The 70192-nt window shown below is 39.5% G+C and overlaps 1 protein-coding gene across 1 annotated transcript; it reads right to left on the reverse strand.

Moving 5' to 3' along the window:
• Positions 1-4967: 4967 nt before the first annotated feature.
• HSD17B3 (hydroxysteroid 17-beta dehydrogenase 3) lies at positions 4968-46970 on the reverse strand (the record flags this gene model as incomplete). Its single annotated transcript, XM_084237833.1, has 11 exons — positions 4968-5147; positions 8921-9070; positions 11117-11182; positions 11801-11882; positions 12963-12997; positions 17023-17058; positions 18323-18390; positions 20171-20278; positions 22426-22501; positions 44598-44644; positions 46817-46970. 11 exons carry the CDS (start codon positions 46968-46970, stop codon positions 4968-4970), a joined length of 1002 nt encoding a protein of 333 aa, XP_084093959.1.
• Positions 46971-70192: the final 23222 nt, after the last annotated feature.

Here is a 70192-nt window from a genome sequence, read left to right on the forward strand (position 1 = left end):
GGAATTATGCTCAGTCAATAAGTCAGAAGGAAAAAGAAAAATATCAGATGGTTTCACTTATAGGAGGAATATAGGGAGCACAATCCAGTTTTTATTGCAGTAAGATGCATTAATCCAAGGGGGAATAATTATCATGATTAATCAATTGACCAGGCAGCATTTAACATAACTAAAACCATGAATTGGGTGAAGCAATAGTATATTGAGAAGGACCCCTATAAACTATAGGTCTAAGTTTCTCAACATCAGCACTATTGACATTTTGGTTCAAATAACTCAGTCTTGGGTGGAAATGAAGGGGCTGTGCTGTGTGTTATAGGTTGTTTGGGAGTATTGTTGGCCTCTACCCATGAAAAATACTTCTTCTGCTAGTTCGGAGAATCAAAAATATATCTAGGCACAGCAAAATGTTTCAGGGCAGGAGATGGCAAAATCACACACCCAGCTGAGAGCCACTGCCAAAGTTGGAGTATGAATTTATGCATGTCTGGAAATATTAGGAGTTTTACAAATATTTAGACATTTTCCTCCAGCAACCTTATTTCAAAGAAATAATTAGTAGTAAAAGGATACACATATTAATAATAAAAAGACAAACAACCTCATTTAATAACAGGCAATTTCAGTATATATTTCTGCAAAGAGGGTATAGGACTTGCCAATAAGCACGTGAAAAGATTCTCAACATCATTAAACACCAGAAAATAAAAACCAAACGCACAAAGAGATACATGTCCTATCAAAAGACAGATAATGACAAGTATTAGTGAGGATGTGACAAAATCAGAACCCTCATGCGTTGTTGGTTTAAAAATGATACACCACTGGAAAAGTCTAACAGTTCCTCAAAAGGTATTAGATGTTAACCAGACTTATCTTGGGGCTCATTTCACAATACATACAAATATCAAGTCATGATGTTTTACAACTGAACTAATGACATATATATCAATTGTATCTCAATTTTTTTTTAACATTTAACATGTTTTTTTTTTTAATGTTTTTTTTTTTAAGATTTGTTTATTTATTTATACAAGCACTGGGTACAGTCTGAGAGAATTCACCGAGGCAGAGCGGGGAGCAGAGCAGGCAGAAGGACCGAAGTACACTGCTGAGGGGAGCAGCGGGCGGCAGGAGAGGTCTGCGCGCCATGTGGGACCCTCCTCTGGTGGCCGGGGAGCAGCCGGGGATCGAACCAGTGCTGCAGAGGCTGCGGGCAGCTTCGCAACCCAGCGTTCAACCGCTGCACCACCGGGGAGGCCCTAACATGTTTTTTTTAACATCTAAAAATCATTTGAGGAATTTCTGCCCCCAAATTGGATTCTGTTCTAAAACTCCTACGGATTAGACAGAATAACCTGACAGATTTTCTGCCAGACCATTAGGGAGCAGTAGCGAGTCGAGTCTGCCAGGGAGGAAGGATAGTGGATCAACAACAGTGAGAATCCTCTTTTTGGCAGCAGAAGTAGACGAACACAATTATAATCACGCTGACCCTGGGATGACCGTCTTCAGCTTTCTCTGACAAGAACTGGCGAAAGGAGTCTTTTTGAAGTGGGACATTCTGGTTCCCATCCCACAAAACCAAGAGAAGGATGACACCCCAGGGAACGGCCCCAGCAACAGCTCCCAGCCTTTTTTTCAGAGCAACAGCCCATAATCACTTCATTTTCCTGCTCCAAGTGTTTTCAGAGAGATTCTCCAGCCTTTGGCATCCTGGGAGGTAGCACAGATGGAAAACTGGAAGAACGTAGAGTAAATGCTATCAAAATGACCAGCTGCCGATGCTGTTCCTTGGGGTCCTAGGCCCTCCAAACAAAGAGAAGACTATCAGACGAGAAATAAAAAGCCAACGACTCTTCAGTAGAAACAAAAGTTCAGTGAAATCTGGCAAGCCTCCCTGTTCCCAAATGATTCCCAGACGATGGTAAATTTGGAAAGTAGTCCGTGTTGAAACTGAAACACATGGGCCTGGCTGCAGAAGCCCATTCTTCCCTCTCTCAATGACATGTGGAAGTGAAAAATTCAGAGTTGGAGGGAATCCTGTTCACCCTTGCCATTAAGTCCAGTTAAGAACTTCATCCCAGACAAGTGGGGTAAGGTGCTTTAGCCCATCTGTGCTAGGAGGTTACCCACTTTCAACTCCCAGCTGCCACTCACTACTCACTGTGAGAATTACTCAACTTTCTGTGCCCTAGATCCCTTATCTACAAAATGAAAGTGATACTATCAGTTCCCACTTCCTCAATTGCTCAGAGGATTTATATAGTCCCTGACACATTATTAGTGTTTAACAAATGTTAGCTATTATCCAGAACTAGTGGTGATGGGGATAAAGATCTTAAAATACAGAGCATTTCTACTCTTATTTCATCCTCTCCTCTCCTTTTCTTTCTCTCTTAATTAACCCTTCCCCCCAACTACAGGGTTAGAGACAGAGACAGAGACAGAGACAGGCAGGTTCAAAATAATTCGAGGGTAGACATTGAGGGCATTATGTCCATTGAAATAAATCAGAGAGAAATAGACAAATCTCACTTGTATGCAGAATCTTAAACAAAAATAAAAGCCAAATTCATAGATAGAAGATATTTGTGGTTGTCAAAGGATAGTAGGGATGGGAGTGGATGAAAAGCTAATCCATTATCTGGAAGCCTTAACTATGAGGAAATTCTCTCTTAATTTAAAAACCCTTAAGAAGGCTGACAATCATCCAAAGTCAACCAGGATTAATACACTTGAAAAATGCCTAAATCACACAACTAAAATTGTCTTTAAAATCTGCCTCCAAAGGGCTGAGTCACATTCCTTTTCTCATCTAAATTATGAACATTCTTACCAAAGGCAGATTTACCAGGGTTTGATGTGAACGTTTCTAGAAACAAAATGTCTAGAGTTTTATGAGTTGTTTCCTCACTACCTGAAATGACAAGTAATTCACGATATTTGACACATGCTAAGACAAACACTTAGATTAGTTAGTGTAACTCCAACTTCACAAAAGCAAAGTAAATAATCCAACAAAAAAATGGGCAGAAGAACTTAAAAGACACTTCTCCCCCAAGAGGAAACACAAAAAGACATATGAAAAAATGTTCAACATCGTTCATAATCAGGGAAATGCAAATAAAAAACACAACACAACAAAACAAAAATAAACAGGCAACTATAAATTAGAAACATTCTGCAGGGGAGAGGGAGGGAGAGGAATCAAAAGGAGGACAGGAAGAGCACAAGGGACTATGGTGATGGTGCATGGGTGAACTGTGGTGTAAATTCTATGGGGACTACACCCTGAGAAAAGAAAGTAAACACTGTAAAAAAAAAAAAAAAGAACAATGATGTAAAATACAAATAATTAAATAAATTATTTTAAAAAAATATTAGTGTAACTCACTGTATTTTCCAAAGATAGTCGCAACACCTCCAATGACATGTGATACTTCTCTCATTGAGAGGTAAGGTTTGGGTTCCCTTGCATTGAACAGGAGGACTTGAGAGTGATACCATGTGACTTCCAAGCCTAAGTCATACTAGACAGTATAATTTCCTCCTATTGCACTTGGGGTGTACATTCTTGGAACCCTGCTACCATGCTGTGAGGAAGACCAAGCAGCACTTAGAGAGGCCTTGTATAGGAGCCCCCAGCAACAATCCCCATCAACTACACAAACTTTCAGACAATTACAGCTCTAAAGACTGAATAATTTCTAGCCTTTGAGTCTTCCCAGTTGAGTCTCCAAATATCATGAAGCAAAAAAAATATATATATATACCACATCCCCTTTCCACAGCCTCGGCCCACAGCACCTGCAAGCTTAAGAAATTGTCATTTTGTGTCACCAATTTGGGACAGTAATAACTGCAACCGCTAGCAAGTATGATTGTTTCACATTTAAGTATATTAGGATTTAATACATGTAAAATACATCCTACCTTGCTGAAATCTTGAATTCCATGATGAAACAGTCTCTTGGCTAAAAGTTTTACCCCTTTTGCCACAGAGAGAAGTGAAGGGAAGTGTAGGTAGAAATCCAGTGTCCCCATTCAGGATACCCTGGTTGTTAATGGCATGACTTTGGGTAAATCACTTACTATGTAAGGTTTATGCTGCATCCCTTCTTCCTCCCCTCCCCAGGTCCTCTCTCTCCCCTTCTGCCTCTCATCCACCCCCAACTTGAGGTCCCAGGAGAGTGACCTTATGAACTGCATCACTGAGCTGTCAGTTGAGTGTGCCCAATGAGGGACACCACGAACTGAAGACCTGTGAAAAGCCTCATCTTTACAATTATCAATGACTCCATTAGAGAAATGGTTTTTCAACCTTTTAAAGGAATATATCCTTTCCTTTAAAAAAATGTTGAAGTAGCACTGCATTCTCACATTATGTAAGTTTCAAGTCTGCATCATTATAAATCAACAGCCATACATACTTCACTAAGTTCATGAAGTTTTATATTTTTATTTTTATAAGCACAATCTTACATAAAACCCCAGCTATAAACAATATAGCTAAAGATGACACTGTTTGACTGAAAAAGGGGATACCCAGAAGCTTGCCTGATGTAACTGTTTCCCCTCACATCTTCCCCTAGTTTGCTGGGTCTCTGAAGAACCCAGTTAGAGAACCAGGCAGATGCTCTGGGCGACAGTAGTCTTGATAACTTTAGTGACAGCTTCCACTGCTTTCACACACTACTTCACATAGTAAGGTCCCAAAGTACCTTACTAGGTCTTGCTCTCCACAGTCAATGAATCGGAGGCTTTCTTCTCATATATATAATAAGCCTATTCCAGAAATTCTTCCAGTTGTACCCACAGACCCCCTCTTCTTCTCACACACAAAGCCCTAAAACCCCATCATGCAACAGCTGTCCCAAAGATTTTTACACTCGAGTGAAATGGCCAAAAAGTTGGATTCTAGGTGCGGTATCTTCAACTCCGGGGGATGACAGATGCTGGTCTGTTCATTGGTCTTTTTCAAGCAACAAAACTGGAGAAGAAAGCAGAGTGGGTGGCGCGCCCGCCTGCCCCGCCCCGCGGACACTGGTGTTGTTCTTGAGGTAGTCGCCGTAGCGTGTCAGGAGGAACTTCTGCATGGCGCTGCTGTAGAATGCCCACGATGGGATCAGTCTGAGAAAGTTTGCCTTTAAGAGAAAAAATGTGAGTGTCCAGGAGAGAACAGAGAACTGAAATCTAAAATATCTTGGTTTATGGGTACATCATCTTTAAAAATATTTTTTCTGGCCATTGAAATTAAATGCCCCAATTTTGTAAGTAGTTGCTGAAATTTAAAGGTTTGAGACATTTTCTCAGCAAGCAAAATTTTCTTGTTTTCTCAGACACCAAAGCAACCACTCTAGGGCCATTCCTGAGGAAATTCTAAATTAAGAGAATGCTGTCCATGGTAACAGCCCACTCCCTTCTTCTCTTTGTGAACATTTTCTCTTCTGGGTGCAAGATCTTCCCATGTCTTCTGGTTCTTCCTACCAGTATTCTATTAGAATGAGATTCCATAAAAGAGTCAGAAAGGTTTTCTTTTCCATCACCTGGCATGATGTCTGAGGTGCTAAGCAGATACATGAATTTATGAATGAGCTAATGAATCAAAGTCAGACACAGTAAAATATAAATGATGAACACAGAGTGTTGCTTTTAAAAGGAGGGAAACCTCAAGCTGAGGCACAAATGCTTAATAACAAGCATTCTGGGCAGTAGACACAAACCTTGGAAGGTTTTGTAGGGGAGCAAAATTTGCCATCCCAAAATTTCTCTTTGGTATAAGGATAATATTTCAAAGATTATATTTTAAAGATTATATTTTAAAGATTTATTTTTATTTATTTATGCATATAAGAACAGGGGTGTAGGCCAGAGGCACTGGGGGTAAGAGGGTGAGAGGTTTCACCAGAAACAGAGTAGGGAGCAGAACAGGCAGATCTACTGAAATACTCTGCTGTGGGGAGCAGCAAGTGAGACAGGAGAGGTTTGCTGTGCCTTGTGGGTCAGCTTCCTTGCCAGGAATCAAACTTGTGATGCAGCAGCTGGTGATAATTTGATGGTAATAAGCCTTTAACCCCTGCACCACCAGGGAGACCCTCTTTTGCCTATTTTATAGAAAGATTATCAATTGTCTTACTAGGTGTTAAACACATGAATCAAAGTCATGAAACAACAGATTAAGAAAGTTTCTCTGCCTTAACTGCCTAAAACGAATTTAGATCAAGTACATGTAGCAGGAAAGGAACAGAGATAACTACAAAGAAGATGAACTAGGTTATGGTTAACAGAGGGGAACTTAGCAAGCCCTATTTGATCAGAGTACTTTCTGTGTCCTTTTGTCTCCGCATTTGATGGCAAACATTTGTTCATTCTTTCATGCTTCCCATCTTCTTTTAAATTATTTTCCATCCCTTTGAAGTTCCAGATCCCCACCCCTGCTCCCTAGCGAAGAACAATATATAATCCCTAAACTCTTGCTTTTCAGAAGCCTCATTTCTTTGTGGAGTTCCCATACATATGTAATTAAATTTGTTTTTCTCCTGCTAATCTGTCTTGTGTTAACTTAGTTATTAGACCAGCTTAAGAACCTGAAAGAATAGAAGGAAAATTTTTCCTCTCTTCTACCTTCTTGATCTCAGATCTCACCTGTATCCCTATGTCCCAGAAGTCATCATTTTTTTTGACAGTGTGATCCTGCTCCCATCATTACTCAATCCCACTACTTCCCACAAAATCACAGAATTTCAGCCAGAGGAAAATGTGGGCTTTTCGAGGACTTGCTGAGATATACCAAAGCAAAGGACTAAAAACAGCTTCTCGGAATCAAAGTAAAACTCATGCATCAGCCAACTCCAAATAAATTAAAATTTATTAAAAGGTCCCCTTTGTTTCTACCAGTCTTCAACCTAGAAAGCTGAAAAGAGTGTTAGCTGAAACCAGGAAAGGCTTAGTGTCAGACAAAAGTAAACATAAACTCTAGCTTCACCTTTACCAGCCGGGTAGTCCTCAACCTTCTGATTCAGCACTGAGCTTTGGTTTCCTCAATCATAAAACAGAAGGCAAACAACCTTTCCCTCAAGATGATGATATAAAACACCTATATACCACAGGGACTGTATCTGAGAGGCTCTATTCCCGCCTCCATCCTCACGCTCAGACTCCTTAGAGGTGGAGAGCCTCAGGTTTGTGCCTCACCTCTGAAACAAAAGGATGGTTTGTTCACCAGTTGATTCTACTTGTTTGCCCACAACTTTAGTTCCAATGCTTTTGGAAAGCCCCTATGTCTTGGTCTCCCCTTATTACAGCTCCTGGGTATAATTTCCAGGGGAGCAGCAAGGCAGTCGAGGGTGAGAACTGCCAACATCAGAGTTATCTAAATTCCAGCAAATTCCAATTTGATGTTAATGGCTTTAATAATTTATAGATTTTTTGTTTTCTCTTTTGCTTCACCAGATATAAGAATTCTTTTTATTACTCTGTTCTTGACATGTTTGCCAGAAAACTTTAGAATTTTCTACAGAAGAAATCAAGAGAAAAGTGAAAAAAAATCAACTTTTGATATCTAGAAGACCATAGGCTTGCAAGGCAGGCAATTGCCACAACAAAACCTTTCCTAAATGCTGGTGGATTCCACTGAAAAAGTCAACATCCTGGAGGACTAAGACCACAGATTCTCTTGGAGAGAAGAGGGATGGGGAGAGGATGGAAGATAAGAGGAGGAGATGGGAAGGGAAGGGAGGGGAGGAGAGGAGAAGCCTATGTTCTTTGTTTTCAGCATTAGCATGCAATACTAATTGCATATCAACTCCACCTTTGTCATGTTTGTGTGTCTAAAGGCTGTCCAGAAATGAGAAGAACTCCTCATGCCAAATAACATGGAAACTTACTTCCATAGTTGATGGAGCCTCTGGTATGCTGAAGTAGGCTTGCAATTGTTCACAAGAGCCACTGTGTACATTCCTCCTAAAGTAACGGGCACACAACACTGGTAGTCTAGGGAATGTATACACTACAGAAGTCAGCAAACTCTTTAAGGTAAGGTGGTTTTCTTTTTTTTTTTTTAAGATTTATTTATTTTATACAAGAACTGGGGTACAGGCCAGAGTTGTGGGAGGGTGAGAAGGTTCACCAGAGACAGAGCAGGGAGCAGAACAGGCAGATAGACAGAAAACACTGCTGAGAAGAGCACCAGGCAACACAGGAGAGGCCTGCCGCACCATGTGGGTATCTCCCTGGCCGGCCAGAGAGAGGCTGCGGAGAGCTTCACAGCGCTGCACTCAACCCACTGTGCCGCTGGGGAGGCCCAGGGTTTTTTTTTTCTCTTTTTCTGGATAGAAGATCATTGGGCATTTACTAGTACCAGAAGCCATGGAGAATAACAGCCCCCAGCAGAGGAAAGCCCCTATGTCTTGGTCTCCCCTTCTTACAGCTCCTGGGTATAATTTCTAGGGGAGAGGCAAGGCAGTCAGGGGTGAGAACTGCCAACATCAGAGTTATCTATAAGCTGAGCGCAGGTCTCCAGTGGCTCATCCCTTGCCTATCCAGATGCCTTTTCACTATATTTGGCTATATTCCTCCTCACCAGCCTACGCTGTTTCCACTGTCTTTGTCATGAATGAGTATAGGTGACTTTCTAGAGCTCCTAGGTATAATTTCTAGGGGAGAGGTAAGGCAGTCAAGGGTAAGAACTGCCAACATCAGAGTGATCTATGAGTTGAGCACCCAGGTCTCCAGTGGCTTCTTCCTTGCTTCTCCAGATTCCTTTTCACAATATTTGGCTATATTCCTCCTCACCAGCCTACACTGTTACCACTGTTTTTGTCATGAAGGCGTATAGGTAGCTGTCCCAATAACGAAGAGATAGCTGAGGTCACCTACACATCTGTCTTCCTTGCTTTGAGAAGAAGTTATCAATTACCAAAAATTCATAGACAAGGCAGCCACAGGCTTCATCTCCAAATCCGACATAATTCAGTGATTCTTTAACAAATTCATCAGCGGTCTTGATTGTCATGCTGGTTTTTAGGTAGTTTGTCATGGGGGTGGAAATAGCATATGGGGTCAACACCTAGAATGGGAAATAAAAACCATAAAGCAGGAGCCACGCATCTAGCCCTGGGAAATTAACACCCATTTACCACCCCCTCATCTTCCAACATTGTCCTTCCTGTAAAAGGTTTCAAGATCCTGAATGATAATGGAAGAGTGAAGGGTATAGAACTCAGGCACAGCTGACTGTGGCTGGCTTTTGGTTTAAACTTGCTACTGATACTTTGGCCATACAATGTTACAGTTCCATGGTAGTCACACAGTCACACCATTTGAACCTGTCTAGTTCAAATGCACACAAGTGACCAGAGAGGGGGCATGAGTCGTATTTTAGATTGTGGTTGCCAGAGTCTGGAAACAAAGTCAAAATAAAAACAGTGGTAGCATAATGTCTGAAGTATCAAATGTGATATACTTACACTAAAAGAATTAGTCATTATCTGGAATTCAAATTGAATTGAATGTTCTGTATATATTATCTGGCAACCCTAGCTCAGAAGTTTATTTCTAACACATATAACCAAAGTTGGAGCAATTTAAAGGACTTTGGATTCCCATTTTTATAATTCATTGAGGAGCCAGGCATGGCACATACCTCATATCTTTCCTGTTGTACAAAACTAACAAACCACACACTATGCCCTGAAAATCCAACACTGTGTTCCCACCTGTGGTCTCACCAGTGGTGACCCTATATGAGATTCATAATAGGATTTATTACTTTATTCCCAACACAGAGACCTTGGCAACTTTTGAAAGAATAAAAAGACCCATGCTCTTTTTCTTGGCTCCAGTTTTCTTCACATCACACATGAGAGCATGTTGTTTCATAATTGAATCCAATTATAAATCTATCAATTCAGTTGAACTGGTTCTCATGGAAATTAATGTTGCCATAAATTTCTATAAAGCTTTCTTCCAATGGTGTCAAAGTGTTTCTCTTGGAGAAATATAAAGATCATACACACCCAGTTTCCAGATAGAGAAATAATAGTGTTAACTTTCAATTCTATAATGAGTTTTGGTGAACAAAACACATTTATGTGCAAAATGAGAAGTCAATAAACTTTGAGTTCTTATTTGAGTTAAATTTGAGTACTTATTTGATCTTCAAAATAGATCTATACAGAAGTTCAGACAGGTATTATAAGCCCCTTTTTACAGATGAGGAAACTGAGAATGACACGTTTAAGAAGGCTGCACAGGATCGTTCAAATGAGAAATAGCAGAGTTGGAATTTGAAAGTGAAACCCAAGTCCACAGTGCTTGTTACCTCATCCATGTAACAAATATTGAGTACCAACTATATGTGTGTTTGGAGAAGCCAGTTCTTTTGGTTTTTTTTCAAAAATTCAGTCTTTTACTTTCTCATATTTGTTTGGAGAGCAGTTCCAAACATCAGGGAAATGACTGCCTTCCCTTCCCACTCCCCCACCTTCTCCCACCCATGCTGCCCCTTGGCAGTTATAGCATCCAATCCACAATTATCTAGAAGGAGATGATGCTAAAACTGACACAGGGCTAAGAGCCGGTGGCTGTGCTAATTATTAGTGATGTTCACCAGTTATTTCTAGTTCTTCTTTCCCCCAGACACATGATAGAATTGCACTTCCTGGGGCCTCCCCTGGTGGCGCAGCAGTTGAGCGTTGGACTGCGAAGCTGCCCACAGCCTCTACAGCGCCAGTTCCATCCCTGGCCACCGGCGAGGGTCCCACATAGCGCACAGACCTCTCCTGTCGCCCGCTGCTCCCCTCAGCAGTGTACTTTGGTCCTTCTGCCTGTTCTGCTCCCCCCTCTGGCTCTAGTGAATTCTCTCGCCCTCCTGCGCTTCTGACTGTACCCAGTGCTTGAATGAATAAATAAATAAATCTTTAAAAAAAAAAAAAACAATTGCACTTCCTGGATCTATCCTAGTGAGACCATGTAACCAGATATGAGCAGGAGGTTGCCATTTTGATGGTCACACATGGTACCATCCAGATCACATCCCTGCAGGAGGCCATAGACCTCGCTCCATGAGTGTTCAGAGTAGCTATTCCCAAGGACTCAGAACTATTGACTGTACCTGGATAATGATTCCTTTTGCTTTATATTCCACCTGCAGGGCTTTGGAAAATGTGTGCATGAAAGCCTGGAGGAAAAAAGAAAAACATCTAAGGACCCAGAGCCTCTTTCTCCATCAGAGCCAATTTATTTTGAAGGGCACCACAGGAACCTACTGTTTTATCATAAAAGGCAGCACTCATTTTCATGGGAGTTAGGACTTCATTTCTTGGTCTAGGTGAAACTCATTTAAGCATTGGGAATATACATTTTGGGGCAACCATTGCATGTAGATCAACATGCCCAGGGAAGTGCATCTAGCCTGGAGCACCTCCTCCAAGGGTTTGCTTTTATGACAAGGATCTGGAAACACTGGGCTAAGCCTCCAAAATAGGAAGGAAACTGCATCTTCCTTTCAAGCAGGAAGTGAGCAGTGTTCCCAACCAAGGAATTAAATGAGGACTGGATTCCTCTGGGGGCTGCACTTATCCAGCTGTGCTGCTGCAAGCTTCATCAATCCAGAGTCAACATCTTTTCTAATGTTCACCCAGTCACCCTGCAGGCTAACTCCGCCTGTATATAGAAGAGCATCTCCAGGCAAATCTGTCCGTCAACTTGCCAGATGACACAAAGGAAAATGTCAGTATGGGGAGGGGAAATGGCAAGAGGAAAACGAAGGAAACTTGGATAACCTGCTCCCACTCACCTTGGAAGCAGAATACAAGGAGTACAGAGGCCAGGGGAAGAGGGCTACCCCAGAAGAAATATTCAAGATGAGCCCTTTCCGCCTAAAAGGCAAAGAAGCAAAAGTTTAATTGTGTTGCTGCCTGATCACAACTTGAGAAGGAAGAAAACAAAGGGGTCTTGTGAGTCCAGGGGAAACTCCATCCCCTCCAGGCTTCCAGAGCACTCAATGCTCTGCCTCCAAGAATTAGGAGTGGAATGTCCCCTCCTTCATGGAACAGGCCATTGTAAGCACAGCAACATCACTGTCCAGTCAGTTGGTGTCAGGGTGTGGAACTCTGCTACAACAAAGACTCCCCACCAAAATATTGAGTACCAGTTCAATTTAGAAAGACTCAGGAGAAAGGATGCTTCTCTCTTGAAGGGTACCACATGAGTTCAAGGTCCCTGCTGATTGGTAGAGTGACCCACAACAGGACAGGTATCATATGTATAATGCTGTCTTGGGTATTTGACATTCCATCATCCGTTCATACAGGCACCACCACACAAGTCTCTAGGTCCTTACTTATCCTTTTGAAATTCAATATCCTTAATCCTTCTCAATTAGAAGGGTTCAATATGGAAAAACACAAGACACTGTACATTACAATGCAAGGCTAATCCCCTTCCTTCTCTAAGGAAGATAAAACTATCAACCATTTGCTTTTATGAATACCACCTGAGAAAGACCAGCTCCCCAGTGGGTGTTGTAACAGGGTAATAAAAACATGGAATAAATGGAGAGATTGACGGGGTGTCAAGTTTTACCACTAAATTGGAATATTCATTTTGACAGGAGCTGAATTTCATAATAACAAAGAGATGATCTTGGTCTTAAGCCAACTTGCAAAGTCTCTGTTATGTTCAACATGAGTTAAGTTTTTTATTTTTTAAATACACTGTGTGCTGAAACTGCTGTTCTCCAATATAGCTTGCATTTGACCTTCAAGTAGACTTACCTGTTTGCTAAGTTAGTCTGTCCCAAAGTTATGCGCCCCCCCACCGTAAGTTACATGTCCTTTCATCATAGTTAACATTCTCAAAAGTAGCAGCAGCATGAACTCTATCCTACCAGTCCCATGTCAGCTGACTACCAGACCAGGGAGACCAAGCTACTCCGCCCTCTCAAAAAAACACCTTACCTTGACTCCATGCTTTTCAGAATTAGCTGTGTCATCTATAAGAGAAGGCCAAAGTTAAACCAAAATTAAAAGAACTAAGTAAAAATGGGGAGGAAGACTTGGGATGTGGGTGCTAGAGGAAGAGCCTAATCTTCTAGGCTCTTTGACAATCTGCTGACACCCATTGGAGGTAACTCTGGCAACATGAGTCTGGTTGAAACCCACTGGTTTCAGAGGCTTTTGGTTTCTTCCCCATAAAGCTAAAGTCTCTCTGGAAAATGAAAGCATTGAAAAATTAGAGATTGGCTTATGGTCATGGGGTCAGCCCTGGGGCACCCCATGTACACTTTATTCTGGGTTACAGCAAAGAGTAGGGTGATCACAATAAACCTCACCCATGACTTCCAATTGAGGGACCATCAGAAAACCTAACAAGTGTCCATAAACATTTCACATACAAGGTATGAGATGGAGAAGAATATCTTTTTAATTCAACACAAGCCACAGGAGCAGACTGCAGTGGACTGAGAAATAGCTCTGTAGACAGAACGTATCTGTCCACTGGAATAACAATAGCACTGAGAACCCTGCTACTCCAAAATATCTTCCCTGTCAGTCCTGGAGTTGAAATATTCTATTGAAAGACCTTTTAAACCATAGTTACAAGGCATTTATTTTAAGGATTAAGGAAGAGGAAAACTCCCATGGACTGAAATTTTCTCAAAAGTACAATTGAGTCCTATCTTGGGAGGAGGTTTGAGATAAATAGGATCCAAACAGGAGGGAGGGACAGAGAAATTTTAAAAAAACTGGGAATGGGGGCCTCCCTGGTGGCGCAAAGGGTTAAGACGCAACCTACGAAGCTGTCCACAGCCACTGCAGCATGAGTTCAATCCCTGGCCAGGGAGCTACCCACATGGTGCAGCAGACCTCCCCTGTCTCACCCGCTGCTCCCCTCAGCAGTGTATTTCAGTCAGTCTGCCTGTTCTGTTCCTCACTCTGTCTCTGGTGGATCCTCTTACCCACCACACCTCTGGCCTGTACCCCAGTTCTTGTATGCATAAATAAATAAATCTTTAAAAAAAAAACTGGGGATAGAGGACAAATTTTGCCTATTTATGTTTTCTGAGTCACTGCTATAAACTCTCAATCAACCCTTTCCCTCCCACTCCTCCTGTTTCATAAACCAGTCTCCTAATGTATGCTCAGAGACTTCCCATAATGTTTCCACTGCTCTGGAGCAGGAGTGAGGTGGCAAGGGGCTCTCCAGAGTCCACAGAACTGCTTCCTGAGACATTGAGTTTTGAGGGAGGTGAGAGAAGGCTGAGGACTCGATCACATCATCACCCTTTCTCTGATTCTCCCAATTTCACTGGAGAAGATTCGGGTACTACCAGCCCAGTAAGGGGTTAAACATTGTGAAGTTTAATCAATATAATAACATTAAAATTTATGAAAGGTCATTGGAGATTTAGGACCCAAAGGAAAAGGTATTTAAAGCACTCAGATGTTTTGGTACCACAAGTCACAGTTTTGTGCCAAAACTTCTCAATCAAATTTGTGGATTGCTTATTTTTCAGACTTGTACTCACTGTTTGACTTACGTCTACTATGAAAGCTCTATAAAATGCAAAGACATGGCAATTTTTACATGAGTCTTTGTACTACAAGTATAAACTTAGTTCCCACCAAAGCAATAAAATAAAATGTGTCACCTAAAAAAAACCAAAAAAGGTATTATTGGAGCACTGTTGGACAACACCAACATTGGACATTCCTCAAAGTCTCCCAAGTGAATCAGTAGGCTTATTGGGCAAATGATCCGAATTAGAGAGATAACATTGGACTCCAATGGTTCCTGTCTCCAAGTTCCTGGTATTTAGTCTCACATTCCACCTTCACTTTGCCCTCAAATTCATTCTCCCATCTCTGTCTTTGATAGAGAACTCTACCATTTCCAGATGGCTCCTTTTGGAACAATTAAGCAATGCTGGTCATGTTTCCAACCAGCAAGGCTAACAGGAGTGTGGCATACTTAGAAGCTAACCTATAATTTGTTTTCTTTGTTATTTAGCAATGTCAGTGTCTACCAATATTTTTTTTTAAAAAACTATAAAATCAAAACGCTTATCTGCTAAAGGAATCAGGCAGTTATCAAATATACTTGGAAAACCCTGTGACCAAAAAGAGCAAGACAGATACACAAAATGTGAAAGATTTTAGCAGTAAGACTGCAGACAGCAGTTGGACATTTAAAACTTACAATTACATCAGTTGGGGGCTTTAAAAAGCCATTGATTGCTCAGCATAAAAATAATGTGTGTACCCAGTAAAACTGAGCAGGAAACTATAAAATACCAGTATGCTCACAGAAAAACAACCAAAGGCAAAAATAATTGTCCCCAGCCCAATTTAGCTACTGGGAAATAATATTTTTTGGCCTGCTCAGTATCCATCCTCCCTCCTTTTGATGATAACAACTTATTTTCCTTGGGAAGCCATTCTCCTCTTGTCAGTTTATGTTGTTAAGGGGTGAGACTGAGCTGTCCTCCAACCAACTCCATTAAAAACAGGGACCACACCAACCACTATGGAGAGCTGTGTGGAGATTTCTGGACCTACTAAACATAGAGATTCCATATGATCCAGCAATTCCACTCCTAGGTATTTACCCAAAGGACACAGAAACATCAATTCCAAAGAACACCTGCACCCCTATGTTTATAGCAGCACTGTTTACAATAGCTAAGCTTTGGAAACAACCCAAATGCCCAAAAATAGATGACTGGATCAAGAAGATGTGGTACATATACACCATGGAATATTACTCAGCATTCAAAAAAGATAAACACATGCAATTTGCAGCAACATGGATGGCGCTGGAAGGAATCATGCTCAGCGAAATAAGCCAGAAAGAAAAAGAAAAATACCGGATGGTCTCACTCATAGCAGGAATCTAGAAAACTTAAATAAGGGACCAGGAAAATGAATAACTATAAGAAAGTGAAAATCAAAATCAACAAAAACTATGAACCAGAGACACGTTTTTGGTGGTGGGGGGTGGGAGGGGAGAGATTGGGGTCAGAATGGGGGGTTGCAATTGTATGGGGAATATAAAAATAAAATTTATTTTAAAAAAATATAAAACAAAACAAAACAAAAACAAAACAGGGACCATATTTGATTCACAGCTGCAGCTTGCTGGACATTCCAGAGTAGTCACAAGGGCTTCCATACACAGTTGTGAATTGTGCTGGGTAAAGTGGACAGCTGTGAGGGTGAGGGTGGGCTGCAAACCCAGGGTTTACTGACAAGCCATTGAAAGGCTCTATGCATTCAAAGGAAAGGAGAATATTGTGGGAAGAGAAAAGCACCATCTACTCTCCAGGACACACAGTATCGGGCTTAAGCAGCACCTTTTTTGAATTGTCTGCCTGGAGAGGACTCCTTTATGTTACTCACACAAAGGTGCTGTATCAGCTTTATAGCGCTTACACGGTAATGCTCATGCAGTACACTCTAATCCAAGGCCTTGAGCGCTGAATGGCACCTGAGACATCAGTTGTCCAGCTCTTTTCAATATCAGATTAAGATTCTGAAGTTCAGGGGGTTAAATAACTTGCCTAACACTGTCCAACTAACTAATAGCTGAGCTAGGATCAGAATATATATGAACTTGTACTTCAATCCACAAATATTTTTATTGAACAACAAAAGTTCTAAAAAATCAAGCCATGTCCCTTGTCATTTTTCCAAACAAAGATTAAAATCAGAGGAAAGTATTAAATTTTTTTAAAGTTGCCTTGGAATCCCAATAAATTTTGCCATGATCAGGTCTAATATGTCTTGACATATACCAAAACTGAACACAAAAACAGAACTCAGATACTAGGGAGAATGAATCCATCACTATTTTCTTGATGCAAACCAAATGAGATAATTAAATGACCACTACATAGTCTCTCAATCAAGTGTAGTTCAATTTCAAAGAATTTTGCTTTTACAGGGAAGGGGACAATGTTGCCAAATCCCAACAATTACAGCATTTTAATGCATTTAGTACAGACATTGAGTCACATACCTTCACTACTGAGGTGATATTACAATGGATGAGGTTCTGCAACAAACAATTACAATCATGAATCAGTCAGAACATTTGAGAAATTCTCTTGAGTGATAAAGAACCATAAAGTGGGCAAAACTGCTTATCTGAGCACATCTCTTCACTCACTTAGTCCGCAAATTAGGCTGCTAGTTGATGTTGAGCAAATGTGTACTAGAACTGGGGAATGCCTGACATCTGCCCTATGAGTCTATCAGAATGTGATCTTGAAAGGAAGTCAACCAAAAGTTTCCTCAAAGAAGTAGAGAGGAACAGGGGCAAAGATTATCAAAGGGAGATAATTAATTTCCGACTGAAGGAGGAGAGCTTAGCATAAACGGGTCTAGGAGGCAATAACATAAAGAATAGCAAAGCAAATTGCTATATAATATAAGGTAGCGTTTCTGGGCTACAGAAAGCAGACAAAGAAATTTCTAGATTCATCCAAGACAGAAAAAGGGTTAGATAAAGAAAGAAGCACAAGCACAGACATAAATAGTAAAAGAGAAGCAAAAATGACACCTGTTTAATGGAGAGATAAGGACTTGTGCCACAAACAAGGAATTTGGAAAACAGGGACCAGGGAGGTTAGACGTGTGAACAAGAAAGGAGTTTGGCAAGGATTTGTAGTGACATCTGCACCATCTGGGGTTATATGTCAACGCAGTATTCAGGATTGAAGTAGGACCACAGAAATACTTGCAGGATCTGGGAATGGAAATGTGCTAGCCTGTTCAGAATCAATATACAATGCCATAGCTTTAAAGGCCAGGGCCTGAGAGCGCCTTCCAAGATTGCTAATGCATAATAAGTTCCCTCATGCCCAACAATGGCACCATGGGTCTGGATCAAGCTTGCTGAAATACCAGCCTCAAGAGTTTGTATCATCGACCCTCTCTTAATGAAAATTGAACAAATCATATTCTCCGGGAAGACAAAGAAAGCCAAAATTGGCCTTCTCCAACAGCTATAAATTTGTTAGGCAGAATTACCACTTTATAATGCAGAGCTCAGAGTCCTAAAGAATCAGACAGCGGGAAGGTAAGTTTCGATGTGCAGGGAAGGGGGAAATGTCCTCATCCTAGAGATGGCTGCGAAAACCAGTGATCTTGACTGTGTATCAGGTTCTAATGTGAAAAGAAAGACAGCTTTCTGGACACCTGCTGGAATGCAAAATACTCCCATTACCCTGCCTTTCCCCTATATCCCTGGTAATTATCCAGTCAGAAGACCCAGGAGTTAGGTGAGAGGAACCCGTCCTTAGACAGCACAAGCCTACCTCAATGTCATCTGGTGTATTAAGGAAAAGGCTTGGGAGGAAATTCGGAAGCATTCCAACATTATTGACTGAGAGGAAGAGGAAAAAAAAAATGTCAGAAGAGTCTACAGCAAATTTTATGAAAGTCTTAAAATTGATCATAGTTACGCCAGAATCTTCTCTTGGGAAGTACTCCCAAGGAAACACATACAATGTATATATAAATGAAGCTGTTCATTGCAACGTGATTTGCTAGCAGTGAGGAAATTGGAAGGAAAAAAAAGTTGTCCAATAATAGGAAGCAAGTGAAACAAAGGACATGGTAGAATGCACCACAGTCATTCGAAGCAATGGCTGTCTAGAAACTTAAAGACACGGGAAACCATTTGTGATGTTTATCTTCTTTTTAATGTTTATTTTGAAAATATGGGTATATGTATTTACTAAAATGCTCTCAACTTACTGTGATTTTAAGTAACTTATAATTCTTTAATGGGCTCATTAATTATTTCCAGTTTTTCTGCAATAATGTTTTACATTTTTGCTGCAAAAAATGCAAGATTTTTTTAAATTCATCAGGAAGCCTAGAAAACAAATCTTACTTCCATCCTTGTGTGATAGAGTGTGTAGTGTATGTGGTGACAAAATAGCTAGTCTATAAATCACACACTATTTCATAGATCAACCACAGCATTGTTTGTTTGCTAAGCTAATTCTTTTAACCCAATGTTTCTAAGAATCCCTCTTCCTGTCAATATCAGTTCAGGGAAGAAAATTAATTTTTTAAAAGATATATTTATTTATTTATACAAGCACTGGGTACAGTCAGAAGCGCAGGAGGGTGAGAGAATTCACCAGAGCCAGAGCAAGGAACAGAACAGGCAGACTGATGAAATACACTGCTGAAGGGAGCAGCGGGCGTGGCAGGAGAGGTCTGCGCACCATGTGGGACCCTCGCCGGCAGCCAGGGATCAAACTGGTACTGCAGAGGCTGCAGGCAGCCTCGCAGCCCAGCACTCAACTGCTGTGCCACCACAGGAGGCCCAGGAAAATTAATTTTTATATTAGAAAATGCAATTGGAACCACTGAAATGTATGTTTGGTACATTCCAAAGTCATAGGCAGCATTACTCTAGCAATGCCCCTTGAAGATTTGAGCTTTAATATTACAGTTTAAAATACTGTCATGGTCATCTGTGCAAAAAAAAAAAAAAGTAATAATGGTACAAAACACAACAAAGCAAAAACAGACAATTATGAACCAGAGACATACTGCAGGGAAGGAGGAGGGAGAGGGATCAGAGGGAGGGAGAGAGGAGCACAGGGGACTGTGGTGATGGTGCACGGGTGCTTTAGGGAAGGAAATTCTATGGGGACTCAATCTGAGGGGGTGGGAGGAACCAAATATTGTCTAAATTTTTTTTTAAATGGTAAATGTTAAAGTAAAAAATAAATAAATAAATAAATTTTTAAAAAAATAAATAAAGTACTGTCATGGGGGCCTCCCTGGTGGCTCAGTGGGTTGAGTGCAGTGCTGTAAAGCTATCCACAGCCTCTGCAGCATGGGTTCGATCCTGACAGGCCAGAGAGCTACCCACATGGCATGGCAGACCTCTCCTGTCTTGCCCGCTGCTCCCCTCAGCAGTGTATTTTGTCAGTCTGCCTGTTCTGTTCCCCACTCTGTCTCAGGTGAATCCTCTCACCCTCCCACGCATCTGGCTTGTACCCCAGTTCTTGTATAAATAAATAAATCTTTAAAAAAATAAAATAAAATAAAATACTGTCATGAGTTAAGCTTGTCACCATGAAATAATTGAGTGCTATTAAGATAATTATTACAAAAAGCTTTACATTTTGCAATTTACTTACCTAAAATTCCAATTTCTAAACCTTCAAGTTTTTCCTTAATATCCTCATAGATGTCATCTTTGGTGAAATCTGCTTGTATAACCTTCACACTACTCCCTGTTGTGCGCTCTGTGGTAGAAACAACAATTATTACTTCATAACAGGAATCCAAGCCCCTTTCCTGTTGCGATGCCCTTGATGTTCCTGTGCCATGTGAACAGACTTTTAAGAGAACAGCTGTATTACACCAATTAGAAATAAGAAACAGCCATGGGTGTGTCTAAAGATTTGTGAATGCTGGTTTGCTGGTTTGTTTCTAAGTGTTACTCTGGTGGTAAATATATGCACTTTAATGCCAGTGTTTCTCAAAGTGGGGTCCAGATCACAGCATCAGCATCTTGGGAAACTGGTTAGAAACACAGGGTCTTGGGCTCCACCCCAAGCCCCCTGAACTAGAAACTCTAGGATCTGCATTCAGAAGTGCTCCACCCTGGTGTATGCTCGAGTTTGAGAGTCCTGGACTAAGGGGCTGTCAGAGCAAAGTCGGATACTGCCTCTGCTTGGTGAATATCAGGTTCTCTCCACAAGGACGGCAACCCTATGTATTTGTCGAACACATTAATGCTCATAAGCATTTACCTACACAACAGATTCTTTTAATCCTCTCTGCAACTTTGTAAAGCAGGTATTATTCTTTCCCAGAGGAGAAAACTGAGGCACAGAGAAGCTAACTTGCTTGCCCAAGGGCACCCCCACTGCTCCCTCCAAATCAGCGCTCTTTCCACTAGTCCCTGGGAATCAGCCTTGAGCTGCGGCTTACAGACAGACAGAAATGCAACAGGCAGATTTTACCAACTGCTGCATGGTTGGCTTTGGAATTAGACCCAATATATCTGGAGCAAATGATCTTGGGCATAGTTCAAGGTGGGGGTGATTTTAGAGTAAGGACACTATTTGCTTCACATTGCAAGGGAAATAATGAAGAACATCCTAATCCTATTCAAAGTTACTTTTGCTATCCAGACAGAACAAAAGCACGATTTATTGATTCAAGGGCACTGAGCCCCGGCCTCCTCCTCAGCTCACACCTCCCACATCTGTCTCTTTTCCAGCATCTCCCCCAGGAACTCGGGACTGTCCCCCAGACCATTTCCCGTGGTCTTTATGAGGCTTCATAATTTAAGACTCATTCTTTTGAGTTAAGAAGTCTATTCATTACTAAATTAATAATTATCAAAATTAAATCCCCCCAAAGGGACATGGTGATCATTATTTGCTAAGAACCTTTCAGAGTGGAGCATAATAATTAAAAAAAAAAAAAAAAAACCTTCTAGTATAAATGTTGCCTGCTGGGGCTGTACGGTGTAACTTTCATGCTACACATCCTGAGTCAAAATTTTCTTTTTTTTTGTCCTTGTTACTAAAGGTCAGCTTTGATTGTGATACAATCAAAGTTGGACATCTATTACCCTTGGCTAGCTAATAAGATTTTATTTTTTACATCATTTTTCATTTTTAAACAATATTTGCTTCCCCCCACCCCCTCAGGTGTAGTCCCCATAAAATTTCCTTCACCAAGGCACCCGTGCACCATCACCTCAGTCCCCTGTGCTCCTCCCTCCCTCCCTCTGACCCCTCTCCCTCCTCCTCCCCTGCAGTGTGTCCCTTGGTTTATAATTGTCTGTTTTTGCTTTGTTGTGTTTTGTATTGCTATTATTTTTTTACACTGATGTCTTATTTGGTTCCCCTATATTCCTGTTATAAGTGAAACCATCCGATATTTTTCTTTTTCCTTCTGGCTTATTTCACTGAGCATAATTCCTTCTCGCTCCATTCACATTTATCTTCTTTTTAAACTGACGACCAGCGGAGCGCGTCATCCCTCACCCACCTGGAAGGAGCAAAGCACAAACAGGGAAAGACATGAAGTCCCAAACATAAATTCTACTTTTGAAGGGAGTGCTAAAAGCAACCAGAGCATTGGGGCCTCTGGATGAGGGCACTAATTCTAGACATGAAAGCAGCAGACCAAAGCAGAAATTGGACCTCTCTGTGTGTGAGTCTGTTCCTGCTTCACCTAACCCAGAGGATCACTGGTGAGCTGGAGCCCACTTAGCGCTCGGAACTTAACTTTTAAACTGGGCTTCCTGCAGGACGGGTGGCCCCAGCTCCAGAAAACACTAGGTGGCAGTGACAGCTGCTTTCACGGGCAGGACAGGAACAGACTTGGCTGGCGGGCACCACACACATCTCCCTTTCTCTTAGGGGTTGCTCACCTATCTCTGCAGCAACAGCCTGTAGTTTGTCCAGCGTTCGGCTGATGAGCACAACGTTGAGTCCTTGTCTCGCTAACTGGGTGGGAAGTGGGAAAAACAAAAAAGACAAAATGGTAGGCAGACAGGGAAGCCTTGCTTTAAAGGTGAATTGCAACATATGAGGTTGCAGGAACTATGCTTGTTTCTCTTGAGTTTATTTTTTTATTTTCCACTGTTTTATTTCATATATATATATATAGACACACACACACATTTATTACATCATCGTTTATTTTTGTACAATGTATGATTTCCCATGAAATTCCCGCTACCAATTATTTCTCTTGAGTTTAAAGGTACAGAAAGTGATGTTTCTGTTATGATCCAAACCACCAGAGTGGGCCAGGCTAAATGATCTATATTAATACTAGTTTATTTGAATATGTTTATCATGTGCCAGGTCCATAAGCTGAATGCCCACTTATCTGAAATGCCTGAGGTCAGATGTATTTTGGAATTCAGAATTTGAGGCTTTGGATATTTCCTTGTCTTTACATGTATACATAAGTACATACAGAGATAAAAGTTTGTTTGGTGGGTTTTCTTTCTTTCCACCCTCATTGTAAGTATTGTCTTTTTACCTTCATGTGTATCTTATCTCTAAGAATCATATCTATTTCCACATCTGTCCATGTAGAACCACTTTATTCTTTTATATTGCTTCATAGTTTTCTATAGTTCACATCTGCATGAGCAGTTGTTTCCAAATTTTCCACCTACCAATATTTCCACAATGAAGAGCCTTGTGTATAGAACTCTTTGCATATACAAGTGTGTGAACTCCTATAGTACATAGACAAAAAGTGGAATTGTTGTCAAAGAGTACATGCTTTTAAAATTTTAATAGCATTGGCAAAATATCTTAAAAGACTGTACCACTAAAATACAGTTATAACTATTTCCTCACACTCTGGTCAGTATTTGATATTAGCAAGCTTTTTCAATTTTTCTCAATTTAGTGATTAAGAGATTACATTTCCATATTGCTTTAATTTGTGTTTTTCAAATATCAATGGGATTCAGTATCTTTTTGTATGTTTGTGAATTACCAGGACATATCCTTCATCCATTCTTCTACTGGGTTATTTATCATCTTCTTACAAATTCATATGATTTTCAATTTCTATATATTCTGGGTGTTAATTAGTTGCCCACTATATGTGTGTCAAGTATTTTCTCCTTTGCTTTTGGTGTTTGCCATATATTACATATGTTATCAAGTTTGTGAACATTTCCCTTATGGTTTTGAAAAATTTCCTTTATGATTTTTTTCAAGCTCCAGGATGATAAGCACATTTTCCTATAACCCTTTGTAGTTTGTTTATTTTCTTACTTATTTTTGAGAATAATGTGTTTAAATCATCCAGCATTCTCCTCTACAGAGTATAAAAGATTAATCCCCAGCTATTTTGTAATGTCATCACCTAAACATTAAAACCTAACAAAGAACAATACAAAAAAAATGAAATTGCATGTCACTCTCTTATGCAATTATACATGAAAAAATCCAAAAAGAAATTATTAGCAACCAAATTAAGGAATTAAAATAGAAAGACACTAATGTAGATTATCTATCACAATCTGTTTAGTTATTCTCCCATGAATGCAAATTGTGTTTCAATTTGAAAATCAATGATTTTGTTTTTGTAAAAAAATCATTTATGCTTAGTAGAATTTACCAAAAAATCATCTGCTAATAGATGTTCCTTAAGTGGGTTATTAATATGGTTTATTAATACAGATTTAATGTCTATTTATTTTAAATGTTTATTTTGCTTTTCTGTTTCTCCTGTCAGTTTTGGTAAACTGTGTTTATCCAGAAAGATGTCAGTTTCATTTACATTTTCAAAATTATTGGCATGAAGTTACTCAAAAGGTCCTCTCTGCAAGATTTGTGAAGATGTTCCCATATAATTATAGACCCTTGATATTTTTTTCTTACTGCTATCCATTTTTTTAAATAAAGATCTTTTGCTTTTGGTGGTGCTTTCAAAAAAATAAATAAATAAATAAATAAATAAAAACAAATAAATCATCCAGCATTATATTTTTTATACTGGATGACTGGTTGTCTCAAGAACATTTTTCTATTTTCCATTCTTTCCTGATTTGAAATGTTAACTTAGTCATATGTCAAATCTAATGGACCCATGGATCTGTTTCTGATCTCTCTGTATTGTTTCATTAACCTGTTTGTCATCTTCTGTAACAGTGCCACTCCACAATCTTATAGTAGATTTTGATATCCTCAGTCTGATAGAGGAAGTCCCTACCATATATATTCTCTTTCAAAATCTTTTTGCTTCATCTTCTTATTTTAACTATCCAAATAAATGATAAAACTGTCCACTTGAATATTATACTGAAATTAGATATTTGAGGGGAAGTTACATCTTGAGGCAATCTGTTGTTTTATCCATAAATATGAGATCTATTTCTTCAGATCTCATGTGTTGAAGAATTTTTTTCATATAAATCTTGGGCATTTATTGTGAATTTACATTAGTTAAGATAATATTCGCTGCTAGAATAAATAACTCTAAAACTTTGGTGACTTAACACAATGAAGTATAGGGGGTGGTTTGTTTCTTTTATGTGTTTGTTGTTGTTGTTTTTCTTAAATAATAGACTCTATTCCATATATCAGTTCAAGGCCCATGGCTGAGAAAAACTTTTCCATCTTCAGCACAGGGTTTCTAAGATTGCCCAACAAGTGTAAGGATTGAAAGCGAGTAGAAGATACATCCCATTCATAATCACTTTGACCCTGAAGTGACACGCAAATTGTGTTTCAATTTGAAAATCAATGATTTTGTTTTTGTAAAAAACACGCATCATTTCTGAAGTGACACGCATCATTTCTGTTCCATTTCATTTGTAAAATTAGTCATGCTGTCCCACCTAAATGTAAGTAAGTCTGCAAAATGCCCTGGCTGAGCAATCATTTATCAGCTATATCTCTATGCCATGGAAAAAAGATTAAGGGGTCTGGGTAGATGCTTAACTATACAGAAAGAAGAAATTCTAAAATTAAATACCTAGGTTCAGTTCCTGCCTAAGAACTGATAATGTGATTCTTGAGCAATGGATTCCTCACTCATATAAAAAAAATATACAATGTGATAAAGAAAGTGACAATTAAGATAAATTTATGCAGATTTCTTGAGTTCTACCTTCTGCCCAGCTGTGACCCCCAGCCCCAAGGGCAGGTGAGGGAGGACCAGCTCCTGCCCTTACTACAAGACAAAAGACAGGGTGTCACCCCCTCTTATTTCATGTTCTGTATACACTATGGTTTCTGATTTCTTATTTCTATTTTTTGTCTGAATTGGTTAATACAACATAGGCACTTCTGTGTGACCCTGAGAGCTCAACAGTTTAACATAACAGCAGTTTATTTCTTACTCACAATGCTTGAACTGTAGACCCAGCTTTGAACAGGCCTCAAGAATACTGTGATATTCTGTTTCTTAAGTTGGGTGATAAGGGACACAGTACTCATTTTATTATTTTTTTTGAAATCAAACTTTTTCATTATATATATATACTCTTATTGACATATTTGTTCTCTCTCTCTCTCTCTCTCTCTCTCTCTCTCTCTCTCTCTCTCTCTCACACACACACACACACAGAGTCATGGTGGAACACTACAATGAACCCAGGATAGTCAAAGTCAAGATCAGAGATTATAGGATTGAAGTCAAGCTGCATGAGAACAAAGCAAGGAATCCAGGGGAACATAAAAATAATTAAAAGCTGCTGTTTTCATTTAAGGCAAGATGAAAGGGGATAAGTTGAGAGTGCAGCTGGAGCAATTTAAACTGAAGTAATTTCAACATGAAGAAGAAGAATTTCCTTGCTGAAACAGCATAAGAAACTATCATATATTGTCAAACAAGCATGTGATGATATTCAAGAAAAGGGCAAGGCACTATTTTTCTTGGTTTGGAATGAGGCAGAGCTAGTAAAGTGATTTTAATGCAAGGGCCAAATCTGTGCCATTACCATAATTTTCAGGAGCACTGTACTGAGAAGAATTTGGATCAATCTTGTCTGCTACACCAGAGGTGGAAGGAGTGTCTGCATCCTTGACACCCCAGATGTGGGAGGCTGCGCTAGAATGGCCCAGATATGGAAGAATGAAACCAGCAATCTTCAGCAAAGTGCATTGCTTCTAGCATTCTCTGAGCATAAACAGCCCAGATGCTCACATATGTCAAGACACAAAGTAAAATTCATAACATTTGAGTATATAGAGATATATATTAAATATATACTTAATGTAAGTGTTAAATTTTATAATAATATGGGAGAGGTCAAAATTGGTTCAGGTACACAGAGAACAATTTTGCCAAGGATCCAATATTTAAATGCACATACACATTGAGTCAGCAATCTTACTGGTAGGGATGCTTACTTGAATGTATATAAATAAGTTCAAAAGTATGTCTTGAGGGCCTCCCCTGGTGGCACAGGCAGTTGAGCGCAGCGCTGTGAAGCTGTCTGCAGCCTCTGCAGCGCTGGTTTGATCCAGACCGGCCCACGAGGGTCCCACATGTGTGACAGACCTCTCCTGTCTCTCCCGCTGCTCCCCTCAGCAGTGTATTTCGTCAGTCTGCCTGTTCTGTTCCCCCCTCTTTCTCTGGTGAATCCTTTCACCCTCCCATACATCTGGCCTGTACCCCCGTTCTTGTATAAATAAATAAATCTTTTAAAAAAAAAAAAAAGTATGTCTTGAAACGTTATCCATAAACACAAAAATGGAAATCAACCTATGGCCCACCCCTACAAGGGTGATCAAAGGAACATGGTCCATCCCTGAGATGGAGTGCCCCAGAACATTAAAAATGAGTGCCAGCCATCTTGCCATTTCTGTGTCAACATCTCCATACTGTATTATTAATTGAATAAGGCAAAGTTTAGAATAGGGTTTATGGTGTGTACTGTACACACCCCATTTGTGCTTAAGTGGGAAAAAATCTGAACATAAATTCAATAAATTCTGATGGACAGCTAATGGCCACTAACACCTCTTGCCCCTTCCTCCTGGGCACAGGGCTACACCGCATTCCTGAGTTTCCCTGAACTGGCTGTGGCCACAGGAGTGAGTTCTCTCCAGTGCAAAGTCAGGACGCAGACACACTCATGGCCCGGCAGCAACCGTGAAGAGGAGCGGAAGGGCCTGCATGAGAGCTTAGAGACAAGAGAGAAGGAGCTTGGCAAAGCTAAGCTCCACCAACCAGGAGAGAACCCATTTTCTTTGAAGCTTCTGGGTTATCATTGGATCTCTTTATTACTATAGTCAATCTTTACCTTACTTTCAATGTCCACATTAACATACAAGTGTTTTCTTTACCTTTAACTTTCCTGGAGGAAACCTTAAGACATTCTGAACACTGGTGACTTTACAGAGAGGAATATAGTAAAGGGCTTTTCTGTGCCACTTGAATTTTCTAATTTTGTGCCTATGTTACTTTTATCTCTAATAGGAATTTTCTGGGCAAAGCTGATGACTTTGTTGCTGCTTTCTTTTTTAAATTTTTTTAATGAAAATATTTTTATAAACATCATTAATCATCAGGGAAATGCAAATTGAAACCACAGTCAGAAAAAAACCTGTTTGATTGTTCACAATTATTGGACCTTGCTTGGAGCCTCCAGTAATTGGAGTAGATGAGGGCTCCAAGTCTCTACACGCCACCCAGCCAGCAGGTGAGCGTTACGAAATGCAAGCAAACCTCAGACCCAATCCTGAATGTTACCAACGGAAACATTTCTTTGTTAAGTCAGCATCCAAATTATCAACCATCCTTGTAAGCTCAGGGAGTCCCAGCTGTCTGTCCGTGGGGCACTCTGTGAAGGCCTTGTCAGAGGGTCCTCTTTGGGGGCTGTGATTATGTCGGGGGGGCAGAGTGCAGCTGGGGCAGGCAGGCATCCTTCTCAAAGTGGAGGGACCAAGTCAGTTCAAGGCTAAAGATACTATTCTTTGTTCTCACACTCATTACGTCTTTGTTCACATGAAGGCAGAAGTGCCTGTACAATATTTCTAACCAATCCGCATATCTTGAACTGCATCTCCTCAGAAAATTGTGTATAAGATCTGTGAAGCTAGGGGGTAAACCCTCTAGAGAAAGATAACTTACTTGAAGCATAAATGAAGAACTCCAATTTAGCATTTAAAAAAAATAACTGAAAACGGGATGTAACCAGGGCCCTGGAAAAAATAAATAGCTCACTCAACTGAGGTAATTTGAAGAGAGACTTTAATAAAAGGACGAGTTACAAAGTGTGGGTAGAGGGTAGAGAAGCCACAATGCCCTGGAGCCAATAACAGCAGAGTTATTACCCCCTTGGGCCTGAAAGGTTTAGCAAGTGAACAGTTACAGAAACAGAAGAAGTGAGCAGTGTCAAGAGGGTCACCCCACAGAGATTCGTCCTTCAGCAGAGGGACACTGCCAGCCCTCCGTGACCCACAGAGAGAGCAGGTAACAGCCTGACCTCACTCTCCTCTCCTCCCTTCCTTGTTGCCAGGGTCCCCCAGTGGCCAAACCCAGCTGAAACCAGAGGCCAAGGCCCTTGGGGCTGGACAGCCTCCTATAGGACATAACAGGGTGGAGAAAGGCAGAGTTTAGGTCTGGAAGGGTAAGTAGAAGAAACCCAACAACCACCACCTCTAGCTATTAACTTCAGCTGTTGACCAGCCACTGCAGAAGTGGGGGCAAAAACTAGCTGACCTTAAACATAAATTTAGCACATCACCCAAGCCATTTCAGTCAGGCATGGAAAACATACATCCACACAAACACTTGCTTATACATGTTCACAGCAGCATTATCTGCAATAATAAAAAAATGGGAACAACCCAAACATTTGGCAGCTGGTGAGGGAAAAAACAAAAATGTGATATACAACAGAGTATTATTCTGCAATAAAAATGAAAGAGTCGCTAATACACTCTATAAAGATGAAGCTCGAAAATATCCGGCTGGGTGAAAGAAGCCTGACACAAAAGGCTACATGTCATGTGGCAGCCTTTATGTGAAGTATCCAGAAATGACTGGTGGGCAGTATAGGCCTAGGTGTGGGGACAGGGACTGACTGAGCAGGTGTGAAGGACTGATTGTATCAGGGCCTTATCATGGTGCTAGTAAAGTTCTAAGACTGGGTGGTGAGGATAGTGAGTACCCTGGTTAATTTACTAAAATTCATTCAATTGTACACTTAAAACAAGTGAATTTTACAGCATTGGAATTACATCTCAAGAAGCTACTTAAAGAAAACCTAACTGACCGACACTTAGCATCTCCTGTATGCATATGTATTTTAAAGTAAATGACTCACTCTAGCTGGGGATCTTTGGTCCAGAAGAACCATCACAGTGATGGTACTGCCAGTGATGTTTCACGTAATAAAAAGAAAATCACGATCCAGACTTAGAACAATAAGTAGTGGCAATGCCCCACACCTGCTCTTCCTTTTAAACAGCTGATTTCCAAGGGTATTGACATACATGGCACTGACAGTTTTACAAGACCACAGCTAACGTCTGAAGGAAAAATAAGTCACAGAAAAACCTCTCAGACTTTCAAGTCGATTTTGACCCTCGTTCAAGCTCTGCCCTGACAAGACTAAGCCAGAAAGTTGGGAAGCAAGTTGCCTAAAGAAACACATCTTCAGCTGGGTCTGTCTCATGCTTTACTCTGAAAAACAGCCTTGATGGAAAAACTAAACCAAGAAGACAGAACCCCAAGGTAAATGACGAATTCGGGGTGATGTCAGTGTTGGTTCAGCGATGGTAACAAATGTCCAATTCCAGTTGGGAATGTCGATAGGGAGGGAGGCCATGCTTGTGCAGGGCAAAAAGTGTGTGTGTGCCCACCATTCAGGTTTTCTGTGAAGATAAACTGCTCTAAAATAAAATCTACTTGAAATAATTTAATAAATAGAAAATTAAAAGACACCAAGTGAAACACCAAGAGCTATCCTATTTCAAGGCTGAACCCTGCCAAAAAATAGAGTCTTCACTCGCTTTCTCTCCATGGAATTCCCCTGCCCCCACCTCTCCTCTGCATTTTTGAGTCTTGGAATCCATCAAAAGGATGGCTAAAGAATTAAGCACCTTTGTCTCACAATTCACTTATCAGCCTAGTGAAGGGGAGATTGTCCATTAAATGGAAGACAATTTGCATTTTCAGCACAAAGGATGCTCTCTGCCTGATGCCTCTCCTGAAATGTGGCGTTTCTCTCAAGAGCCATCCATGTTGTAAAGGTTCCCTGTGAAGTGGTCTGGGCCAGGAGGGGGGTACATAGAATGCCAGGGAGACTGGGTCGGTATTGTTCGCTTTGTCCACTTGAGTAGGGCTCAATCTTATTTCCAGAATGTCCAGGCTGACAGGCTCCTTACAGAGGTTTGGTGGCCCCCTTTTCAGGGAGTTAAGCCACCGAATCACTCCCTTTCCCAGTCTTCACTGCCGGGCACCGTTCTCAAGAAGAATGGCACTGCTGTGATGAATGGGCCCTGTTTTCCTTCTACTGTAACTTTGAGCCGGGGTTAAGGAAGGTGCTCGTTGCTGCTAATCTATAACAGGTGGTGGGAACTCAGGGAAGACAGGGCTTCCTCTGTGTGGCAGTGAATAAAAGAAAGACTTGAATTCAGGTGCTAAAGGAGTGGAAATGGTGTGAAAGACCATGGCAAGAATGGCTTCAGAGGTTCATTAGAGCAGGCCCCCTCTCATCCTGCCTCCCCACGCCCATCCCTTGCCACTGTTTTTTTACCACCTGCTTTCAGTAGTGACTACAATTCCTTTCATGGGAGGCAAAGCCTCTTTTACCACTGTAATATACAAATACAGATTAGGTTAAAATGCAACATAAAACAGACTTCGAGAAAGATGCAGCAGAAGTAATTTTCCCCATCTCTATCATTAATGCAACTGCAAAAGGCAACCTGCGAAGAATACATAAATAACATAAGAGAACTCCAAACGATAAAGAGAGGGTCAATAGGGCCTCCCCTGGTGGCGCAGCGGTTGAGCACTGGGCTGTGAAGCTCTGCTGCGCTGGTTCGATCCCCGGCCACCAGCGAGGGTCCACATGGTGCGCACACCTCTCCTGCCACTCCTGCTGCTCCCCTCAGCAGTGTATTTCATCAGTCTGTCTGTTCTGTTCCCCGCTCTGGCTCTGGTGAATTCTCTCACCCTCCCGCGCTTCTGACTGTACCCTGGTTCTTGTATAAATAAATAAATAAATCTTTTTAAAAAAAAGAGAGAGCGAGAGGGTCAATAGCTAAGGTCTGAGACCAGAGGAATGGCACAGTGGTGAGTTTCCTTTAGCCTCATATGTCCCAGATTTATTGTAGAAGTTGGCAATTCAAAAACACAAGCCTGTACAGGGAGAAAAAAATCCCAGCAGAAGTCTACTCTCTCTAACCAAAGGATCTAAAAGGAGCAACCTTACAAGGAAGAAAACTTATAAATAACAACTGCTTTACTCCAGGCAAATAACTAAAAGTAAAAACTATAGCCCCACCCCCACTCCTATCAGCAAAGACTGAGCAGAGAACTGAAACACTTATACTGGTGAGTCTGCTTCAACAAGAGCCTCACCCCTGCCAGTTGGCATCAAAGAAGACTAAGTACAGAGCTAGGACTGTCATCCTAGTCACCCTCATATCAGCAGAGGCTGAACTTCCACTGCCACCTGACGAACCAAGTCATCCCTCTCCTGCCCGCTCATCTGCATACCCCTGGGATGGTAACAGAGAAGCTCTAGTGGGCAGTCAGGACTTTCACCATCACCCAAGTGGTAGAGAGGCCACCTCCCACAAGTACCATTGGAGGCTGCTTGGAGATCAGTAAGGAGGCAATCTTACCCTTCCCACCTAGAAGGCCAAGTTGAAAACTAGCACTCCCATCCCCACCTAGCAGTAACAAGATGGCAGCAGCATCCTCTAATGGAGGCCAAGTGGAGAAACTAGTCTTCTAGCCCACCTGGTGGAACAAGTTGGTACTCCCTCCTCTCCTGCCAAAGCCACGTTCATGTTAGATCCCAAAAAGAAGATTGAAATAAGACACATAGTCTCATAAAAATCACAATCACCCACTCATCACACCAAGAATGAGGAAGATCTCAAGCTGAAAAACTAACAATCAACAAATACCAACATTGAGATAACAGAGATGTTAGAATTATCCTATTAGGTATTCAAAGGCATTATCATAAAAGTGCTTCAATATGCAACTGACAACCTGATTAAAACAAATGGAAAAAACAGAAAGGTACAGCAAAGAAAGAAAATATACAAGGAACCAAACAGAATTTTCAGAAATGAAGAATACATTAAGCCAAATTTAAAGCTTGATGAGAGCATAAAAGTGGGGGCTAAAGAAAGAATCAGAGAATTTAAAACAGTAAGAAACCACACAGTTTAAACAACATAGGAAAAAATAAACTGAAACAGTGAATGGCATCTCAGAGACCCATAGGACTATAAGAAAGATGGAATATCTGCATCATTGTAGCCCACCCCCCCCCAAAAAAAAAAGGGTCAGGCAGAAAAAGTATTCAAAGAATAATGAGTGAAAATTTTCCAAATTATGAAAAGGCATAATTGCTGGTGAGATCCAGCCTCATGCAAAGCTGTGTGGAGTTTCCTCAGAACACTAAAAATGGATCTACTATATAGTCCAGCATCAACTCCTAGAAATATACCCAAAGAACACAAAAATACTAATCCAAATGGAAATCTGCATTCTTATGTTTATTGTAGCTTATAGCTAAGATGTAGAAAGAAACTAAATGTCTCAAAATAAATGAATGGATCAAAACATTGTGGTATAAGCAAAAGAGACTATAACAAAAACAAAGAGAAACTCCACCGACTGGGAGAACATTTTTGCACACAACACTAATGATAAAGGACTGATCACAAAAATCTGCAAAGAGCTGATGAGACACAACAACAACAAAGAAAATAATCCAGTCAAAAAATGGGCAGAAGAGCTAAAAAGAAACTTCTCTGAAGAGGAAATGCAAATGGCCAACAGGCATATGAAAAAATGTTCAACATCACTTGTAATCAGGAAAATGCAAATCAAAACTACCATGAGATACCATCTTACACCAGTGAGAATGGCACATATTAAAAAAGCTAGCAACAACAAATGTCAGCGAGGGTGTGGAGAAAAAGGAACTCTCCTGCACTGCTGGTGGGAGTGCAAACTGGTCCAACCACTATGGAGAGCTGTGTGGAGATTTCTTGACCTACTAAACATCAAACTTCCAAATGATCCAGCCATTCCACTCCTAGGTATTTACCCAAAGGATACAGAAACATCAATTCCAAAGAGCACCTGCACCCCTATGTTTACAGCAGCACTGTTTACAATAGTTAAGCTTTGGAAACAGCCCAAATGCCCAAAAATAGATGACTGGATCAAGAAGATGTGGTACATATACACCATGGAATATTACCCAGCATTCAAAAAAGATAAACACATGCAATTTGCAGCAACATGGATGGCGCTGGAAGGGATCATGCTCAGCGAAATAAGCCAGAAAGAAAAAGAAAAATACCGGATGGGCTCACTCATAGCAGGAATCTAGAAAACTTAAATAAGGGACCAGGAAAATGAATAACTGTAAGAAAGTGAAAATCAAAATCAACAAAAAACTATGAACCAGAGACAATTTTTGGGGAGTGGGGGGCGAAAGGGGAAGGATTGGGGTCAGAATAGGGGGGTTGCAATTTTATGGGGAATATAAAAATAAAATTTATTATTTAAAAAAAAAACATTGTGGTGTATATACACAATGGTTAAAGAAGATAAACTCGTGCCATTTTGTGGCAATGTGGATGGAGCTGGAAGGTATCATGCTAAGCAAAATAAATCAGAAGGAAAAAAAAATAAACATCAGAGTCTCTCTGGTAGCACAAAGGGTTAAGTCTAAGCACTATAAAGCTATAGGCAGCCACTGCAGCACAATTTCCATCCCTGGCGAGGGAGCTGATCCACATGGCACAGACCTCTCTTGCCTCGCCCACTGTTCCCCTCAACAGTGTATTTCAGTCACTCCACCTGTTCTGCTCCCCACTCTGTCTCTGGTGATTCTCTCAAGGCCCCAACCTCTGGACTATACCCCAGTTCTTGTATACATAAATAAAAAAATAAATATTTAACCAAAAAAAAGGATAAATATCAGATGGATTCACTTACATGTGGAATATAAAAAACTGAGCAAAAGTTCAAAAAAAAAAAGACAAAACCTGCAAGGTGACAATAGATCTGAGGCATACAGCAGAGAGCAGGAAGGGGGGTGGGCAACACAGGGGAGGGAAGAACACAAGGGACTGTGATATGGTGATATGGTGGCAAAAGTACTACAGGGACTACATCTGAGGGGAGAAACCAAATACTGTACAAAAGTGAAAATGATGTAAGAAAAAATAAACAAACAACCTAAGTTCCAAGAGATTGAGTGACCTTCAACCAAGATATATATAGAAAAAACCGCACCAAGAAACCTTACAAATAAGTAAACTTCTGAGGACAAAAGATAAAGAAAAAAGTCTTAAAAACGTGAAAGGAGAAATTATACTTTACCTCTAGGGGAAAATGATTCAATTGTTGTCAGACTTCTCATCAGAAACCATAGAGATTAGAACCAGCAACAACACTTTCAAGTGCTAAAAGGAAAAGACTATGAACTGCAAATCCTACATCCAGTGAAATTATCCTGCAGGAATTCAGCAGAAATTGAAATATTCTCTAAGAAAGGAAAACAATAAGAATTTGTCACCAGCTTGGGAGTGCAAACTGGTCCAACCACTATGGAAAGCTGTGTGGAGTTTCCTCAGTCTACTAAAAATGGAGCTACCATATGACCCAGCAGTTCCACCCCTAGGGATCTACCCAAAGGACACAAAAACATTGATTCAAAAGAACACCTGTTACCCTATGTTTATTGCAGTGCTATTTACAATAGGTAAAACCTGGAAACAACCCAAATAACCAAAAATAGATGACTAGATCAAGAAGATGTGGTATATATTCACAATGGAATATTATTCAGCAATCAAAAAGATAAACTCATGCCATTTGCAGCAACATGGATGGAGCTGGAGACGATCATGCTCAGGGAAATAAGCCAGAAAGAAAAAGAAAAATACTGGATGGTCTCACTCATAGCAGGAATTTAGAAAACCTAAATAAGGGACCAGGAAAAAGATGAAGTATAATGAAGAAAAAATCAAAATCAACAAGCAACTGTAGACCAGAGACACACTACTGGGGAGTGAAGGAGAGGAGAGGAGGGATTAGGGTCAAAATAAGAGGGGGTGGGAATTGTATGGGGAATATAACCAAAATGAAAATGCTTACAATGTGCAAAAATGAAAAATGATGTAAGAATTATATAAAATAGGGCCTCCCTGGTGGCACAGGCAGTTGAGCGCAACACTGTGAGGCTGTCCATAGCCTCTGCAGTGCCGGTTCAATCCCCACCAGCCTCAGACCAACCCACATGGTGAGCAGACCTCTCCTGTCTCACCCACTGCTCCCCTCAGCAGTGTATTTCGTCAGTCTGCCTGTTCTGTTCCCTGCTCTGTCTCTGGTGAATCCTCTTACCCTCCTGTGCATCTGGCCTATGCCCCAGCTCTGGTATTAAAAAAGAAAAAAAAGAATTATGTAAAATAAAATAAAAATTAAAAAAATAGAAAGGGTAAAGAAAACACATACAGCCCATAACAGTAGTGACTAAACATGGAGCTCTTGCTCTCTGCAAAGCATTTTACCTACCTCCTTCTCCTTCACCCCTACAAAAGCCCAGGTGGGATTGTCATTACCTTGCATTTATTAATGTAGGAATTCTTGAGTGAGCATCAGGCAGAATTTGAACACACAGAGATCTGATCAATCCCCAAATATGACTCTTAACCATTTTAACTTCAAAGCATCCCAGACTGAACTACTTCATTACAGCAGTAGTTAGTGGGGAAAGAACAGACACTTCAAGGGGAAAAAGCCTGCCTGAAGGAGCTGTTGGAAGCCCGTAGAACCGTTGAATGCAGACTTTGAAAACCAAAAAAAAAAAAAAGAGGAAAAATAAAAAGATTCTACAAGAATAAGAACAAAGCAAGAACAGCCTAGAGCAGAAATAGAATTTTGAACTTGAAGGCTCTTGGGAGATATCTTTTGTGCTAATTAAGACCCTGGGCATGCAGACCTCTCCTGCCATGCCCGCTGCTCCCCTCAGCGCTGTATTTTGTCAGTCTGTCTGTTCCGTTCCCCACTCTGGCTCTGGTGAATTCTCTCACCCTCCCGCGCTTCTTACTATACCCAGTGCTTGTATAAATAAAATAAATAAATCTGAAAAAAAAAAAAAAAGACCCTGAAGCCCACAAGGATGCACACATTGTCTCAAATCTCTGGAACCCACAGTGCCTAACCCTCAGGCTACTACATTTCAAAACAGTAAAGAAGAACTTCCACATGAGTTTCCTTATCAGTTTATTCTTTTTAAAGTTAGAAAGAAAAGGGAGCTTTTAGACAACAAGGGCCCACAAGCATGTTAGGACAATTTGAGGGGGAAAAAAACCTTAAAAATCACAAAGAATCTGAGTTGCTTGCTGATCCAGGGAAATGAGGCTAAGAAGACTTTGGATGAAATATTAGGTCCTTCCCAGAAACTTGGTTTCAGGGAAGAAACAGTTATAGAAAGGTGACATCATTTTAAAGCAAATAGCTAGAAAATCTTCCCATCTAGTTTTTGGGGTATGAAGGACACTGCTTAAAGAGTAGTGCTGAGTCATCTTCACAACCTCAACACTCAACTGTTAAAGTTCATCTACTGAGTATCAAGCATTACTGGTCATTAGAAGGTTGCTACACACACATTAAAATAAAAGCAAAGAAGAACCACAGCTCCAAAAAATGAAGTTGAAGCAGCAGGTCAGTATCAAAGAAATTATCATCAGAAGATAGAGGGTGGGGTACAAACCCAAAATACCAGCATTAGGATTTTGTTTAATACCAGTATGGATTTGGTTTGTTTATATCCTGGAGGTCCCCATCACTTGCCTCTATCAAGGGCTTCACACTGTGTACCTCATGCAAGATGATCAGCATCCATCTTGTCATCCATCAGGATGAAGACTTTTGGGGACAAGAAAACATAGCTGCTGAATGTGGTTTTACAATTCTTCATCAATTGTGAGACTATGGGATGGTGTCACTTGTTCAGGAAATGGATGAAAATTATTTTAACTTCAAAGAAACATAACCTCCAACAAGCAAGTTCAAATAACCCCCATAATATTCAGATGTCAGCAGTTGATGTATTTATATATAAAAATTTCTCTATTTTATAAAGTGAAAAAAAATTAGATGCTAAACTATTCGAAAAGAAAATAGCTAAATTATCAACCATCCATGTGATGTAATATTATCTTGGCATTTAAAAATCACGTTTTTGACATGAGAAAATGCTCAAAACTAACATTTTAAAAATGTGGATTTGAGATAAATTTGAGTAGTTCAGATTTGAAGTTTAATCTTTCTCTTCAAGAACATGTATTCTTCCAATCACCCTCTGGATATGAGAGAGGGAAGGACCCAAAATGGGGGTCTGTAGGAAAGGGCATATAGAGCAAAGCTGCTGCAGGCCTCCAGCACCTGCCTGAGTTTTGGAATCGAGGTGAACTGAGGCACAAGATCCACCATCAATATAAACTGTGGGCAACAGGAAAGCACAGCCACTGCACCATTGTGTGAAGACAGGGATCCCACCATTCTCTTTGGGAACTGAGAAAGAAAAGACTCCACAAACAAAGCCAGGGACCCCAAGATCCCCTTGTGGAACTGAGTAAATACAGAGGGAGGGGATCTTCAGGGCAAGCACTCACCACCATACCCACAGCATCACTACCCTTGTGTAGTTTTGGCATAACAGTGCTGGACTAGATATAGCCACTAGTTCCCAACATCCCAGAAGGAGCACTCCAAAGAGATGCCTGGCAACATCAGTAGAACAGTGTCCCAACACATAGAACAAATTAGAAACAAACAACAGGGAAAAAGAAAAATACTTCCCTCAGGGGAAAGGCACAGCACACACACAAAAAAAAATCAAGAACAATAACTCAACATGCGAGAACTTCTCTGTCTGCCAGATAGAGAATTTAAAATTACCATGATTTTAAAAAAACATAAAGAAGACAAAAAGGAAAAGAATGACAAGAGAAAAATAATTAGGGCCTCCCCGGTGGCGCAGCAGTTGAGCGTTGGGTTGTGAAGCTGCTCGCAGCCTCTGCAGCACTGGTTCAATCCCCGGCCACCAGGTGAGGGTCCCACATGGCGCGCAGACCTCTCCTGCTGGCCACTGCTCCCCTCAGCAGTGTATTCCGTCAGTCTGTCTGTTCTGCTCCCTGCTCTGGCTCTGGTGAATTTGTTCACCCTCCTGTGCTTCTGACTGCGCCCAGTGCATGTATAAATAAATAAATAAATAAATAAATAAATAAATAAATAAATAAATCTTTTAAGAAAAGAGAAAAATAATTAATGCACTGAAGAATGAAATTGAGTCCCTGAAAAAGGAAATGGAAGAAACACAGGAGATCAAAAGATGAATGGAGGAGCTAAAGATCTCTGGGAAAAGCAACGAAACAGAATTGATGAAATGAAAGAACAAATCAGTACTCTCATAGATACAGAAATAAAAAGAACCAAAAAAAATAAAAGGAAAGAGACGTACAAAGGAAAAAGAATGAAGAAACACTTCAAAAACTATCTGTCACCATGAGAAAAGGAAATATGAGAGTTGTAGGAATCCCAGAAGGTGTGGAGAGAGACCAAGGAACCAAGAAACTATTCAAGGAGATAATTGAAAAGAACATTCCAAGCATGAAGAAGGAGATGAAAATAGACATACAAGAAGCAAGAAGAACAACAAATTACCACAATGAAAGAAAAACTACAGCAAGACACATAATAGTAAAGCTTTCAAGAGTCTAAGACAAGGGAAAAAAAATGAAGCTGACAAGGGGAAAGAAACAGATAACCTATAAAGGAAAACTAATCAGGCTGACATCAGACTTCTCTGAAGAAAGACCATGGGCAAGAAGAGAAGGGAGTGACATATTCAACAAACTTAAAGACAACAAATGCCAGCTTTATTCTGCAAAGCTCTCCTTCCGCTCTGAAGAAAAAATAAGGACCTTCTCAGACAAACAGAATATTCAGAAATCCATCACTCAAAAAATTACTACAAGAAGTCCTTAAGCCAAAACCAATAGAGGAATGAATAAGAACAGAATAAAACAAGGAGGAAAACCACAACAGGACAAACAAAATGGCATGTACAGACACCAATGTATCAATATTAACTCTAAATATAAATGGACTATCTCATCAATGAAAAGACACAGAATAGCAGGCTGGATTAAAAAACAAATCCAACCTTTTGCTGTCTACAAGAAACACATTTAACTAAAAGATAAACATAGACTTGCTGGATCATATGGAAGCTCTATGTTTAGTAGGTCCAGAAATCTCCACACAGCTCTCCATAGTGGTTGGACCAGTTTGCACTTGCACTCCCACCAGCAGTGCAGGAGAGCTCCTAGGTATTTACCCAAAGGACACAGAAACATCAATTCCAAAGAGCACCTGCAAGCCTATGTTTATAGCAGCACTGTTTACAATAGCTAAGCTTTGGAAAGAGCCCAAATGCCCAAAAATAGATGACTGGATCAAGAAGATGTGGTACATATATACCATGGAATGTTACTCAGCATTCAAAAAAGATAAACACATGCAATTTGCAGCAACATGGATGGCGCTGGAAGGGATCATGCTCAGCGAAATAAGCCAGAAAGAAAAAGAAAAATACCGGATGGTCTCACTCATAGCAGGAATCTAGAAAACTTAAATAAGGGATCAGGAAAATGAATAACTATAAGAAAGTGAAAATCAAAATCAACAAAAAACTATGAACCAGAGACACTTTTTGGGGGGTGGGGGGGCAGGAGGGGAGGGATTGGGGTCAAAATGGGGGGGTTGCAATTGTATGGGGAATATAAAAATAAAATTTATTATTAAAAAAAAGAAAAAAAAGAACAGTAAAAAAAATAAAAAATAAAAAAAATAAATTCCTAAAAAAAAAAAGATAAACATAGACTGAAAGTAAAAGTTTGAAAAACAATCCTACAAGCAAATTGACCAAAAAAGAAGGCAGAATAGCGTACTTAGATGAAATAGAAGTCAAACTAAAAAAGGTAAACAGACAAAGACGGTCACTGATGCAGGGGGCCTTGTTGCCCCAGCCAGGTAAGACACTGGCAGGCAGCTAAGAAAAAGGCCTCAGACCATGGGACGGAAGTTTAAAGAGCCTCATACCGTGGGGCTGAAGAAAGAGGGCCTCACACCATGAGGCTGAAGATTAAGCATCCCTTTGTTTTTTGTTCTTGGTCATAAAAAGAAAAAAACCTGATGGAATATACATTGGGCAATGAATTATACGTATAAGAATATTGTAAGTACATGGCACGGAAAATTACTTGCTTAAAAATTAAACACTGAATAATTTGACCCACTTGACAATGGGAAATAATTATTGTGCAAGGGCATGTCTGATAAGCATGGAAAGATATCCCCTGCTCATGGATTGGATGAATCAACATTATTAAAATAGCTTTCCTACCAAAAGCAATTTACAGATTCAACGCTATTCCAATAAAAATCTCAGTAACATTATTCAAAGAGATACAACAAATACTGATGAAATTCATATGGAACCATAAAAAAAATTCTCAAATAGCCAAAGCTCTCCTGACTAAAATGAAGAATGGAGGTATCACACCCCCAGACTTCAACCTATAATACAAAGCCATAATAATTTAAACAGTGTATCATTGGAACAAAAACAGACACACAGAAAAACGGAACCAAATAGAAAACACAGAAATATAGCCACACATATATGGACAACTAATGTTTGACAAAAGAGCAAAGAATTTGCAATGGAACAAGGACAGTTTGTTCAATAAATGGTGCTGGAAAAACTGGACCACCATAAGCAAAAGAATGAAACTAGACCACTACCTCTCACCATGCACACAAATCAACTCAATATGGATGAAAGATCTGACTATAAGACCTGAAACCAAAAAATATATAGGAGAAAACATAGGTAAAACACTACAAGACATACATCTCAATAACATCTTTAAAAACTCATCATCCAAGGCAAAAAAAAAAAATGAAGGAAAAAATAAACAGCTGGAGCTATACCAAACTAAAAAGCTTCTATACCCCAAAGAGAATTACGCAAAACAAAGAGACACCCCATTGATTAGGAAAAAAATCTCAGAACTCCATACAAGTGATGAGGTACTGATCGCGAAGACCTACAAAAATCTCACATGATTAACAAAAACAAAATAAACAATCCAGTCAAAAAATGGGCAGAAGAACTTAAAAGACATTTTTCCAAAAAGGAAATGCAAATGGCCAACAGCCATATGAAAAAATGTTCAACATTTCTCATAATCTGGGAAATGCAAATAAAAACCACAATGAGATATCACCTTACACAAGTAAGAATGACTCATAGTTTTATTTATTTATTTATTTATTTATTTATTTATTTATTTATTTATGCGTACAAGAACTGGGGTACAGGCCAGAGGTGTGGGAGGGTGATAGCATTCACCAGAGTCAGAGCAGGGAGCAGAACAGTCATATGGACTGAAAACACTGCTGAGGGGAGCAGCGGGCGAGACAGGAGAGATCTGCCGCGCAATGTGGGTATCTCCCTAGCATCTGTGGATGGAACCGGCACTGCAGAGACTGCAGACAGCTTGACAGTGCTGAGCTCAACCCCCTGCGCCACCAGGGAGGCCCAAGAATGACACATATTAAAAAAATTAGCGACAACAAATGTTGGTAAGGTGAAAAGGGAACTCTCCTACACTGCCGGTGGGAATGCAAACTGATCCGACCACTATGGAAAGCTGTGTGGAGGTTCTTCAGACTACTAAAAATGGAGCTATCATATGACCCAGCAATTCCACTCCTAGGAATCTACCCAAAGGACACAAAAACACTAATTCAAAAGAATACCTGTACTTCTATGTTTATTGCAGTACTATTTATAATAGGTGAGACTTGAAAACAACTCAAATGCCCAAAAATAGATGACTGGATCAAGAAGATGTGGTACATATACACCATGGAATATTACTCAGCATTCAAAAAAGATACACTAATGTCATTCACAGCAACATGGATGGAGCTAGAAGGGATTATAATCATTGAAATAGGTCAGAAGGAAAAAGAAAAATATTGGATGGTTTCACCTGTAGGAGGAATATAAGGGAACCAAGTAAGGTATTAGGGGAAAAATAATAACAATAAAAATAATAAAACAAAACAAAAATAAACAGACAACTATAATCAGAGACGTTCTGCAGGGGAGGGGGAGGGAGATGAATCAAAATGAGGGAGAGAAAATCTCAAGGGACTATGGTGATGGTGCACAGGTGAAATGGGGATTATTCCTGAAAAAAGACAGCAAACATTGTAAAAAAAAAAAATGAAACAGGATGTAAAATATAAAGAAGGAAGGAAGAAAGAAAGGAAGGAAAGAAGGAAGGAAGGATGGAGGGAAGGATATGTAAGAAAGAAACCATTGTGTGTACTTATAAGACATTGATGAAAAATAATTGATATTTTAGAGTTAATAAGATAGACCACCAATAAAAAAACAAGAAGAAGAAAAGACTATGGTATTTTTCTCTTATTCAGGTTATGTCTCACATTTCTCAATTGAATTTTACTGTTTTCTTTAGAAATAGACCTATGAATTTATGTTGTTTATTTCTAAGATTATTTTTCTATTATGAATAAGGTGCTTTTCATTATATTTTAAGGTGTTGTGATTTTTTTAACAGCCATCCTCTTACCATTTCTAGTATTGTTTCTGTTTCTCATATTGTATTTTATATGATTCTAGAGGTCAGGGTAATAGGCAAGAGGAAGAAATAAAACACATGAGAATTCTAAGAAAAAAATAATTCATCAATGAAATGTGGAATTTGTGATAATAACTATAATATTGATGATAACAATAATAACAATATTAACAGAACCAGGTATGCTATATATGCATTATTTTAATCATAATTATCTTTTATCAGAGAAACAATTCTGGAAGGAAAGACACAAAGAGAGCAATCATTTCTAGTAACTCTTAGTCCTATGGGATCCTCTTTTTTTTTTTTTAATATTTCAGCACCTATTTTATTTGGAATGTAATGAATCATCAGGAATCTAAACAATGCTACTAATATTCTGAGAAATGTTGGTAGATACTTTCTGCAATTAGTCCATCTTCTCCCTTAAGTTTCAATCTCCCATTCTGTACCTTTGTTTTTCCTTTAAATTTGAAATCCCTGATATCCTAATGCTTTACTCAAAACCTCTGTTCTGACTAGGTAGGTGTACCCAACTGATTAATAAATAGCTTACATCAGGCTCACAGCTTCATTTGAGGGAGGGAAAGAATTAGAATAAATTAAATATCTTTCTGCCTATCTATCTCTCTATCATCTGTATCTATTTATCAATCATCAATCTGCCTACCTACCTACCTATCTCCATTACTTAGTACTTGAGAGAGCCAGGGTTTGGTATTCAAACTTCCTAGTCAAATCTTAGTGGATCCTCTTTTTATATAATACTTTGCAATAAATAATCTTCTTGAAATGCAAATAATAGATAATGTTATGGCTATAAAAATAATTTTAAAAATCAATATATGCCTTAGTTATAAAGGACAGATAGAAGGAAGGTAGCTTATCATTTTTTAAATTGTGTTTAAGTATATAAACACTTAGGGTACAATTATACTAAAAATTAACAATATCCCATATATTCCTGAAACAATTCCCAAGGAGAAATAATCCCAGGGGGGTGAAATTATGATCTTTACATTTCCTCTGTAATAAAAAAAATACTAGCTTTCATAAATAAATACATATTGCTTTTATAATCAGAAATCTTATATTTGAGACAGACATCACATGGCCTGAATGTGTTCAATACCCAAGAAAGAGAAAGTCTGAGAACACAACTTACCTCAAATGAATACGCTTTTCCAACCCCATCTCCTGCTCCAGTGATCACTGCAAAAAGCAGAAATGGTTTTATTTATTTATTTATCTTTAAAGATTTATTTATTTATTTATACAAGCACTGGGCACAGTCAGAAGTGCCGGAGGGTGAGGGAATTCACCAGAGCCAGAGCAGGGAACAGAACAGGCAGACTGATGAAATACATTACTGAGAGGAGCAGCAGGCGTGGCAGGAGAGGTCTGCGCACCATAGTCTGCGCGCCATGTGGGAACCTCCCTGGGGGCCGGGGATTGAACCAGCACTGCAGAGGCTGCAGGCAGCTTCGCAGGCCAGCACTCAACCGCTGCTCCACCAGGGGAGGCCCCAGAAATGGTTTTAAAGGAGAGAATAGATCTCTAGTCTTCTATCTTGCTGGTCACATTTTCTTTTTTTTTTTTTTAAAGATTTATTTATTTATACAACAACTTGTGTGCAGGCCAGAACTGCAGGAGGGTGAAAGGATTCACCAGAGACAGAGCAGGGAGCAGAACAGGCAGAAGGATCAAAAACACTGCTAAGGGGAGCAGCGGGCGAGACAGGAGAGGTCTGCCGCACCATGTGGGTATCTCCCTGGCCAGCCAGGAATCGAACTTTTGCTGCAAGCTGTGGACTGCTTCACAGCGCTGCACTCAACCCCCTGTGCCACCCGGGAGGCCCTGGTCACATGTTCTTGCAGGACTACTCTCTAGACAGAAGATTCCATCGTGGTGTCCCTCAAACCTTTCCCACTCTGAAGTTTGCAGTCCTCCCTTCCCTCCATTAAAAGTTCAAAATGAAGCTTTTGGGAGTGGGGAGGTTGGTGAAACCATGGAAAACACTCTAAAATAAAAGAAAGAGTCCTAAACCACCTCATCTGTATCTGTGTGGAGCAGTATATTGAGATACAGCGCACTCAAGCTAAAGTTCACTGGTGACATACTACTCCTAGAACAAAGGAGTTTTCAGTCACCCACATGCACGTGCACGTGCACACACAAACACACAAACACATACACAAACACACACAAAGTTGTAAGTTTTCTAGCTTTAGTATATGAAGATACAGAATGCACAGTTCAATATGAGTTTCAGGTTAACAATGGTAGTTTTTAGTGTAAGTATGTCCCATGCAATATTTGGAGTGATCTATACTAAAAAATTATTGTTTATCCAAAATTCAAATTTAACTGAGTGTGTTGTATTTTACCTGGCAGCCCTAGAAAGTTCACATCTCCTTATGCATGTATTTCTTAGATGATTTAAATTTTCTAAAGTCATCGGATTTCTTGATTCCCAGCTTGGAAATCTATCTTTAGCACTTCATAAAGAGATACTAAAACCACAGCCTTATGCCTTTACCTTAAACTCAGCAATGGAGCTGAAACTCACAAGAAACGAACTCACAAGAAACATCCAGGAAATAAAACCTAATAGAAAGTAGCATTTAATCATCATGGTACACAAACCAGACCCAGATTCTAACCATCTTGAAAACATAGCTCCCAAGAGATCTTAGATGCCTTGATTCTGGAATGCCTTCACAAACTCATGATATGGCTCAGAGAAATATCTTTTAATAAGGGAGAGGATTAGGGGAAAAAAGGCAAAACTAGCAGGCAAACTATAAATCAGAGACATTCAGCAGGGGAGGAGGAGGGAGAGGGATCAAAATGGGAGTGGAGAGCACAGAGACTATGGTGATGGTTCACAGGTGTCTTGGTGGTGGTAATTTTATAGTGATTACACCTGAGAGGAGAAATCAAACTTGTACAAAAATCAACAATGATGTAAAAATATATACTTAAATTGCTTGAATTTCAGAATTTTAAAATGCCCTGTAAGAGAATGGAGGAACCCAGGACTTTTGAAAATATGTAAAAGAGGATATAGAAATTTGTGCATTCTTTATTGTTTATATCATTATAAACTCCATAAAGAAACAAACTCAGCTAGCAAGGATGAGAGGGCAGGCACATAGGGGAGAGCTGAGTAGCATCCTCCCTAGTTATTCTCCTCAAGCCCAACATCTTGTTTTTTTAGAACATTTTAACTTCACTCATTCTTCCCACCACCATCATCCAAATTAAAATCACCCAAAGGAATTACACCTTTGCTTTCAAAAGGAAGAAAAGCAATATATCCCTTGAGACATAAATAATAAGAAGCAGATATAACAAAACAGAAGAGGTGGAAAGCTTTCTTACCTGCCCACTGTCCCATTGACTTCAAGAAAGACCTTGGAAGAGCGCTCCAGAAATGCAAAAAAATACATTTGGAGAATCTCACACACTTCACCAGGTAGACCAGAAATACCAACAGCCCTACCAAAATGAAGAGCTGCTCCAGAACCTGCCCCATGACTGCACCTTAGCAAATACTGTCTTGGAACTGGCCTGGCCCTTCTACTGGCCCTCTGGGGCATGTCCTTCATCTTCCTGAAATCACTGGGCACATTGTATAAAGATTAACCTCTTTATACAATCTTCTGATTCACAGGCTTTGGCAGAAGCTGTTCTCTGTAATCTCTTTGCAACACTGTTGGACTTTCGTAACAGCAAGGGAGTGCTGGTGAAGAAGTGAAAAGTGGAGGTAAAGAAAAATAAAGACTGGATCATGGAAAAATGCCAGTCCAGGTTGCTCTCCCAGAATTTGGAAGCTAAAAAGAATGCAGTCATGTATGTTATCATTCATTTATTCAACAAATATTTATTTGACCGCCTGTCTAATAGCATATGCTGTTGGAGACATTGTAATAGACAAAAGTAAATAAGGTGGGGTCTTCACAAGGTGGAAGCTGGGATTCCAGTATGAAAGACAATATGCAAATAAGGTAATGTCAGAGGTCAGTGCCATGGAAAAGTGCTACTGAGTAATCTTTTAGAGAAGGTGTTTATTTTTTTTAATTTATGTATATTTTACATCATTGTTCATTTAAAAAAAAAAGATTGCTTTCCAACCCCTCAGGTATAGTCCCACCCAGGTTGCTGCGAATGGCATGAGTTTATCTTTTTTGATTGTGAAATAATATTCCATTGTGTATATATATATATATATATATATATATATATATATACCACATCTTCTTGATCCACTCATCTCTTTTGGGGCATTTGGGTTGTTTTCAGGTTTTACCTATTATAAATAGTGTTGCAATAAATATAGGGGTACAGATAATCTTTTAAATCAATGTTTTTGTGTCCTTTGGGTAGATCCCTAGGAGTGGAATTGCTGGGTCCTAAGGTAGCTCCATTTTTAGTAGGCTGAGGAACCTCCATACAGCTTTCCAGAGTGGTTGGACCAGTTTGCACTCCCACCAGCAATATAGGAGAGTTCCTTTTTCACCACATCCCCGACAATATTTGTTGTTGCTAGTTTTTTTTTTAAAATATGTGCAATTCTTACTAATGTAAGGTGGTATCTCATTGTGGTTTTGATTTGCATTTCCCTCATTATAAGGGATTGAACATTTTTTCATATGTCTGTTTGCCATTTGCATGTCCTTTTTGGAGAAGTTTCTTTTAGTTCTTCTGCCCATTTCTTGACTGGATTGTTTACTTTGATTTTGTTGAGTCCTGTGCATTCTTTGATTATCTTTGTGATCAGTACCTTGTCAGTTGTATGGAGTGCCAAGTTTTTTTTCCCAATCAACGGGGTGTCTATTTGTTTTGATTAATGTCTCTTTTGCTGTATAGAAGCTTTTCAGTTTGATGTAATCCCAGGTGTTTATTTTTTCCTGTCCTGAAATTTGTTGAATATGTCACTCCCTTCTCTTCTTGCCCTTAGTGTTTCTTCAGAGAGGTCCGATGTCAGCCTGATTAATTTTCCCTTATAAGTTATCTGTTTTTCCCCCCTTGCCAGTTTCATTATTTTTCCTTGTCTTGGACTTTTGCAAGCTTTACTATTATGTGTCTTGCTGTAGTTTTCTTTTCATTGTGGTAATTAGGTGTTCTTATCACTTCTTATATGTCTATGTTCATCTCCTTTTTCATGCTCAGTAAGTTCTCTTCAATTATCTCCTTGAATAATTTATCAGTTCCTTTGCCTCTCTTCTCACCTTAGAGAAGGTGTTTAAGAGGAAATTCTGTGAGCTGAAATTTGAATGAAAGGGAAGAATCAGCCTGCAACAATGATGTGACCCTTCTGGATAGTGAGAAATGACCTTTGGGGTGGGCAGATGGGGTGAGCATGACAACCAAAACAGAGAAAGAAGGACATAGCTGTCATCCACGAAGTACATCCCAGATTTCAGTCCTTAGCTCTTTTCTCGAAAATCCATAATTACTCATCTGGTCACAAACGCAACCTCTTGACTTTAAGAACACTGAATGCTGAAGAACCTCAAATGTATAGATTTAATGGTCATTCAGTCTGGTCATGCAGATTTGCCCAACCAATTTTCTATTTAACACTTCCATTTAAATGGGTATCTGTAGGGTAAGGTAAAAAGTACCAGGCTTTTCTGCCCTCCTGCCATTAGGATTGATGATGGATCTGTGGGCCTGAATGCATGCCTGATGGCAGGCACCTGGAGTAAGGTGTGGGCATATGTAAGTGGGTACACCTGGGCTGAGAGACTGGGCTTATAAGGGCAGCATCACGGGGACACTAGCAGAGAGAGTTGGAATGGAATAGAAGAGCAAAGTAGAAAATGGAGCAGCAGACCAGAAGAGACCACGAGAGAGCGCCGGAGAGACCAGTAAAGAATGAAGGTTAGCCGGGAGCCGTGAGGCCTTCCAGCTTCCTGACCCCACATCACCCCAGACTGCCACGTACCTGTTAAATCCAGACTGCCATGTACCTGTTAAATCCAAATAAAAGCCTGAAAAAGACACTGAGGGCTCCAGGACTCCTCCTTCACCCATCTGCCCGGTCATAGAAATCCTGCCACTACAGTATCTCAAACTGAATATGTCTAAAACTAATTTCTGATATTAACTACAAAAAGTTAAAACCTGTCTTCTTGTAGGCTTCTCTATCAGAAAATGACAGCTCTTATCTTCCAGTTGTTCAGATTAAAAATCTTGGAGGTACCCTTGATATCTCCCTCTCCCTTCTCCCTTCTCCCTTTCTCTCCCCACCTCTCCCTCTCTCTCTTTCCAGTCAGAGTTTTCTGTTAATAGGTAAGTAGATTTGGATTATGCTGAACAGCACCACTTGTTTTTGCACTTTGCCACACATGTCAAAGTCTGTCTTTCTCTGTCTCTCTTTCTCTCTCTCTCTCTCTCTCACACACACACACACACACACAAACACACACACACACACACACATGCAATACTCACACTATTGCTGGGTCATACACATTATACCTGTACAACTTTAGTTTTACTAGTATCTCAATCAGGTTTTCTCAGGGGATGCAAATCATGCAGCCATTTGCACAGGGACCACTTACTGTTTTTTAAAAATTATCAGTATGGAATTAGCTGCTAAAGGGTATAAAAGAGAACTCAGAAGAATATTCAAGGCTTGAAAGGGTGTATTTAAGGAACAAATTTGAAATGGAGATCCTGGACCCATGGTGGGGTTCAAATTTCACAGGAGACTCTGTGGTTATGGCTGTTGACTGAGAATCAGACAATAATATAATCAAGGAAGTCTTTATTTAAGAATACAAATCATGATCCAGGTCCACAATCAAAGGGCAGGGTATAGAAGAATTGTTAAGGATCAAGCAGGGAAATGATTTAATTAAGCTTAGGTCATTTGTTGGTTTGATTGGTTGAAATGAGTCTTCAGATAAAAGGCAGCAATGTGGAGTCTTTTGTAATCATCAACAGTTTGTCCCTTGTTTCTTTGCTAATAACTGATAAGGAAAGAACAGGGTATTACTGTGTTTTCATAATCACTGATAAGGAGAACACAGGCTGTTGCTATTTTCCTTTTTTTTTTTAAGAAATTGATTTATTTTTTAAATTTATTTTCTTACATCATTGCTAATTTTTGGACAGTATTTGATTTCTCCCCTCAGGTGTAGGCCCTGTAGTTCTCCCACCACCAGAGCATATGTGACTCATTACCTCAGTCCATTGTGCTCTTCCCTCCCTTGTTTTGACCACTCTTGCTCCTCCTATCCTGTCGTATGCCTCAGATCTATGGCCAGTTTGCAAGTTTTTTGCCCCCAATCCTTGGTTTGGTTTCTACATATTCCACATACAAGTGAAATGATGTGATATTTATCTTTTTCCTCCTGACTTATTTTGCTTAGCCTGATCACTTCCAGTTGCATCCATATTGCCACAAATGACATGATTTTTATCATTTTTGCTCACTGAGTAGTATTCCATTGTGTATGTATATCACATCTTCTTGATCTATTCATCTGTTTGAAGGGCATTTAAGTTGTTTCCATATTTGACTATTGTAAATGGTGCTGCAATAAACATAAAAGTACAGGTTTACTTTTCAGGTTAGTGTTTTTGTGTCCTTTGGGTAGGTTCCTAGAAGTGTTGAAGTGGAAAATTTCAGGCTGGCCTGTGATTACCTGAAGTTGGAACAAAGTATGAACTAAAAGTTTCAGGGAACAACTCACAAATGCTCTTAAGGTCACATGCCTGATTCATGCCTCCCAGCTAACTCTATACAACCTTGCTTTAGACAATAAATACTCTGTTACCTAATTGTTCAGGGCTCAGACTTTGGAGAGAGAACTCTTCTGAGTCCACCAGTGTAAAGCCCAGTGGGTAAATAAAGAACTTCCCTCCTCCTCTCTGAGTACTACCTGACAGAATCCTGCCATAATAGTGTAATCACTGGGTCATATGGTAGATCCATTTTTAATGTTTTGAGGAAACCCCACATAGCCTTCCATGTGACTGGACCAATTTACATTCCCACCAGCAGTGTAAGAGAATTCCCTTTTTTACTTTTTATATCATTGTTCATTTTAAAATAATATTTGCTTCCCTCCCCTCTCAGATGTAGTCCCCATAGACTTTCCTTCACCAATGCACCCGTGCACCATCACCACAGTCCCCTGTGCTCCTCCCTCCCTCCCTCTGATCCCTCTTTCCCCTCCTCCCCTGCAGGATGTCTCTGATTTAGAATTGTCTGTTATTGCTTTGTTGTGTTTTGTATTGTTGTTATTTTTTAAAATGATGTCTTATTTGGTTCACCTATATTCCTGCTATAAGTGAAACCATCTGATATTTCTCTTTTTCCTTCTGACTTATTTCACTAAACATAATTCCTTATAGCTCCATCCACGTTAAAAAGACACAGTAGCAGGCTGTATTAAAAAACAAAATCCAACCTTCTGCTGTCTCCAGGATACACATTTAACCACAAAAGATAAACACAGACTGAAAGTAAAGGATTGGAAAACAATCCTACAAGCAAATGGACCAAAAAAGAAGGAAGGGACAGCTATACTTACATCAGATGAAATAGACTTCAAACCAAAAAAGGCGAAAAGAGACATAGATGGACACTACATTATGATCAAGGGGACAATGCATCAGGAAGATATAACACTCCTCAACATATACTCACCAAAGGCAGGAGCACCAAAATATATTAGTCAATTATTATCAGCTCTGAAAACAGACATTAAAGAAAAAAAAAATATATATATATAGTGGGAGACTTCAACATTCCACTCTCACCAATGGACAGATCAATGAGACAAAAAATAACTGGTCCAACCACTATGGAGAGCTGTGTGGAGATTTCTGAACCTACTAAACATAGAGTTTCCATATGATGCAGCAATTCCACTCCTAGGTATTTACCCAAAGGACACAGAAACATCAATTCCAAAGAACACCTGCACCCCTATGTTTATAGCAGCACTGTTTACAATAGCTAAGCTTTGGAAACAGCCCAAATGCCCAAAAACAGATGCTGGATCAAGAAGATGTGGTACATATACACCATGGAATATTACTCAGCATTCAAAAAAGATAAACACATGCAATTTGCAGCAACATGGATGGCACTGGAAGGGATCATGCTCAGCGAAATAAGCCAGAAAGAAAAAGAAAAACACCGGATGGTCTCACTCATAGCAGGAATCTAGAAAACTTAAATAAGGGACCAGGAAAATGAATAACTATAAGAAAGTGAAAATCAAAATCAACAAAAAACTATGAACCAGAGACACTTTTTTGGGGGGTGGGGGTGGGAGGGGAAGGATTGGGGTCAAAATGGGGGGTTGCAATTGTATGGGGAACATAAAAATAAAATTTATTTTTAAAAAATTTTAAAAAACTAAAAAATAAATAAATAAATAAATAAACCCACACCATCCAGCTCCATAAAATAAATAAATAAAAAAAAAATAAAGACACTAGAGCCCTAAATAAAGACATGGAACTTATGGACTTAACAGACAGCTATAGGACACTGTATCCCCCAAATCTGAGGGCTCCCTCTTTTACTGCATCCTTGTCATTTGTTTGCTATTCTTTTAATATGGGCCATTTCCACAGGTGTGAGGTGAAGTAAATGCTTGATTCTTTCCTTTATTTACCAGTTTCAAAGTAATGACTTGGTTCCTAACTATCCTCTACGCTAGACCTAGAGCTTGAATTTTCTAGGTGAGAACTTTCATTAAGAACACATCCAGGGCCTCCCCGGTGGCACAGTGGTTGAGCACTGGGTTGCAAAGCTGCCTGAAGCCTCTGCAGCGCTGGTTCGATCCCCGGCCGCCAGTGAAGGTCCCACATGGCGCACAGACCTCTCCTGCCACGCCCGCTGCTCCCCTCAGCAGTGTATTTCGTCAGACTGCCTGTTCAGCTCCCTACTCTGGCTCTGGTAAATTCTCTCACCTTCCCGCGCTTCTGACTGTACCCAGTGCTTGTATAAATAAATAAATCTTTAAAAAAAAAAAAAAAGAACACATCCAATCAACATTTTATATTTGTTTCAATTCTTTGTGGTTAGGACCCTTATCAATGTCCAGATAGGCCCCGCTTTGCCTGATGAGACCTCTTCCAGTTCATGCCTGGGTCCTATTAATAAGATTAGCAGGGCCTAATAGTCTTTGACTGTGTCCTGATTTTTCTGGTGTAGTTTGCCACTTTATTGTACTGATTTACTGTTTCTAATAGTTTTTTTAATGGCATCTTTAGGGTTTTCTATAATGTCATCTCAAATTGTGAAAAGTTTCATTTCTTCTATCACAATTTGAGTCCTTTTATTTCTTTCTCTTGCCTAATTGTTCTAGCTAGGGCTTCTGTTACTATGTTGAATAGTAGTGGTGACAGTGGACATCCTCATCTTGTATCTGATTGCAGAGAAAAAGCTTCCAAATTTTCATCATTGAGTATTATGTTAACTGTGGGTTTATCATATATGACAAATATGTATGTCATATATGTCATATGTGAATAAGGCATACAAGCCTTTATTCCCAATTTTTTGAGTTTCATTTTTTTTTTAAATGGATGTTGAATCTTGTCAAATGCTTTCTCTGTGTCTATTCATATGATCATATGATCTTTATCTCTTCTTTTCTTGGAATTTCCTTTATTGAACTTATTGACTTATAGATGTTGAACTATCCTTGAAATAAATCATACTTTGTGGGACATATGATCCTTTAAATGTATTTTTGAATTTGGTTTGCTTAGATTCTGTTGAAGACTTGTGCACCTATGTTCCTCAAGATTTATTGGTGTGTAGTTTTCTTTTGTTGTGATGTCCTTATCTGCTTGTGGTATCAGAATGATAATGATTCATACAATATATTTGAAGCATTCCCTCTTATTTTTTTAGAGTCATTAGTTTGTCTTTGAAGGTTTGTTAGAACTTAATTCTGGTCCAGCACCTATGGAAAAGAGTACAGGCATTTTTCAAAACAATAAGATTAAATCTGACATATGATCCATCAATTCCACTCTTAGATACCCACTTGTAGAATACAAAGACATCAATGCAATGGAATACCTGCACTCTCGTGTTTGTTGTAGTTCTACTTACAATAGCCAAACTATGAAAACAACCTAAGTGCCCAAAGAAAGATGAGTGCATTAGGCAAATGTGATATACATAAACAATGGAATATTCAGCTATAAAAAAAAGATAAATTATTGACTTTTGCAAAAGAATGGCTGGAACTGGAGTAAATTATGCTAAATGAAATAAATGAGAAGGCAAAACACAAAAGATGGTGTCACTTACAGGTGGGATATAGAGTAACATCACAAAGGGTCAGATAAAATCAAACCAATAACATGCCCTAGAAATCTAACTATACAATTGAGGCTATCAGTATGAAGAGAAGAAAGGAGAGGAAGTGGGGAGAGGGCACAGTAGGCTGGGGTGAAGGACTTTCAGAACCTTAATGGTAAATATGGTGTAGTGACATACACCTGAAGGGTGTGATCCTACACTTCTGAATCATAAACAGTGCTGTAAACCAATGTTACTCTATTTTAAAAACCCATGCCAAAGTTTCACCAAGAAAACAGATTACTTTTGCTATTCAAGCCTTTCTGTGGTTCCGTTTGAATATCAATATATTTTGCTAAATTTCCCTGAAAAATATTATTGGCTTTTTACTGGGGATTGCATTACATTTATAAATAACTTTATACAGAATAGTCATTTTGATTTTATTGATCCTCCTCCCCGTGCAGGAACTTTGGATGTCCTTCCATCTCCTAATGTCGCTATCAGAACCCTTGTAGTTTTCATTGTATGGGAGTCAGTTCTTTCATTTAGTTCTGAGGTATTTGATTATTTTTGAAGCACTTATAAATGGAGTTTTCCTAATTTCTTTTACATCTCACTTGTTGTTTGTATATATAAAAGCTACAGATTTTTGTATGTTGATTTTGTAACCAACCATTTTGTTGTATTAATCTATTATGTTTAATAATTTTGGTCTAGCACCTATGGGAAAGAGTACAGGCAGTTTTTTGGTGGAGTTTTAGGATTTTCTATATATATCATATCATCTGCATATAGTAATAATTGCACTTCTTTTTTCTTGTTTTTTTTAAAGATTTATTTATTTATTTATTTATTTATTTATTTATTTATTTATTTATTTATACAAGCACTGGGTACAGTCAGAAGCGCGGGAGGGTGAGAGAATTCACCAGAGCCAGAGCGGGGAGCAGAGCAGGCAGAAGGACCGAAGCACACTGCTGAGGGGAGCAGCGGGCGGCAGGAGAGGTCTGCGCAGGACCCTCCTCCGGTGGCCGGGGAGCAGCCGGGGATCGAACCGGCGCTGCAGGGGCTGTGGGCAGCTTCGCAACCCAGCACTCAACCGCTGCGCCACCGGGGAAGCCCTCTTACTTGTTTTTGTCTGTAGCTCTGGCCAAAGTCTCTAATATTAAGTTAAACAAAAGTGGAAATAGTGGAACTGCTTAGCTTGTTCCTCATCTTAAGTGGATACCATTCAGTTTTTCACCACTAAGTATTATATTGCCTATTGGTTTGTAATATAAAATCATTATTATGTGTAAGGTGGGACTTTTCTCATCTTGTTAATTTTTAATCATAAATGGGTGCTAAAAGCTTATTTAACACTTTCTCTACATCTACTGATATTATCGTGATTTTTTATTTTTAACTTTGTTGATATATTACATTGGTTTATGTATATCAAACTATCCTTGAAAACCTGGGATAAACCCCGCTTGATCATGCTATATAATCCTTATGATGTGTTGTTGAAGTCTATTTGCTAGTATTTTGTGGAGGATTTTCAACATTCATCAAGGATATTGGTCATAGTTTTCTTGTGTTGTCTTTATCTGGTTTTAGCATTAAGGTAATATTGGTATAATAAAATATATATGAAGTCTTTATTGGAATTTTAAAAACAATTTGAGCAAGATGATCATTAGTTCTAGCTTAAAGGTTTGATAAAAAAAATTATCAAGTTTTATTGATTCACTCTTGTTCATGAAACTATATAATTTGGGGGTTAAACAGCTTCATACCTCGATACATGTACTCAACTTATTCCAGAGGCAATACCTTATCTCATTATTGCCCCTTCCCTCCTCTCACCCCCTTCCCAATATATCTTTCACCTTGGCAACCATTATCTTTTTCAGCACCTAAGAGTTAGTTTTCTTGTGTTTTGTCAGTTGATTTGCTTTGGTTATTTATATCCCACATATGAGAGAAACCATCCAGTAATCTTTCCCTTTCTGACAATATTATTCACAATAGCCAAGATGTGGAGTCAAATGCACACCGACAAAAGACTGGATAAAGAAATTGAGAATCTAGACTCAAAGGAATACTATGCAGCTATTCAAAAAGGTGACGACCTGGATAGAACTTGAGGTGATGATGCTAAGTGAAATTAGTCAGAAAGGGAAAGGTTTGATAAAATTTATTTGTAAAGTCATCTGGTCCTGGAGTTTTGTTTTAGGGAAGATCTCTTTTGTTTACCTCAATCCACTCTTATTAAAAGAAACAAAACATACTATCTTATTTTGAAGTATACATGAAAGAAGTCCAAATAATGTATTTGTGAAGTTTAACAAATATAAAACAAAAATCCACATAACCATCAGTAGGTCAAGGCAAGTACATTTGTTTCCACATAACCCCCTGATATGTTATACTCTCCCCCTTGGAGTAATTTGCTATGCTTACTTTGTTAGGGTTTTTATTTTTCCATTTCTGAATTTGTTTTTTTAAAAAAAGATTTATTTATGCATATAAGAACTGGGGTACAGGCCAGAGGTGTGGGAGGTGAGAGGATTCACCAGAGACAGAGTGGGGAACAGAACAGGCAGACTGACTGAAGTACACTGCTGAGGGGAGCAGCGGGTGAGTCAGAAGAGGTCTGCTGCGCCATGTGGGTTGCTCCCTAGATGGCCGGGAATCGAACTCGTGCTTCAGTGGCTGTGAATAGCTTCATAGTTTACATCTTAACCCCTTGTGCCACCAAGGGAGGCCCTCCATTTCTAATTTTATTTTCTTACATTGTGGTTCTTTTGTGTACAGTAAAAGGATTCTGCCCTTGAAGTGTAGACCACATAGTTCTTCCACTACCATAGCACACATGAACCATCACCATGTCCCTTGTTTTCTTCCCTCCTTATTTTGAAACACTTCCCCTTCCCTCCTTTGCTCTATGGTGGAGAAGATCTTTTTATTGCTATTTAAATTTCCATGCTTGTGACTGGGTTTTTCAACTCTTCTATTTCTTCCTGATTAAGTTTTGGTAAAGTAGATTAATCTAGGATTTTGTTCATTTCTTCATGATTATCAAATTTATTGGCATGTAGTTAGCATAATCTCTGAATATCCTTTGTATTTCTGTGCTATTTATGGTAATTTCACCTCTTTAATTTTTCATTCTATGTGTCTTTTCTCTTATTTTGTTAATATAACTAGAGGTTTGTCTTGTTCTTTTCTCAAAGAAGCAACTCTTAGTTTCATTGACCTTTTTATTTCTATTTATTTTTGCTCTTATTTCTTATTATTTCCCTCCTTCTATAACTTTGGGTCTTGTTTGTTCTGCTTCTCCAATCTGTGTTAGGTTATCTATTTGGGATTTTTCTTGCTTCTTAATTTAGACCTTTATTGTAATGATCTTTCCTCTTAAGATCATTTTTGTTGCACCCCATAGATTCTGGTAGTTTGTATCCTTATTTTCATTAGTCTCATCTGTTATTTTTGATTCCTGCTTTAGGTCCTCTTTTATTCAATAGCTACTAAGCAGACCATTATTTACTTTCTATGTTTTTCCTGGGTGGTAAGATAGCCTCTGCTATTGTCTCTCCCTGGCATGGAACTTTTGTATTGAAGTAAGTTGGAGCACAGGCAATTGGGAAAAAATAAGACCTCAATATTGTAGAGAATTTCTTGGGAACTGACTATAAGAAAAGCAGGTCCTCAAAAACCATCCTTTCATTGAAAACACAGATTGTACTTTTTTTCATCAACATTGTAACATGTTTTTTCATCAACATTGTTCAATGACTCCACATTTTTAGAGGATCTGCTGTAACCTTGACCTGTGTCCCTGGGTGACAGCTTCCATCCTATGCACATGGCTTGGTGAATGGTACTCACCAGGAGTTGAGCCTCTTCAACTTGGAGATGAGAAATGCTGGTGGCCACCTCTCCTAATCAGATACAGTAAACCTTGAGTGGGAACTAAAAGGAGAATGACTACACCCACTGGCATGGAGGTTCATCAAGCTGAGCTCGGAAAGGAGAGAGAGAATGGATGGGTCAAGGCTCAAAGGCCACAGCCTCTCACTGCCCTTACAAAGTTTTGTTAGGATTTTTGAATCAATGTTTAATCATTTGTTACATGAACTTAAGACAACTTCCAAAGACAAATAGTTCCAAAGAACAAATAGTTTTTTTAATAATTTTCTCCAGTTTTGCTTATTTCACTGGCAAGTGGATTCACAAAGTTCCTCACAATGCCATCCCACATTTTCAGACTATTAACATTGCACTTGAGGTAAGCAGCCACATATTTGAAGAATAAAGCCTGTACTGTGACAACTGGGGCCACTCGTCTCTCTTCTGATCTTTAAACAAGTGATGGTACTAAAGGATAGTTGCCCTGTCCCATTCTCTCTCTCTTTTCCCTTCCCTCTCTCCCCAGCTTCCCTCCCTTCCCTTTCTTCGCTCCTTCCTTTCCCCACTCCCTTCAGTTGCAAACTGCTGTCCCACCACTGACTGGGGAATGACCCCCATCACCACCACCAGGGGCAAATGATAAAAATATCCCCAAGGGTTGATCTACACCAATTTTTTTTTAATTTTATATATTTTTTACATCATTTCATTTTTGCACAAAGTATGCATTTTCATCTTGGTTATAGACCCCGTAAAATTCCCACCACCCTTCTTTTGACCCTACTCCCTCCCCCTGCCCTCCCCCACCCACGTAGTGTGTCTCTGGTTTATAGTTACCTGTTGATTTTGATTTTTACTTTATTATAATTAGTCTTTTTTCCTGGTCCCTTATTTAGGTTTTCTAGATTCCTGCTATGAGTGAGACCATCCGGTATTTTTCTTTTTCTTTCTGGCTTATTTCGCTGAGCATGATCCCTTCCAGCGCCATCCATGTTGCTGCAAATTGCATGAGTTTATCTTTTTTGAATGCTGAGTAATATTCCATGGTGTATATGTACCACATCTTCTTGATCCAGTTATCTATTTTTGGGCAAACTAATTCTCTTTGACCCAAAGCTTAGCTATTGTAAACAGTGCTGATATAAACATAGGGGTGCAGGTGTCCCTTTTGAATTAATGTTTTCATGTCCTGATCTACACCAATTTGGGTAGTGAATCTCTAATGGTACTAAGGCCAAAAATGGAACAGTTCCATGAAGAAATATTTAATCTGTAACAATTCTCTTTCTCTCTAAGGCAGGGGTCCTTACTTTTTTTCAGGACCCCTTCTTCTCCCCCTCCTTTCCTCCCCTTCTCCTGGTTCATTGTGGTTCACTGTGATGAACCACAATGTAGTCTAGTGATGGTTACAGTTTCCTTTTCCAAATAATGTATTTTATATGCATAAATAAAATACGTAGAACTATAAACAAAACCCATTGCCAAAGAAATTTTCGCAGTATTTTCTAAATATTATAGACTAAAAATATACTTCTTCATGAATATATTAAATAGAACTAGTGGAAGTTCTAATAACTACCAGAATGCTGAGCAGAGTTTACATATTTTACTGAAATAAACTGTAATGTGATACAAAATTATTTCAACTTCTAGGGATAAAAAAGTCACAGGTATAGTTTGCCTTTGATCAACATGAGCTTTAACTAGTGGGTCCATTTATATGCAATTTTCTTATATACAGAAGACATAAGCTTACATTACTAATATAGTATGGTACTATAAAAGTGTTTTCCCATCATTATGATTTTCTTTTTTTTTAAAGATTTATTTATTTATGCATACAAGAGCTGAGGCACAGGCCAGAGATGCGGGGGGTGGGAGGATTCACCAGAGACAGAGTGGAACAGAACAGGCAGACTGACTGAAATACACTGCTTGAGGGGAGCGGCGGGCGAGACAGGAGAGGTCTGCTTCACCATGTAGGTTGCTCCCTGGCTGGCCAGGGATTGAACTTGTGCTGCAGAGGCTGTGGATTGCCTCACAGTACAGTGCTCAACTCCCTGCGCCACCAGGGAGGCCCCCATTATGATTCTATTAATAATATATTCTTTTTTCCAGCTTACTTTATTCTAAGAATACAGTATGAAATACCTATAATGTACAAAATATGTGTTAGTCAAGTGTCTATATTATCAACAGAAAACTACTAGGCTATTAGAAGTTAAGTTTTAGGGGAGTCTTACATGGATTTTGGAGAGATTTGCTGTTAATCAAGAATCAACCACATTGCTATACTATTGTGGGTTTGCCTACATTCAAAGGAAAATAAATAGATAAATTTTGGCCAGGAAAAATCAAGATGAATTTATTCCCCTTGCAAACTCACCAGGCCCCTAAAAGTATGAACCCCAAGGTAAGAACTCCAGAAATACAAATATGGTCTAGACCAATATCCTGGGGTTGTGCTTCTCAAATCACCTGGATTGAAACTTATATTCTCATTCAGTATGCGCACCCTGATATCCTGCATTCCTAACAAGCCCCCAATGATGCTGATGTTTTCGTCCAGGTAGCACCCACCGTGGAGAAGAGGCTGTGATGCTGGTGGTGATAAGAGTTGAAGGCACACAGATGGCATTTCCTGACCCTGAAGTCCTTGGCAACGGCTTAGGGTTTTCTGGTTTTCTAAAGGGGCATGCTTTCTTTTCCTCTGTATTTCACTCAATGAAAGAAAGAAAACTTGGAGATTCGAACTGCTTGAGTGTGTCTTCAGTTTCCCTAAAGCTACCACAGAAAAGCCATTATTTGTCAGCCAAGTAGTTGACCATTGGCAAGTCTCAGCACTCAAAATGTATGCACAAATACACATACCCACTCACAGAAAATTAAAATAACTCATAAGCCAAAATAAATAAGACTTAGAAGTTGAAGTGATTATTTTAAAGGAAAAAAGGTAAATAGACTCCGTAATTACTAACATATATAGCTTCACCATTTTCCTGAGAACAGGGGAAAAAACAGCTGTCTAAAACCTCAGTGCCCCTGTTCTTGAAATATACAGAAAAAATCACTTAAACAACAGAAAAAGTTAAAAAGTTAAAAAAAAAAACAAGTCAAAGTTAAAAAACAGTGGCACTGGGGCCTCCCTGGTGGCGCAGCAGTTGCGCCCTGGGTTGCGAAACTGCCCGCAGCCTCTGCAGCGCCAGTTTGATCCCCAGCCATGGGCAAAGGTCCCACATGGCGTGCAGACCTCTCCTGCTGCCTGCTGCTCCCCTCAGCAGTGTACTTCGTCAGTCTGCCTGCTCTGCTCTCCCCTCTGGCTCTGGTGAATTCTCTCACCCTTCTGCGCGTCTGACTGTACCCAGTGCTTGTATAAATAAATAAATAAATCTTAAAAATAAAAAACAGTGGCACTGTTACAATAGTCCAAAGTAAGCAAAATAGCACAGATGTGAAACTAATTCTCTTTGACCCATCCTGAGTGTCTTTTATTTTTTTAGGAAGAGACGCATGAAAACCTGGAGCATTAGTCTACATTTCTTCCTCTGCCTCCTAGGGGCTCACAAGTCCCTTTTGTACTACCTCTCTGCATCCAGTACCCTCAACTAACCCTTAATTAAGAAGCCATATTGGAGATCCCTTCAACCCCAGCCCTCAAAAATCTATTTCTTTGGAAGAGCAGAAATTGCAAGTTTCAACCTCACCACAAGAGCAGCCACGCTGCTCTTGGGGTACCCTCTGGTGGCCACACATGGAAGTACTTTATTCACACTGGTAAAAAGTGTCATTAAACAAAAGGCCAATAAAGCTATTTGGAGTGATCGCAAAAAAAGAAAAAAAAATTAAATAAGAATACCCACCTAAGCATTCTGGCTACAAAAACAAAATATTAACCATATTAGATATTAGGAAAACACAAAATATTCTTCAAGACTTCTGAGAATGAAACTTAGAAAAAAATTTAAAAGAAAGTAAAATCTTTTTTTTTGTTTTGTCATTACAAGCTCACTAAAAGTTAAGTTGATGTTTATATTTTTCTCAACAGCATTTTTGGTCTCTGGTTTTCAGAAATGCAGATGATGCATGAGAAGGTGTTTACATAGCTTGGAGTGCCAAGGTGACACTCTAAAAGCCTTTTAAAGGTAAACTGAAACCATTAAAAGGAAGGGGATCTTAATGGTGGGCTAATTTTCATCTGTAGTTGTCTCTTCCTCCATGGAGACAGTGGGCTAAGGAGCAATTGCACTTGTAAGAGAATTGAGGAATCAGCAATAGCATAAGAAAGTAAGACAGAGACCACCTGATAGAGTAGGAAAACCTGAGAAATGGTCCTAACCAGAATATTATTGGGGCAATGGGAGAAGCACCAGCCTCTCCCCTCACCCAGACTCCTGGGCCTTCACTGAGCTCCTCACTCACTGGAGACAGGCGTGTGCCACATATCATAAAGATTAATGACTGCTAAGCAGATGCTGAATAGGTGCTGAAGTGAAGCACCTGGAACTGCTGGCAGGTATATTGCCATGCTGAAAGGCACCCATTCCTCCCCCAGGGCTTTCCACCTCTCCAAGCCCACTGCAGATGGGCAAATGCTACTTCCCTGGGGTTGCTGATGGCTAGCTTGGTGGTCCCAAAAGGCATCTACTCTTTCCCTAGACATACTCACAGGGCTTTCCTGGATTCCTACCCCACTGCCGATGATTAACCACCACTGACCTTAAAGACTGCTGACTGTAGGTTGGGTACTGAACTGGCAACTAGCTCAGCTGTCCCAAAAGGCAAACACCCCTCCCCACCCAGATCCCCTGGGGTCTTAACCTGGGCTTTTAACTCCCTGCCACTGGGCAAGTACTGCCTCCTTGATGACACTGACAGTGGGCAGCCATTGAGTGACAGCACCTAGGGCTGCTGACTGCAAGCTTGGTAGTGTCAGAAGCACCAGTTCAACCTCCATCTGGGCTTGCAGGCATGTGGATACCCTATAATACAATTTGCAACTTCCTATGGTATCTGCTAGTGGTTCAAGCCCGCAACCCCTGGGCCACTCTGCTGGTGCCTGAACTGCAGGGGAAAGGAGGCTGTCGGCAAAACCTGCTGAGATGATAACTAGGCTTCAGTTGAAGGGTCTGTTGCAGTCTAGGGTTTCTGGGAAAGCACAACCACTGGAGTCTGTCTTGATCTGCCTTAAACAGTGATAATTACACATCCTTCCCTAGGTTCAAGCAGATTCAGCAACCAGGGAGACTTATGTAATTGGCAAATTACGGTAGCAAAACGCAATACTCCCAACATGCCCAGCCCCCACTGGCTCTTAAACTCTAGTCATCTTGATTGGTGATAAGGTGACAACAGACAGCACAGCAACCAAAACCAATACCCAGAGGACAATACTCTATTATCTGCAATTCTAATGTAAGACCATCACAGGAGGATTGGGAAGGAAAGAAATCTAGATTAATCCACAGACATAATCACAGAACATCAACTAGAATGAGGAAGCAGAGGAATTCATGACAAATGATTAATTAAGACAAAACCTGGGGTAAATCCCTAATACGACAGAATTAACTAAACTACTGAAAGAAGACTTCAGAGCAACAGTCTTGATGCTTATTGAAATTAGAAGAACCAGGGATGAACAAAATGAGAACTACAAGGACAAGGAATGTATGAAAAAGTTCCAAAAAGAAATAAAGAAAACAATAACTGAACTAAAATAGAGGGCCCCACAGTAGACTCAATGAGGCTGAGGAATAAATCAGCATGATTGAAGATAGGGTAGTAGAAAGCACCCAAAAAGACCAGCAAAAAAAAAAAAAAACTAATTTTTAAATGATAACATGAGAGACTTATGGAATAGTGTCAAGGGAAGAAACATTTGTATCATAGGGGTTCCAGAAGGAGAACAGAGAAGAGGTAGAAATCCCACTTGGAGAAATAATAGCAGAGGACTTCCCCAAACTGGGTAATGAAACAGACATCCAGAGCCAGGAAGGTCAAAGAGTTCCAAATATATACACACAAAGGTATACTGATAATGTTGAAAATTATAGCTAGAGAATCCTATGCATATATCAAGAAAACATGGTAAATATACACAATAGAATAGTATTCGGTGATCAAAAAAATAAATTCATCCCATTTGTGGCATTATTACAGGGCAGGGAGAGAGGCAGCCCAGACCCCACAAACCTGCCTGCTCTAAATAGGTTCTGCCATCCGCCGCATCAACACAAAACATATGAGACTTTAATGGGAAGGAACTTTAATACAATTAGGAAACAATACAGAAAAGGCAAAGAATATAGTTTTTAAATCAAGCACTCAAGTTACCTGTCCCCTCATACGTAAAAGTCCACCCAAGCAGGATTGGCCCAGAACAAGGCCCCAAAGCCTGCCACAAGTCTAAAGCATCTTCCAGTGGGGACCCACAGAAAAGGGTCAGAAACAACCAGACAAGTCTGGAGGGAAAAGAGCAAAATCAAAATCAAGACAAAAACCTCCATTGTCACCTCCCCACAGGTCTCTCATTCACATCTGTGTCACCCAGTCCACGACCAAAAGGCAAGTGCAGTTTCTTCACATGTCTCTCGGCTCCATGTGCCTCCTCCAGGTCTCCTCCTGGCTCCATCCTGCTTCCTTCCTTCCTCAGTCTCCTCTGCAGCTTCTTCTCTCCCTGCTCAGTTCCACCCTCCCTTGGGTGGGGCAGGGAACCTGGAACCTCCCCTTTTCCTGGAGACCACTCTGTTATAGCACCATGAATGGAGTTGGAAGGGATTGTGATAAGCAAAATAAGCCAGGAGAAAGTTAAGTACTCGATAGTGACACTTACATTTGGAGTATAGAGAAATCAAACAGAATTAGAAAAAGACAATTATTTGAAGCCACTCTTGAAAGCTGACCATAGAACTGAGGCATCCAGAGGAGATGGGGGAGGCTTGAAAACATGTGGGAAGAGAGCACAATGGAATACGGTGGAGGACTATGGGTGCTTTGGTAGTGGGAAAGCTATAGTGACTAAACCTGAGCGGAGAAGGAATGATACACCTCCCAAATACTAACAAGGATGTAACACTAAAACATGGTATCTCAAGAAAAGAAGAAGCTGTTGCTTGCAATGAAAAACAAAAGAGAGAGAAACTCTAAACAGAGAAAAAACAGAGTCGATTATAAGAGAACCCCCCATAAGATTATCAGTGGCTTTCTCAGCAGGAACCTTATAGATCAGACTAAACAAATATACTCCAGTTACATATTCAACATGCTAAAAGTGAAAAAGACCTCCGACCAAGAATCCTCTATCCAGTTCCAGTAACATTCAGCACAGAAGGAGCAATAAAGAGTTTCACAAATAACAGTTGCAATATTCATAGTACAACAAATCAGTCTTAAAATAAATATTAAAGGGACTGCTACAGAACAAAAAGAAACCTCACTTAGAAGACTTAGAAGCCATAAAACTCCCTAAATATAAAATATGGGGGAGGATTAAAGCTGGGTTAAAAAAAAAAAGGGTGTTGGTAGCTAAAGATTCACTTGTTTTGAATTTAAAAGAGGTAGTAAGTATAGACCAATATATGAAAATCACATGGTAACCTCAGAACAAAACACCCAGAAGAAACAAAGAAGATAAAAATGGAATCCAGGGCCTCCCTGGTGGGTGGGGAGCGCAGGGCTGTGAGTTCCAGGGGAACAACCCACATGGTGCAACAGACCTCTCCCGACTTGCCCGCTGCTCCCCTCAGCAGTGTATTTTGTCAGTCTGCCTGTTCTGTTCCCCAATCTGTCTCTGGTGAATCCTCTCACCTCCCACACCTCTGGCCTGTACCCCAGTTCTCGTATGCATAAAATAAATAAATCATTTTAAAAAATGGAATCCAAAGAACAGACGAAAGGTATCTTTTAAAATACAAGGACTGAGAACAAAAGAGGAAAAGGAATAGATAAAAATTGCAATAGCAACCAGAAAAACAAATAACAAAATGGTAATAAATACTTAAATGTTAATTATTTTCTTAAATGTCAGTAGCCTGAATTAATCAATCAAAAGGTACAGAATGGATGGTGGTTCAGTAAAATAAAACGCAGCATTCTGTAGTCTCCAGGACAAAACATATGGGCTTCAAAGAAAAGCATAAGTTCAAAGTAAATAGCTAGAAAACAATTCTATGAGTAAATAAAATCCCTTAAAAGGCAGTCAGTCATAATTTTATCAGATAAAATTGACCTCCAGGTTTAAAAAAAAAAGTAAGAAGAGACAGGAATGGACTGATTAGGAATTGATAAATTGGGAAGATACAGCATTTATCAATATATAGGCATGGAATGAAGAAGCCTCAAAATATATACAGCAATGTTTAAAAACCTAAAAACAGACATTGCTAGCTACATAACAAGTAGAAGGGAAACTGAGCACCTCACTTCATCAATAGACAGATCATTGAGACATAAAATCAATAAGGAAACAATAACATTAAATGAGGAATTAGATCAGTTGCATTTAAAGACATTTAAAAGGCAATGCACCCCCAAATAGCTGAATACATATTCTTCTCAAGAACACATGAAACATTCTTGAAGATAGACCAAATGTTGGGTCACAGAACAAGTGTCAATAAATTAATGAAGTTTGAAGTGATATCAAGTATCACCTCTAACCACTATGGTATAAAATTATAAATCAACAACAAAAAGTAGAAAGAAACACAAATATGTGGAGACTAAACAACATGCAACTGATATGGTTTAAGAAGGAAATCAGGGCCTCCCCAGTGGTGCAGCAGGTTTAGTGCAGCACTGTGAGGCTGTCCACAGCCTCTGCAGCATGGGTTCAATTCCCAGCCAGCCAGGGAGATTCCCACATGGTGCAGCAGACCTCTCCTGTCACTCCCGCTACTCCCCTCAGCAGTGTATTTCTGTTGTCTGCCTGTTCTGTCCCCTGCTCTGTCTCTGGTGAATCCTCTCATTCTCCCATGCCTCTGGCCTGTACCCCAGCTCTTGTATAAAAATAAATAAATCTTAAAAAAAAAGGAAATCAAAGGAATAATTAAAAAATGCCTGGAGATAAATGAAATAGAGGACATGAGCTACCAGAACCTATGGAAGGTAGCAAAATCAGTACTAAGAGGAAAATACATAGCAGTACAAGCCTATATGAAGAAACTACAAAAATCTCAAACAAATAATCTAAGTTTAAATCTAAAGAATCTAGAAAAAGAAGAGAGAGCAAAATCAAATACCATTAGATGGAAGTAAATAATAAAAAATTAAGGTAGAAATAAATAGAGATGAAAAAGATAGTTCAAAAAGATCAATAAAACCAAAACTGGTGCTTTGAAAACAAACAAAATAGATAAGGCTCTGGGTAGGCTCACTAAGGGGGGAAAAAAAGGAGAAAATGCTATAAATAGAATGAGAAATGAAAGAGAAGTTATAGAAGTTATGACATCTCGGAAATACACTGGGTCATGAGATTACTATGAAAATCTTGATGCCAATACATTGATAACCTAGAAGAAATAGACAAACTCTTAGACACATACAACCTTCTGAGACGAATGAGGAAAAATTAGAAAACATAAATAAACAAGCAAGGAAATGGAAACAATAATCAAAATCCCCCCAAAAACAAAAGCCCAGGAACAGATGTTTTCAGTTGTAACTTCTTCCAATCCTTCAGAGACAAACTAATAACTATCATTCTCAAACTCTTTCAAAATAACTAAAGAACAGGGAATGCTTCCAAACACATTTTATGAGGCCAATATCACTCTGATACCTAAAGCAGATAAGGCCCTCACAACAAAAGAAAACTACAGAGCAATAGTCCTGATGAGCATAGATGCACAAATCCTCATTAATCTCTTAGCAAATCAAATTCAAAAATACATTTAAAGGCTCATACAGCCCCCAATGTATGATTTATTCCATAGATACAAGGATGGTTCAACATCTGCAAGTTAATCAATGAAATTCCACTAAGAAAGGATAAACATTATATGATCCTATCAATACATGCAGAGAAAGTATTTGGCAGGATTACAGATCCATTTATAATTTTTAAAAAACCCTCAATAAATGAGAATAGAAGGAATACACCTCAACAGAATAAAGTCCAGATATGACAAACCCACAGTTAACATCATACTCAATGTTGAAAAATTGAAAGCTTTTCCTGTAAGATCAGATATAAGACAAGATGTCCACTGCCACTGCTACTATTCAACATAGTATTGGAAGCCCTAGCTAAAATAATTAGGCAAGAGAAAGAAATCAAAGGATACAAATTGTGATAGAAGAAATAAAATTTTCACAATTTGAGGTGACATGATTATATACATGGAAAACCCTGAAGAAGCCATTAAAAACTATTAGAAACAATAAATAGGCAAAATAAAGTAGCAGACTAAAAAATTAGTACACAAAAGTCTCAGGCTAAAAAATATCAATATACAAAATTCTGTTGCATTCCTATAGGCAATTAACAAGCTAGAAGACCAGGGAGCTACCCACATGGCGCAGCAGACCACTCCTATCTCCCTGCTGCTCCCCTCAGCAGTGTGTTTCAGTCAGTCTGACTGTTCTGTTCCCCACTCTGTCTCTGGTGAATCCTCTCACCCACACAACTCTGGCCTGTACCCCAGTTCTTGTATGCATAAATGAATACATCTTTTAAAAAAACAAGCTAGAAGAGAAAGAAAAAAATTTTAATCATATTTATAGTCACATCAAAAGAAAATCAAAAAGCTAGGAATTGACAAAGTAGGTGAAAGACTTGTACACAAAAATTATAAGACAGTGTTAAAAGAGGGCCTCCCCGGTGGCGCAGCGGGTTGAGTGCCATGCTGTGAAGCTGTCCATAGCCTCTGCAATGAGGGTTCGATCTCCGCTGGCTAGCGAGAATCCCACATGGCGCGGCAGATCTCTCCTGTTGAGTCCGCTGCTCCCCTCAGCAGTGTATTTCCGTTGTCTGCCTGTTCTGCTCCCTCCTCTGTCTTTAGTGAATACTCTCACCCTCCCATGCCTCTGGCCTGTACCCCAGCTCTTGTATAAAAATAAATTTTTTTAAAAAAAAAAGACAGTGTTAAAAGAAATAGACACCAAAAAAATGGAAAGATGTCCCCTGTTCACAGATTAGAAGAATTAACATTAACATGGTCATTTTATTCAAAGCAATATGAAGATTCAATGCAATGCCTATAAATTTCAATCTCATTTTTTAAATAAATAGAAGAAACATTATTGAAATTTACATGGGACCACAAAAGACCTGGAATAGTCAAAGCAATCCTGAAAAATATGAAAAAAGGAAGTATCATATATACTGGCTTAACATTATAGTACAAACTATAGTAACTTAAACAGTATGGTCTTGGAATAAAAATACACAAAGACCAACGGAAAGAATTAAAAGCCTGGAAGTAAACCCAAATTTATAAGAATAATTCATTTATAACTAAGGAGCCATGAACATAAATTATCAACAAAGGGTCTTGGGAAAATTGGACAGGCACTTGCCAAAATGTAAGACTAGGTCACTATCTCACATTATTCACAAAAAAAATTAATTC

Source organism: Talpa europaea, assembly GCF_964194135.1.
Source record: "Talpa europaea genome assembly, chromosome: 7".
Taxonomy (NCBI): Eukaryota; Metazoa; Chordata; class Mammalia; order Eulipotyphla; family Talpidae; genus Talpa; species Talpa europaea.